Source organism: Ammospiza caudacuta, chromosome 29 (assembly GCF_027887145.1).
Source record: "Ammospiza caudacuta isolate bAmmCau1 chromosome 29, bAmmCau1.pri, whole genome shotgun sequence".
NCBI classification, from domain to species: domain Eukaryota; kingdom Metazoa; phylum Chordata; class Aves; order Passeriformes; family Passerellidae; genus Ammospiza; species Ammospiza caudacuta.
This window is the reverse complement of record NC_080621.1, coordinates 2811967-2882005: the sequence shown is the minus strand read 5'-3', so window position 1 is coordinate 2882005 and position 70039 is coordinate 2811967. Positions and strand designations below refer to the sequence as shown.

Sequence of the window (70039 nt, the reverse complement as noted above, 5' to 3'; positions counted from 1 at the left end):
TTATGAACTAGCACCGTTCCCTGCCATCTGCAACCTGCCCTCTGCAGTGAGCCACAGCTCCTCCAAAACAACCACTAGCTCTGGGATGAACAGCTCTGTGACAAATGACCAGGTAATATTGATTTGGAATTTAGGTATTAGCTTATGGACGTTGTTAGTGATTATAAGTATTTAGAAATAACATCAGTTAGAACTCTTTTAGCTGCTTGTAATAGAACAGAATCCATCAGCTTAAGCTTGCACTGTGTTGCTCATAGAAACATTAGTGTAATGAATATATCATCTATGGATCACTTATGGAAACAATTGTGTGATGAATGGATTGTGTTACAGAGCGTAGCAAAACATAAGGGGAAAAAAGGCTTGTGTGTAACTAAAAACAGTGTAAGGCTGTCCACTGACCAACCTGTCCAAGTGATAAAATAACCCTGACACAAACCAGAGCACCAGAGGACAATTAGAGAATACCATGTGAAATTTAGGGAGAACATACTAATGCCTTATCAGAGGATGTGAAACAGCAGGAAAGAGAATCAAGAAGAAGTAAAATATGTTGACCTGACAAACAGGATGTCATGCAGTAAACCTGAGTGTGCAGAAGTCAAACAAAGGAGTTGCCAAAACATCGGAAAATTCCCAAGAATGCTTGAATAATTCATGAAACACATGAATACGCTTGCATCTCAGCAACGTAACACCATAAAAATAACACTGTGGCTACACACCAGGTGTTGTTTGGGTGTTAGCCCCAAGCACCACAGTGCTGCAAATATTGTCTTTTCTTATCCTATTAGTATTAAACTTTTAACAATTCTAAGAAGTGAGTTCTGTTTTTCACAGCTGTGAAGGAAAGAGCTCCCTAACAGGACTGCAGGCAGCACCAGCTTTGCTCAAGGATGCAGACCCAAAGTGCTCTCTCTCTACTTTAGTTCTCACTAATTTAAAGGGGTAATTTCAGTTTTTCCTTGAGCTCCTAGATTTGTGACTAATGATTTCCTTGGCCTCAGAGCTTCTCCTGCTTGTATTTTTAATGTATCTCACTACAGCTATCAGCAGAGTGGCATTACATTGATTTAATGCTTGGAGACAAAAAGCTCAGATTTCTACACTGACCTTTTTCTGGGCTTTTCCTCTCTTGCTTCAAGAGTCACTCAGCGTTGCCTCCAGAGCACTGACATCCTGCAGCAAACTTATCCACGGACATCAGCACAAAACTGGGACACCTGGCTTGGTGACACAACTGCCACAAGGTCAGGTTTACTCCCTGCTCTCTTGCCCCAGCACAGGACTCAGTGTCAGAGCCTCTGGAGAAGCGTGGAGGGCAGGGCTCAGGCAGGTTGTGCCCGTGCAGGATTTGAACTCAAGGCAGCAGGAAGCACCAAGCCTGCAGACAGGAACTCAACCCTTCTCATCTCCCTTCCTGCCAGAGGCAGGCTCAGAGCAGCCATCTCACCCCTCTCTAAACCAGTGGGGCCTCTGTCCTTACCAAGCTCCTTGGGCTCCTGGGAATTGTTGCTGCAGCTCTCCGTGCTAGGCAAAGCTCCCTCTGCTGCAGCTCTGTCCACAGGCTCCCCTCCTAAAGACTCAGGGGCAACATTAATATTCCCCTTGAAAAAGAAACAGAAATGAAGAAACCCTTCTCACCACCTACAAAAAACACCTGGTCCACCAACTCCATGGCTCAGACACTTAATCCCTTCTTCCTAACAACAACTCGGGGCCCCAAAGCCATTCAACAGTCAGAAAAATTGACTTCTCAAACACAGTCCAAAAGCTGTCAGAGCTGACAGTGTTGAACATGGGGCTGACACTGAACACGTGGAATGGCTGCTAAGGAGGAGTCCTGCCAGCTCCTGGCACAGGGATGTGCTCCTTCCTCCACAGCCCTGAGCACAGCAGTCTCGTCCAGGCTGCAGCTTGGGAGGGACAGCATGGGAACACACATCTCTTCCCACAGAGATGCCCAAGAGCAACAGGAATGAGCTCTGCAACATGGACAGCAAGACTGGCCAGTTTGCCCAGCTGAGGATTTCCCAGATGGAAACTGGACTGCAGGCAGTAGCTTACTGAGAGGACAAGAAAGCTGCAGCTGCAGCCCAGCCCCAGCCAGGGCTCTGGGAGCGCCTACACACACGGCAGGGCTCACACAGCAGCAGCAGCTGCAGCCCAGCCCTTGCTTTGCCTTGGCCTTCCCACCCAAAAGAGGCACAGCCCACATCTGCTGCAGCTGCAACAGAGGCACCTCTGGCATGCCCCTCCCCGCATGGGACACTTGGCCTTCAGTGCCACTTCTCCAAACACTCTTCTCTTCTTTCCCATCAAACAAAGCCTCTTAGAACCTACAAAGCTTCCAATTCCTCACCACAAATGCTCCTGCATCAGGGGTTCTTCCCATGAAAAGGAGCACCCAAACCTGGCCAACACAAGCTCACACCTTTTCATCCTTAGTCCAGGATGACATTTTCATTCCCTCTTCTTTAGGAAGTCATGCTTTACCAGGCAAAACCTGCCTCGTCCATTCACAGCTGAACTCCAGAAGCCTTTCCTTCTCAGCCATGCAACAGCATTCACAAGTTCTCAGTCCAGCCCCTTTCTTCCCAGTCCAATGCAGTTGCCCAAGCAGAGGGAGAAAACATCTCCAGTGTCTCAAGCACCATGTCCAGATCCGGCGGTGGCAATTCCTCTTTCCCAGGAGTATTCCACAGCCAGCTGTGGCTGTCCATGCTGCAGAACCTGCACTGGCAGCTGGAGTGCTGGGGGCTGAAGTGTCTGCCCTGGCTGCAAGAATCCAAACACATTGGTCAGGCTCCACAATGTGTCTTTGGGACGCAGAGCTCTAGTGCTGCCTTGGATCAAACATCACAGGAAGCTCACAGCAACCTCCGTTCCAGAAATGTGTTCAGACTTCCAAGGGGATTGAAGGAGTGAGTTCTTCCTCTTAAAAATATTTATCCAAATTGACATGTACATAGATTAAAGCATGGACTGGAAATCTGATATAGACACACACAGAGACACAGACACACACAAAGACCCTATAATCACAGTTTTTTGCATCTTCCCAGCAGCTTTGGGATTTGGCTACATTTGGTTTCTCATCACAAAAGACCACAGAAAATGGATTCACCCAGGAAGAGCCCAGATCTGTAGACATGCATGCTAAACTTGTACTTTGAGTTTATTCTAGAAACAGCCTTGAGGGTGAGGCCATATTCTTCAGCTGCAGCTGTTGTGGGGCACACGGAGCTCATTTCAATGGCATGGCTTGATTTGCAGGACAGGCAGTCTTAAACATCTGCAGTGTCCTGTCAGAGTCCCAGTTTGGCTTCATTCAAAGAAAGAGGAGAGTGCACCTAACACTGGCCACTTGTTAGGCAATATCTTTCACAGTGCCCTTGTACCCTTACAGAGAGTCAGTCTACAAAATGCCCAGAACACCCTCCAAATCTGCAGCGAGGACAGGAAAATGAGGCAGAGAATCTTTCTGTTTTCAAGGTCCCCCTTCCTAGATGACTTGACACTTTCTACCTGCTTCTCACTTTAGATCTACCCATGATAGAGCACTGCAGGAAAACTCTTGAAAAGGGTCATTAACCAGGAGCTGCTTGGAAAGCAAGGGTAGAAGCTCTTTCCCTCCCTAATGGGCTGCGGGCTGGCAACTGCTGCTCTGAAGATGTGCAGCTGCTCCTCTCTCTCGAGGCCATGGAAGGGTTGTGATGGTCTATGGGTACCAGAGGAACGATGAGCTCAGGTTGGCATTTAAGCTCCATGGGAACAAGCAGAATGAAGAGCTCACAGTGGAGATGAAATTTGCCTGTTCTTGGCTCCTCTGGTGAAACGCCAAGAAGTCCAGATGAAGCAAACACCTTCTCCCAAGAAGCTAGGAAAACCTCAGAATCCTGAGCACCTGCACTTAGCCTGGAATGGCGTGGAGGCAGCTCTAAATACTCAGGTGAGGCAGCACTGAGGTCCTAGTATGAGAGCTGTGTAGCAGTGAGGGAAGGAAAAGGGAAGCAAAGGGAAGGCTGGGTCACTATTGGTCTTTGGGTGTGCTTCCCTTGGCGGCAACTGTACTTCTGTCAGGGAAAACAAAAGCTCCCTGAATTGTTAAAACTGAAAATCACGGACAAAGACTCTCTAACTAGTCAAAGTTAGAAAGTGGTATGTTCATTACGCTGACGGCTGGCACAGGGGAGGGTCATTCCTGAAATGTGTGACCGCTGGCCGGGCTTGGCTCGGCACGGCACAGCACAGCAGGTTCCAGCAGGACAGGGAAGGGCAAGGCCAGCAGGGAAGGGCAGGGCAGGGCACTGGGAGCAGTGACAGGCTCTGTCCCCATGCTGCATCCCATGCCTGGGTAACCATCGGGGACAGAGAGGAAGGACATTGCTCTGGCTTGGCTAGGAAAGGATGAAAAGCGGGACTTGGAAAACATTAATGTGGACTCCTTTTTAGCGGACTAGCTGGTTTTATCTCAGCATGTCCTCCTGGCAGAGTTGGCGCATTTCTCGTGATTTGGAGTCAGCTAGAGCAGCAGGAAGGGGCAGCAATTTTGTCAGCATGGATATCAAAGTCAAAGTGCTGCCCTGTGGATGGATGTTGCTTTCCTCAAAGCATTTCTGGCCTAGAGTTGTAGTGAACTCACACTGGTGTCTTCCCAAACAGCGTTGCTATTTTCTTTCCTCAGGAATCACCTTTTCCTTTTCTTCCCCCCATCTGGGGAGATCTCCAATGCAAATGCCTCCTGCAGCCAACTCCTGTCACTGTAGACTGACAAAGGAGATCTTGCAATGGAGAGAGACTCCCTAGAGCTGCTGTGGAGAGCTGAAGGGGGAAACTTTGTCCGTTAGTCTTGAAGTCGTGTTGGGGAGCTGCTTGTGCTCTGGGGGACGGACACCAATGATGTTTATCCAAGCCTTGCAGTTCATTCCAGAGTTTCTTGACACACCACAGAGACTTTGGGGTTGTCATATTGGCAAACCAATTTCAGTCTGGGCACTTCTTGAAATGCTTCAATTATCCTTTTTTTCACTTTTCTGCAGAAATATTGTCATCATCTATTTCTTCCAGAGAATCTCTTTCTACTTTTTGGAGAATTCCTTTTTCTGCCCTCCCAGATCAGCCCAATTCCCAGGGCTCCTTCCCAAAGTGAGGTGTAGCCCGTGGCCTCCACTCTCCAGCCGGAACAGAAAGAAAGCACAGAGTTTGCTGTTGTGGGAGAGGAGCTTCTCGTTCCTGCCTGCTTTCCCTTTGGGACAGGTTGGTGTGTGCTCATTTGATAAAGGCAGGTTTAAACTCTGAAGCAGTTGTTTCGAACTGCTCCCTTCTCGACCTCTTCTGTGGGTATCGTTGGACAAAAGGCCTCTTGGTGGGAGCTCCCTGTGGCAGCTTAAGGAAGGAGGTTGATATTTCAGGGTTGTGCCTGCTGAAAGCAGCTGGTTTTTAGAGGTGTCCAGAATTAGGAGTGGCTCCTTTTCTCACCTGCCTGCAGAAAAGGAAGTTGCAAAGTGGGAATTTCATTTGTGGAGATGGCCACCAGGGGTGTTTACCAAGAGATGGGCTGGCAGAGAGGCAGGTCTCCTGCTAAACTGGCTGTGTGTTTGTTTTGATGGTGGGGAGGGTCAGAGATGCAGACATAGACACCAGCTGAAGGAACAGTGTAATTTACTGTAATGCAAAAGTGCAAAAAAGATTCAGAAAAGGATAAGCTAAGCAATGAACCTCAGCATTATTACAAAAGGGTGTCTCTGGTTATTAAGGAAGATACATCGCCAGGTACCCCAATGCTTTTCCCTTCATCCAGTGCTGCACATCAGCTGGGGGAAGCTGTCCCAGCCAAGCCCTGCAGAGCCACGGCCAGGAACCGGGAAATCCTGTGGTGCCTCCACCTTTGCTGGCCATGAGGCTCCCAAGTGCACTGTGAGAGTAGCCCAGCTCTGATAGTGCTGGACGAGCAATGTGCCAGAGCTTCTGCTGGGGGCACAGCTGGTTTCATTCTCCTCTTGCTCCTCGAGCCTGCCCAGGGCTCGAGAAGCAACCAAGGCCAGGTGTGGCCATGTCCGTTTTCCTCATGCAGAAAGATGCAGACGTATTTCACCAGTGAATGGCTGCAACAATATTTTTGACAGTAATACTTGGTTAAGGAGCAGATACATAGAACATTGGGTTGGAAAGATCATCTAGAGGGCAGCTTTGGCTCAGGTCCTGTTGTTGAGGCTTCAGTCAGGGTCTGTTGTTCAGGCCTTAGTCCTTTGGTATTTTGTGGTGCAAATCAAAGCTGTGCAGAGCTGGAAACAAACAAGTCTGTCTTTAGCACATTTGAGACAGGGAACAGGATTAGCCCTTCAAGGCCAGGCTAGGGCCAAGAGCAGAAGACCAGCACCCTGCTTTTGCCCAGAGGCAGCCCTGCAGAGCAAGCAGCCACTCCTGCCCAGGGCCTGAGGTGCCCGAAGCTGCCTCCCCGCTGTGCAGCTCTGCAGAGCCCGTGGGGCGCAGGGTCCTGGGCAGCCAGGGCAGCCCGGCTGCCTTGGAGCACAAGGAGTGGCCCAGAGAGAAGCTGCTGCCCTTTGCTCTGGAACTGTTCCTCAGAGTCTTGTCAATAATCCACAGTGTCTGATGTGTTTTCTTTTCCTCTCCCAACTTTACTAGAGCTTTTTGAGAAAATTGACTGAAGTAGCTTCTGCTGCTGCTGGTGGTGCTTTTGCCTGCAGGTGAGGGCAGGAGATTTGAACCAAGGACGGAGCCCATTGTTAACACCCCAGCTTTGCCAAGTCAAGAAAACCATTCACAATTGGGCAGCCAGTGCTGGGCAATTTTCCTAGATTTTGGAAAGCTCCCACCTTAAGAAATCCAAGAGATTTTCCTCCATGAGGATACCAGCAGTACCATGATGCCAATGTTTTCCACCCCGTTGTCTGTGTCTTTGGTTCTTTTGAGATTTCCTCAGTTCCCAGCAGGAATGAAATTACCTGTGATCATGTGATTTGAGAGCTCTGTGTTGTTTGTTGCCCCATGAGTGTTCATGACAAGCTGGACACCCCAGTCGTGCCTCTGTTGAGTTAAATTCATCCCAATTCTGTGCAAACAGCAGCCCCGAGATGCTGAGAAGAGCAAGCACAGTGGGTGGGTGTGCATGCACATGCCCAGGGGCTGATTGCTGTGCGGGCAGAAGGTTTTGCACTGTTGTAATTCTTCACTCTCCCAAGCTGGAGGAAGAAACCAAATCTATATGAAATGAAAATATATAAATCTATATGAAATGAAAAAATATCAAAATGAATGAAATAATACCTATTAATTTCTCATAGATGTAATTTAACATCTATATACTATTGCCGGCTGGGGGTCTCTGTACGAATCACGAACGGGACGGGACTGCTGAGGAGCGCGCCTTGAGCTGTTTGTTTTCCAGCATCAGTCTCATGACTTGGGTATGACTATGGGAAGATACCAGCAGCTCACATCTGTGGCAGCAGGCAAAGAACTTAATGGTACAGCTTCCTTGAAAAGTTTTTTGACCAATCACACAAAGCAGAAGCATATTGACAGTAGTTCTATCCAACCACTATACGCACACGTACCTTTTGTTAAAACAGTGCTTGCTTCTTTTGAATAAAATACCTGCTTGTAAGCCTTAAAACACAATGCACTGAGCTCCATTATTAAGCTGAGAAGTTCCTAATATCTTGCTAGAGATACTTTTTTGAAGGTTAGGGAGTTGTCCTAACCAAGCATTAATACACAGACCATTGTTCTTTTTGTCCTTACTTTTCTACTTCTTCTATAACTTTTCTGCTGACAAATCTTAGACAAATCTTATGGCTGCTGCTTAGCTCTAATTGCAGGTCTGCTGTTTCTGAGGTCTGCCTTTTGCAGCTTTCCCAAAACTCTCTGATTTGAAGGATTCCCACAATTCCCCCTCACGGTACAACTAAAAAGAAACCTTTGTATCCGTGTAGTTTATTAACTACCTTGCATTTCATAGCTTTACTATAGTATACCTGCTTATTACTTGCTTCAAGCATCCTTTTTGCTCGCATTAAGCCTTGCTATATTCCAACACAGCAATTTTAATGCTGTGAAAGTCCAGTCAGTTCAAAGGGCAAAAGTCATGTCTGATAACAATTACAAGTCATTGTTCCAAAAAAGTCTCGTCTGTTCCAAGGTCTTATTCAAAACCTTCCTCCATGTCTATACCTTCCTTCACCATCTGTGTGAGATTTCAAGAACTCCCTGTGAAACCATTTCCTACCTCTCTCTCTTGTGTGAGAGAAACTTCTTTGATAGTTTTGCCCATCATTTGTCACACACACCAATGTATGCAAGGTATTACTACTAGTACCACTACCAAAACACCCAATCCATAGAGACCTATGCTACAAGGTCCCCTTAGCCAAGATGCAAAGCTCCATCCTTGGAACAAATCATCTAACCATGACCCACCATCTTCTTTAATTGGAGCTGTCAAATCTTTCAGCTTTTGTATGCTTTTGAGGATGGATTCAGAGTGATCAGACAGGTTCATGCAACGCAGTCCTTCAAATTCCTCACAACCATGTCCTTGTGCCAGTAAAAGAAAATCAAGTGCTGCTCTGTTCCGTAAGGTTGCATGTCTGACAACACTAACATCAGTCATCATGTCACTAATTGCAATGCAAGTAGCACTGTCTTCTTTCTTCAGCCAACACCCCAATCGCTATAATGGTTTCAGTGCCTCACCCGAGGCAAGTGGATGCAGAAATAAATTTGATGTAACTCATTTTGCAGGGCCCTAGGGTCTGAAATTGCTATAACACTTTTCTTTGTAATGATGGACAAATCTTTTTTCTCTGTGTTTTCTCTTGATGGCTTTTTTAACGATAGGTGCTTTCACAGTGAGTTGTCTGATGCTACATGGGCCACCTTTAATTTTTGAGGAATTCAGGCTCTACCTCCACAAATGAGCCAATATTCTGTTACTAATTGTTGTGGGGACTCATCTAGGTCATCTGCTTGTCAGCAGTTTCACCCTTAGGGGACACTGGGGTAGTACAATTGCACCACAAACTTGAGTATCTGTCCACAGGATGATGGGGAGTAACATTTAACTGTGGATCTCCCTGGTACTGAAAGGCAGCACAGAATTCCATTAGAAATGAACCAAGAATTCCAATTCTTGAGGTTCAGAAGGTGCTCTAAGAAGATCAGGGGCTCAATGATGCCAGCTGCTTATGGGATTGGTCTCGTTGGCAGCCTCACACCAATATTTGTCACGATTGGGTATTGGCCATTCCTTGGCTGGCACTGGCACACCGACCAAACAGGTCACAAAGGGTTTGTCTGGGCTCAAATTGGTCAAACATATGGTGTCTGAGCCTGGTGACTTGGCTAAAGCAAGGTAAACGTTCATTTTTGGTTGATCTACAGGCATATATGCACTGCAAAAGCAAGCAAGCAAAACCAACAAATGCCAGTATATCATTTGATCAAGCTCCATGTTCCTGTGCAGCTGCTTTTTGGCAAAAGCTTCCCCATCTCTTTCAGTTCTCAAGCAAATCTTTTAGCACTTGTTCAGGGACTGGCCAACTATAGGGCACTAAACTGTCCCTCTGAACTCCAATTTTTACAAATGTGGATATCTTAGAATTCTTTTGAACAAAATGGGCACCATGCTTTTGCTGAAAGAGCTCTATGATACAAACAATTTTCACAGTCCAAGAATCAACAATCAGACTCAAGATTTGTAGCTTTCACAGGTTGAACAGGGAAGGTCTGGCATGAACCATAGTTTCTCGGTGCGGCTCACGTCTGCGTGCTCAGTTCCCTGCTGGTGGAATTGTCGGTGCGCTCTTGTGTATGAGACGGTTTCATGTCCTTCGCAGGGACCCACTTAGGTCTGGCACCTGTGCAAATAAATACAAGCATACCCTTTGCCCCAAGTGATTAGTGCAAATGGTCCTTCAATTTGTCCTAACTCAAGGTTTCTGATCAAAATTTTCTTACAATTTTGCCTGTGTGCTGTTTGAAAAGTGCCTAAAAATTGGAGGATTATGTCCTGCAAATGAGCTATTCAAAGCATAAAGACATCTAAAGCTATGCTCAACACCTTATCAGAGGTGTTGCTTGGATCCCCCTTTTGTTGACCTAGAAAGGGTTTTAGAGTGTGGTGCGTCCTTTCAACAATTGCCTGACCTGTGTGGGAATAGGGAATTCCAAAAGTGTGGCAAACACTCCAGTCCATCAGAAATGTTGCCAGTTTTTGAGCTCTGCATGTGGGGCCATTTGTCAGTTTTTGCCTCGTGGGGGATCAGTTTGGCGAGCTCTGGACTCCAGTGACACTGACAAGGACAAAAGCAAAAGACGAGAGGCGGTCTTTCTTCTCGGGACCAAAGTCCCACTGCTTTAATGGAGAACAACTCCAGGAGAGAAAGGGGAGAAAGGGAGCATCTAGGAGAGGAAAGAGGATGTCCAGGAGAGGAAAGAGAGCGTCCACCTGGTGGCAGGAGATTTTTAACCCTGGAGGAGGGGGGGTGGTAGAAAGGAACTACCATAGGTCAACATACGTAAATCACCACACTGTAGTTTTCTGCATAAATTGCTGCACTTGTTGCAAACAAAATCCTAAAATCTCCCCAAATACAACCATTCAGTCCCAAATGCTCACAATGAGGGAGAAAAACCACTCAACCCCCCTGTATACCCAGGCACCCGGTGTCACAGGGAGTACCAACCCCTGCAACTACAAAGTCCATACACACAAGCTCACCGGGAAAGGAGTATCTCTTTATGAGGGGACAGAGTGCTCGCTTTTCTCAACACAACACACACCATAAATCACAACAGCATCCACCCACATCATCTTCCTCAAACATTCACACACTGAAAACACAACCACAATTACAACACACAGGAAAAATTGCAGCAATAAAACAGGATTTGCTCAATTCACCCCCAGAATTGCTAGCAGGTCCTTATTGACACAGCAAATCCTTTCTGCTGGCGGCCAGACCCAAACCCAAACTGTACAGGCGTACGTTGTGTGCAGGACATCTCTGTGTGACTTAGGAACAGCCCTTCCCCTGCGTTCGCCGTACGGGTTACTTTATACAGAGTTAAACATTCCCTTTCTCCACAGTCCCAGCAGTCTTGTCTGTCCTCCATGAGGGACAGCCAAGAGCGGAGGTGCCTCCAGGAAAGGAATGTCCTGGCAGTGCCCAGAGACGTCCACAGCGCGGCTGTTCTCGCTGGAGCAGAGAAGCGTTCCTGGCGCGGTCACCAAATGAGGTGTGGAATAGAACTCACCACAGCTGAAGTTAGAAGGTGGTGTGTTTATTACAGCACCAGGCACAGGAGGAGTTGTCTCCTAAAGACATGTGTGAAGAATCACTGGCTCTCTACTTATCTAAAATATCTTACACATTCATATAATTCCCAAAAAACCCAACACATATTCATTAGGTAACACTGCCTACCCTCCTTTGTATTAAAATGTATTATAATTGAGTCCAAAGTTCCTTCACATTTCTGCAGTCTTTCACTTCAAATGGGTTGGTGGGTTTTAAAGTGGGGAATGGTGTCCTTCTGATGAAGGCCAAGACGTCTTCCTCAATTTGACCTCTTTCCTTATGACCTGTTGGCAGGCTTTTGCACTTCTTGGCTATAGCTGAAGTTTCGGGGCCCAGGTGCAGGCTCTGGTCCTCTTCTTTGTCACAAAGAAATCCGCATCCCATCCTGCTTCTTTAAACATAGTAAAGACAGGCAAGGGATATATTACCCTAGCCTTAACTACCTTACCTGCAAAACATTAACTATCCCTTATTATTTCTACTCTTCTTGCTATACTCCTTCCCCCTAACTAAATCTTGCTGAAATTTTAACTCTTCCAGTTCTTTTAAATCCTTGATTCATTGGCCTCATCTCGCCAGCCATGTGTGAGCCAATGACGTAACTGGGAAATTCCACTCCTGAGCAGGAGATATAGGGCCCGGTTCTGAGCTGGAAGGGTGAGAAGGATGAGATGCACACCATTTTCATCCAGGGGATGTCCTGAAAGTGCACTGCCTACCTTCCCCTGCAGCCGAGCACCATGCTCCACCTCCTTCTCCTGCTCCGCAGATTTTTAGGAATCTAGGGGTTGCTGTGTATTATTTGCTATTGCAACTAATAGAATGAATTTGCTTTGCAAGCCCTGTTTTGTCCTGGGCTCTTTTGTGCATGGGGCTCCTCCTGAACCTGTGACAAAGGCCAGCAGGGACCTACAGGACACTCCTATACTCATGTCAGGAAATTCTGAGAAGTGCTTTAAGTATCAATAAGTCAAAAGGTATCAATCAGTAAATCAAATAATTTGGCGGAATATTTAGCCTGTGAGTTTTAGCAAAGTATTGAAAATGTCTTAGATCCATGGGTACAAACAAGTAAGTGAGATTGCTGGATGTGCACGTATCAGGGAAGTGATTCCCCACACACCCAGTGCTGAGATCAAGTATTGCCTCTCTTCTAACCCTGAGCTGGCAGCAGGGATCAGGCCCTGCTTGGTAACATTCATTTTGAAGACTTCTGTTGAGCAGGTAAGAATGGTCCAAATTAAATCTTTTCCAGCTGTTTCCCTTTGGTTCACCTGTTTGAGGGTTAAAATTCTGTGCTGCAGGTCTCCTGGGTGTGTGCAGAGCAGAGCAGCCCCAGAAACCCCTTGGCTTGCCCACCAGTTGTCATGCCTTGCTGCCAGGTGTGCCCAGCTGTGGCAGGAGAAGGAGCCCGCAGCACAGTGGGCACCGTGCCCTGCCCAGCCGGGGCTCTCTGGCACAGAGCAGCAGCAGCGCCAGCACCGTTCAACCCGCTCCTGCCTTGGCTTCCCCTGGCACACAGAAGCCTCTGGAAATCAGCACCGCCAGCAGCGTTCCCAGCTTGGAGCAGCTGCTGCTGGCGGGCAGATGCTGCCGGTTCGACTGCTGCCAAAGGGCAAGAAAGGCAGAGATGTACATGCACCAGAGCTCTGGGCATGTCCAAGAAAGGTGCAAATATTTGGAGAGATTTGTTAGGAAGGATTTCAGTTGTGATGCCAACAGTGCCTTCTCTCCTGGTTCTGTGTGTTCTAGACAAGTAATGCAATGGTTGGCTCTGACAATTAAGAAGCAGATGTTATGTGGATGTTCAAATGTGTAGTGATGATATTGTTATATATCCTCCCATAGTCCTCTTTCTCCTCCCCTTTGTAATAGCCTTGGTAGTCAGGGCATTTGGGGAGGGCTGGCTTGTGACCAGCAGGCAGGGGGAAACAACATCTGTCCTGCAGTCAAGGTGCAAGAAAGTAATCTCCACCAATGGACAGCAGAGAAAAAGTTGACTGACAAAACTTTTGGAGGGGCTAAGGGTATAAAAGGCAGAGCATCCTCTTTGTAGATGAGCACATGTCTGCTAGTCATGGAGGCTCTCAATGTTGCAATCATTCCTTATTCATTCCTTTGTTAATGTTTAATATACCTTTAAAATGTTAAAAGTGAGAGTCATTTCTCGCACTTGCAATGCTGTGGGCCATTGTCTTGGTCTGATTTCCTTTGCTTGGGTGCCATCTGAGTGCTCAGTTGGGGTACAGACTGTACGTGCTTGGGGCACTCCTGGAGTTCCTCTTGGATCCCTTGAAAGACAGGGTTTGGCCCATGAGGGGAATTTGTGCTGCTTTGTGACAGAGGAGAACTTCCCAGGCTCTTTTGTGTTTGCTGTAGGGAAGGTTGGGTATTGCTTTGCATAAACTCACAGACCAACACAGAGCTGTTCCTTTGTGATGTCAGGGCATGGTTGCCACGTCGTCATAGTGACATCAGAAGGTTGCCTTGGTGCACAGAAGGCCTGAGTGTCAGAGCAGCCCTAGGCCTGCTCAGATCAGGAGAACCTTCCTGGTCAAAGCATGTGTCAGTAGGCAGCTGCCTACTGACAAGAGGCTTGTTTATTTAGCTTTTAGAAAAGTTGCAGAAATGCCAATAATGAACCATCTCGCCACTGCAGCTTTTGCTGCATATGGCATTGCTTATTCCATTTATTATTTTACGAATTTCACACGTAAGTAGAGGTTTCCCTTCCGTTTAGGTTATGGTGTAACCTAACCTGGGTTTTCTATGTCTTCCTTCTCTTACTTAGTGACTGAGTGTCTGATTTTGAAACAGAAAGAGCATTAGGGTGCCACTGCTTTGGTAAAGCTCCTGTCAAGGCATTCATCTAAAAAGGGAGTGTCTGTAGCCACAGGGGCAGCATTTGCAAGGGAACCTGCAGGGCTTCCATTCCCTCCACAGGAGAGTCTGTGGCAGCAGAGTCTGTCATTTCCTCAGTTTGCTGGGACAAGCAAGACACCTTGGAAAATGTAGACTGGCAGACCTTCTTGGAATGCCTTTTAAAATCTCTGCAGTTGTTCCCAGAATTCAGAGAAAGCTTCTTTCTTTTAAAATTTTGTCATGAAAGGATTTGACTAACTTGACCTTTTACTGAGTGCTAAAATAGTTGTTCCCTTGGAAAGCAAGTGCAAACTCTAAAGCAGTGAGTGTCTGCTCCTGAACCTCAGAGGTGCTGCTGTGCTCTTCCACAATAGAACTGACATAGCTCAGGGGGATTTTGGGGAACCTTTTCTGGGACACTGTTTCCTGAAAGTTAATCAGAATTAGTGCATGACACTGATTGAAAAAAGAAGGAGTACCTGAAAGAGAGGATTTCAGAAGCTGTCTTATGTGTTTGGTAGAACAGGAGCATTGAGTGTTAAAGATCAATTTGCATTTTCTAGATCAAAGTTATATTCATTTACTGGCGAAACTGGCTGCAGTGTAGGCACAAGCAAGAAGATTGTCCTGATCTCTTGCTAGCTGTGTGAATGAAATGTGTCTCCTGGAGGGATGTTGTGAAACGGGAAATCATCTCTGTTTGGGTTGACTTGCTCTGTGGGATTCAGCAGCCCAGGCAGTTTTATGAGAGCATCTGGTTCATTTTCCCTTCCAAATACAGGACACCTGAAGCGTGTATTCAGCAGTGCTGAAGATCCGGAGGTGAGTGAGAAAGGAGCATTTCATATTCCTGGTGTTTAAGAATTGTAGAGGAAGATGTGAGCTTGGCCAGTAGCAGTAGAGTGTAGACGGCCAGCTAGGAAGGCTGAAAGAAAATACATATTAATGCCTACAACAAAAATAACAAAGGCATGAGTGGATATTTTAAAATTTCCATCTCAGAGCTTGGAAGAACTACAAATCCAGTTTTGCAGAGAGAACCTTGCTTGCTGACGGCAGATAGGGTGGAATATTTACTTAAGAGCAAATTCCTGTACAGTTGAATTAGACCATTTTGAATTAGTCAGAGTGCCTTACAATTCTATTCTTATCAAACGTTATGATATCTACTTAGAAGATGTTGTTGTAGAAAAGGAAGGACATCTTGCAATGGTGCCTGCTGTATCTGAAGTGAAATGGGCACCATTGTGTCTGGGGAGCTGCGTGGCCCAAAAGGACGCAGGGCTGGTGGTCTTGAGTAGCTGAAGATGAGGCAGCGTGTGGCCAGGTGGCCAAGAAGGCCAAGGGCATGGTGGCCTGTGTCAGCAGCAGTGGGGCAGCAGGAGCAGGGCAGTGAGCGTGGCCCTGTGCTGGGCAGCGCCGCGGCCACAGCTGGAGTGCTGTGTGCACTGTGGGCCCCTGGGAAGCAGAGAGTCATGGAGGGGCTGCAGCGTGTGCACAGAAGGACAGGGGAGCTGGGCAAGGCGGTGGAGCACAAGGCCAGTGAGGAGGTGCTGAGGGAGCTTCAGCCTGGACAATGGGAGGCTCTTGAGGCACCTCCAGGCAGACTTCCATCAATCCCTGCATGACAGTGCTCAGCACAAGGGCTGTTTCAGTGCCAAACATGCCATCACTGTATCCAAGGGCTTTAGACACTGGAGTGGGCGACACTTCCATCTTGTGGTTTGTTGGCTCCTAGGTTTGCAAGCACGAGATAGGCTGTTCATTTTCCTGTTTATCCAGCAAGCCAAGATGCTTCTGCACAGCGTTTTCTGCTTTTTCCTGCCCTGGATGGGATTCTGATCCAGTTTTAGGTTTCCACATCTGCAGCAGCAGTAGCAAAGGCATTGCTGTTGCTTTCCTTGTTTACCATTTCAGTGCTTTCAAGAACTAAAAGCTCTGTTTTTCTGAGATAACCTTGCTTGCTGATAGCAGCCAGGCAGGAGAATCAACTTCATATCCATCTAGAGTGCTGTTGAATTGTCTCTTTTTAATTTGGTGGCTGTGACTTAGAACCCCTCTGTCGTCATGAAATGTTACAACTTTTTCCTTAGAAGATGTGGTGGTAGCTGTTAAAAGAAATGAGGTTCTACATGATAGGTACCGGGCTGTCCCTCATGCTTCTCTCTTGCCACAGATGACAGAAGCAAGAGCCGTCTCTCCCCTGGCTCCCGCTGCTCCTGGAGAAGAAGCCAAAGAGGAGCAAAATGAGGTGGATGACAACAACCCTCCAACGTTGTTCTCACCGCCCTATTCCAGACCTGTAAGTGCCAGTTGTGTGTGGTGCTGTCTTTAGTGCAAGGCAGAGCTGCAAGTTTTGGAGCAGCCAGCACTTTGCTGTTGCAGGCTGAGGATGCTGGGCGCTGGAGTCCTGCCAGGAGCTAGGGATTTCCTCCAGGCAGCCACCGCACAACTTGGCCTTTGACCTGTCATGTTGAGGCCGCAAAGGGCTGGTGCCTCTGGGAGAGCATCTGGCAGCTTGGCTCAGGGAAGCTCTATGTCTTGGCTTCTGCAGTGCTATGGCCAAGAGCAAAGGAGGAGGTGCTGGAGGTGCCAGGGCTTGGTTTGTTTGTTTTCCCTTTTTGGCAAGGTGTGTTTGGCTTGTGAAAGTGGTCTGCACTTTCCTTGAGCAGTTCTTCACTGGTAGAGTCTAATTTGGGCACACTGTCTTTTGGCTTTTGATAAGCTGCAAAGGGAGGATTGTGTTGTCCATGCAGCTGTGGGGGGCCATTCTTGTCCCATGTGGAAAAGGAACAAAGTGCGGAGTTGCGACGCCTCCTTGTCAGGCCAAAAGCAGAAGCGGCCAGTTTCTGTTGGGGCATATTTTGGTGTAGTCCGCAGCTTTAGCAAGTGCCTTGGAGCCATGAGTGCGGGTTAAGCTGCAAGTCCTTGCCTGCTGTCTTGTGTTTCTCGGAAGAGGTAGACCATCTTGCAATGGTGCCTGCTGTATCTGAAGTGAAATGGGCACCATTGTGTCTGGGGAGCTGCGTGGCCCAAAAGGACGCAGGGCTGGTGGCCTTGAGTAGCTGAAGATGAGGCAGCGTGTGGCCAGGTGGCCAAGAAGGCCAAGGGCATGGTGGCCTGTGTCAGCAGCAGTGGGGCAGCAGGAGCAGGGCAGTGAGCGTGGCCCTGTGCTGGGCAGCGCCGCGGCCACAGCTGGAGTGCTGTGTGCACTGTGGGCCCCTGGGAAGCAGAGAGTCATGGAGGGGCTGCAGCGTGTGCACAGAAGGACAGGGGAGCTGGGCAAGGGGGTGGAGCACAAGGCCCGTGAGGAGGTGCTGAGGGAGCTTCAGCCTGGACAATGGGAGGCTCTTGAGGCACCTCCAGGCAGACTTCCATCAATCCCTGCATGACAGTGCTCAGCACAAGGGCTGTTTCAGTGCCAAACATGCCATCACTGTATCCAAGGGCTTTAGACACTGGAGTGCGTGACACTTCCATCTTGTGGTTTGTTGGCTCCTAGGTTTGCAAGCACGAGATAGGCTGTTCATTTTTCTGTTTATCCAGCAAGCCAAGATGCTTCTGCACAGCGTTTTCTGCTTTTTCCTGCCCTGGATGGGATTCTGATCCAGTTTTAGGTTTCCACATCTGCAGCAGCAGTAGCAAAGGCATTGCTGTTGCTTTCCTTGTTTACCATTTCAGTGCTTTCAAGAACTAAAAGCTCTGTTTTTCTGAGATAACCTTGCTTGCTGATAGCAGCCAGGCAGGAGAATCAACTTCATATCCATCTAGAGTGCTGTTGAATTGTCTCTTTTTAATTTGGTGGCTGTGACTTAGAACCCCTCTGTCGTCATGAAATGTTACAACTTTTTCCTTAGAAGATGTGGTGGTAGCTGTTAAAAGAAATGAGGTTCTACATGATAGGTACCGGGCTGTCCCTCATGCTTCTCTCTTGCCACAGATGACAGAAGCAAGAGCCGTCTCTCCCCTGGCTCCCGCTGCTCCTGGAGAAGAAGCCAAAGAGGAGCAAAATGAGGTGGATGACAACAACCCTCCAACGTTGTTCTCACCGCCCTATTCCAGACCTGTAAGTGCCAGTTGTGTGTGGTGCTGTCTTTAGTGCAAGGCAGAGCTGCAAGTTTTGGAGCAGCCAGCACTTTGCTGTTGCAGGCTGAGGATGCTGGGCGCTGGAGTCCTGCCAGGAGCTAGGGATTTCCTCCAGGCAGCCACCGCACAACTTGGCCTTTGACCTGTCATGTTGAGGCCGCAAAGGGCTGGTGCCTCTGGGAGAGCATGTGGCTGCTTGGCTCAGGGAAGCTCTATGTCTTGGCTTCTGCAGTGCTATGGCCAAGAGCAAAGGAGGAGGTGCTGGAGGTGCCAGGGCTTGGTTTGTTTGTTTTCCCTTTTTGGCAAGGTGTGTTTGGCTTGTGAAAGTGGTCTGCACTTTCCTTGAGCAGTTCTTCACTGGTAGAGTCTAATTTGGGCACACTGTCTTTTGGCTTTTGATAAGCTGCAAAGGGAGGATTGTGTTGTCCATGAAGCTGTGGGGGGCCATTCTTGTCCCATGTGGAAAAGGAACAAAGTGCGGAGTTGCGACGCCGCCTTGTCAGGCCAAAAGCAGAAGCGGCCAGTTTCTGTTGGGGCATATTTTGGTGTAGTCCGCAGCTTTAGCAAGTGCCTTGGAGCCATGAGTGCGGGTTAAGCTGCAAGTCCTTGCCTGCTGTCTTGTGTTTCTCGGAAGAGGTAGACCATCTTGCAATGGTGCCTGCTGTATCTGAAGTGAAATGGGCACCATTGTGTCTGGGGAGCTGCGTGGCCCAAAAGGACGCAGGGCTGGTGGCCTTGAGTAGCTGAAGATGAGGCAGCGTGTGGCCAGGTGGCCAAGAAGGCCAAGGGCATGGTGGCCTGTGTCAGCAGCAGTGGGGCAGCAGGAGCAGGGCAGTGAGCGTGGCCCTGTGCTGGGCAATGCCGCGGCCACAGCTGGAGTGCTGTGTGCACTGTGGGCCCGTGGGAAGCAGAGAGTCATTGAGGGGCTGCAGCGTGTGCACAGAAGGACAGGGGAGCTGGGCAAGGGGGTGGAGCACAAGGCCAGTGAGGAGGTGCTGAGGGAGCTTCAGCCTGGACAATGGGAGGCTCTTGAGGCACCTCCAGGCAGACTTCCATCAATCCCTGCATGACAGTGCTCAGCACAAGGGCTGTTTCAGTGCCAAACATGACATCACTGTATCCAAGGGCTTTAGACACTGGAGTGGGTGACACTTCCATCTTGTGGTTTGTTGGCTCCTAGGTTTGCAAGCACGAGATAGGCTGTTCATTTTCCTGTTTATCCAGCAAGCCAAGATGCTTCTGCACAGCGTTTTCTGCTTTTTCCTGCCCTGGATGGGATTCTGATCCAGTTTTAGGTTTCCACATCTGCAGCAGCAGTAGCAAAGGCATTGCTGTTGCTTTCCTTGTTTACCATTTCAGTGCTTTCAAGAACTAAAAGCTCTGTTTTTCTGAGATAACCTTGCTTGCTGATAGCAGCCAGGCAGGAGAATCAACTTCATATCCATCTAGAGTGCTGTTGAATTGTCTCTTTTTAATTTGGTGGCTGTGACTTAGAACCCCTCTGTCGTCATGAAATGTTACAACTTTTTCCTTAGAAGATGTGGTGGTAGCTGTTAAAAGAAATGAGGTTCTACATGATAGGTACCGGGCTGTCCCTCATGCTTCTCTCTTGCCACAGATGACAGAAGCAAGAGCCGTCTCTCCCCTGGCTCCCGCTGCTCCTGGAGAAGAAGCCAAAGAGGAGCAAAATGAGGTGGATGACAACAACCCTCCAACGTTGTTCTCACCGCCCTATTCCCGACCTGTATGTGCCAGTTGTGTGTGGTGCTGTCTTTAGTGCAAGGCAGAGCTGCAAGTTTTGGAGCAGCCAGCACTTTGCTGTTGCAGGCTGAGGATGCTGGGCGCTGGAGTCCTGCCAGGAGCTAGGGATTTCCTCCAGGCAGCCACCGCACAACTTGGCCTTTGACCTGTCATGTTGAGGCCGCAAAGGGCTGGTGCCTCTGGGAGAGCATCTGGCTGCTTGGCTCAGGGAAGCTCTATGTCTTGGCTTCTGCAGTGCTATGGCCAAGAGCAAAGGAGGAGGTGCTGGAGGTGCCAGGGCTTGGTTTGTTTGTTTTCCCTTTTTGGCAAGGTGTGTTTGGCTTGTGAAAGTGGTCTGCACTTTCCTTGAGCAGTTCTTCACTGGTAGAGTCTAATTTGGGCACACTGTCTTTTGGCTTTTGATAAGCTGCAAAGGGAGGATTGTGTTGTCCATGCAGCTGTGGGGGGCCATTCTTGTCCCATGTGGAAAAGGAACAAAGTGCGGAGTTGCGACGCCGCCTTGTCAGGCCAAAAGCAGAAGCGGCCAGTTTCTGTTGGGGCATATTTTGGTGTAGTCCGCAGCTTTAGCAAGTGCCTTGGAGCCATGAGTGCGGGTTAAGCTGCAAGTCCTTGCCTGCTGTCTTGTGTTTCTCGGAAGAGGTAGACCATCTTGCAATGGTGCCTGCTGTATCTGAAGTGAAATGGGCACCATTGTGTCTGGGGAGCTGCATGGCCCAAAAGGACGCAGGGCTGGTGGCCTTGAGTAGCTGAAGATGAGGCAGCGTGTGGCCAGGTGGCCAAGAAGGCCAAGGGCATGGTGGCCTGTGTCAGCAGCAGTGGGGCAGCAGGAGCAGGGCAGTGAGCGTGGCCCTGTGCTGGGCAGCGCCGCGGCCACAGCTGGAGTGCTGTGTGCACTGTGGGCCCGTGGGAAGCAGAGAGTCATGGAGGGGCTGCAGCGTGTGCACAGAAGGACAGGGGAGCTGGGCAAGGCGGTGGAGCACAAGGCCAGTGAGGAGGTGCTGAGGGAGCTTCAGCCTGGACAATGGGAGGCTCTTGAGGCACCTCCAGGCAGACTTCCATCAATCCCTGCATGACAGTGCTCAGCACAAGGGCTGTTTCAGTGCCAAACATGCCATCACTGTATCCAAGGGCTTTAGACACTGGAGTGGGTGACACTTCCATCTTGTGGTTTGTTGGCTCCTAGGTTTGCAAGCACGAGATAGGCTGTTCATTTTCCTGTTTATCCAGCAAGCCAAGATGCTTCTGCACAGCGTTTTCTGCTTTTTCCTGCCCTGGATGGGATTCTGATCCAGTTTTAGGTTTCCACATCTGCAGCAGCAGTAGCAAAGGCATTGCTGTTGCTTTCCTTGTTTACCATTTCAGTGCTTTCAAGAACTAAAAGCTCTGTTTTTCTGAGATAACCTTGCTTGCTGATAGCAGCCAGGCAGGAGAATCAACTTCATATCCATCTAGAGTGCTGTTGAATTGTCTCTTTTTAATTTGGTGGCTGTGACTTAGAACCCCTCTGTCGCCATGAAATGTTGCGACTTTTTCCTTAGAAGATGTGGTGGTAGCTGTTAAAAGAAATGAGGTTCTACATGATGTCCCTCATGCTTCTCTCTTGCCACAGATGACAGAAGCAAGAGCCGTCTCTCCCCTGGCTCCCGCTGCTCCTGGAGAAGAAGCCAAAGAGGAGCAAAATGAGGTGGATGACAACAACCCTCCAACGTTGTTCTCACCGCCCTATTCCAGACCTGTAAGTGCCAGTTGTGTGTGGTGCTGTCTTTAGTGCAAGGCAGAGCTGCAAGTTTTGGAGCAGCCAGCACTTTGCTGTTGCAGGCTGAGGATGCTGGGCGCTGGAGTCCTGCCAGGAGCTAGGGATTTCCTCCAGGCAGCCACCGCACAACTTGGCCTTTGACCTGTCATGTTGAGGCCGCAAAGGGCTGGTGCCTCTGGGAGAGCATCTGGCTGCTTGGCTCAGGGAAGCTCTATGTCTTGGCTTCTGCAGTGCTATGGCCAAGAGCAAAGGAGGAGGTGCTGGAGGTGCCAGGGCTTGGTTTGTTTGTTTTCCCTTTTTGGCAAGGTGTGTTTGGCTTGTGAAAGTGGTCTGCACTTTCCTTGAGCAGTTCTTCACTGGTAGAGTCTAATTTGGGCACACTGTCTTTTGGCTTTTGATAAGCTGCAAAGGGAGGATTGTGTTGTCCATGCAGCTGTGGGGGGCCATTCTTGTCCCATGTGGAAAAGGAACAAAGTGCAAAGTTGCGACGCCTCCTTGTGAGGCCAAAAGCAGAAGCGGCCAGTTTCTGTTGGGGCATATTTTGGTGTAGTCCGCAGCTTCGGCAAGTGCCTTGGAGCCATGAGTGCGGGTTAAGCTGCAAGTCCTTGCCTGCTGTCTTGTGTTTCTCGGAAGAGGTAGACCATCTTGCAATGGTGCCTGCTGTATCTGAAGTGAAATGGGCACCATTGTGTCTGGGGAGCTGCGTGGCCCAAAAGGACGCAGGGCTGGTGACCTTGAGTAGCTGAAGATGAGGCAGCGTGTGGCCAGGTGGCCAAGAAGGCCAAGGGCATGGTGGCCTGTGTCAGCAGCAGTGGGGCAGCAGGGGCAGGGCAGTGAGCGTGGCCCTGTGCTGGGCAGCGCCGCGGCCACAGCTGGAGTGCTGTGTGCACTGTGGGCCCGTGGGAAGCAGAGAGTCATGGAGGGGCTGCAGCGTGTGCACAGAAGGACAGGGGAGCTGGGCAAGGGGGTGGAGCACAAGGCCAGTGAGGAGGTGCTGAGGGAGCTTCAGCCTGGACAATGGGAGGCTCTTGAGGCACCTCCAGGCAGACTTCCATCAATCCCTGCATGACCGTGCTCAGCGCAAGGGCCGTTTCAGTGCCAAACATGCCATCACTGCATCCAAGGGCTTTAGACTCTGGAGTGGGTGCCACTTCCATCTTGTGGTTTGTGAGTTTCCTAGGAGGAGAAGCCCTATACATTTTCTCTTTTTCCAGCAAGTAGGGATGCTTCCGCAAAAACTTTCCTGTCCTTATAGGCACTGGAAGGGATTCTGAGCCCTTTTTACTTTTCCATATCTGCTAAGCAGTTGCAAAGACCTTGCTGGCTCTTTCCTACTTTTCCATTTCAGAGCTTTCAAGAACCAAAAGCTGCCTTTTGTAGAGATAAATTTTCCTGCAAATAGCCAGGGAGGAATATCGAAGTCATAGCCATGTGCTGTTTTTTTGAATGTGCCCATTTTAATCTGGTTGGAGTGACTTAGAATGCCATTGCTAACAAAGTTGATGATTTCTCCTTAGAAGAGGTGGCGGTGGGTATGAGGAGAAACAAGGTTATAGGCATCAGGTAACGTCGTGTCCTTATGATTCTCTCTTGTCACAGGTGAGGAAAGCAAGAGCCGTCTTCCCCCTGGCTCTCTCTGCTATTGAAGAAGAAGCCAGAGAGAAGGATAATGAGAAAGACGACCACTGCCTTTGTCCAGCCATGGTCAGACCACGGCCTGCTCATCATTTCAAGAGAGTAAGTGCCCGTTGTGGGGGGCGCTGTCTTTAGTGCAAGGCAGAGATGCAAGTTTCTGAGCAGCCAGCACTTGCTGTGTCTGGCCGAGAATGCTGAGTACCGGAGTCCTGCAGGACGTAGCCATTTCCTGCAGGGAGTGACAGCGAGAAATTGGCCTTTGACCTGTCCTGTTGGGGCAGTGCAGAGTTGGGGGCTTCAGCTGTGCTTCTGTCTGCTTGGTTCAGGGAAGCTCCATCTCTGGGCTTCTGCGATGTCATGGCCAAGGGCACACATGGTAGTGCTGGAGGTCAAAAGGCTTTGTTTGCTTCTTTTCCCTTTTTGGAAAGGTGTCTTTGGCTTGTGGGAGTGTTCTGCAGTTTTCTTGAGTCATTCTTCACTTGTAGAGACACTGTTGGCCCAGCTGTGTTTTGGCTTTTGGGAAGGTTCAAACACCAGATGGGGAAACTTTCGGCTGATCTGTTTAGTGGTGAAGAATGAAGCTTTGGCAAGTGCATTGGAGCCAAGAGTGGGGGTGATGCTGCAAGTCTTTGACTGCTGTCTTGTGTTGCTCAGAACAGGAAGGCCAACCTGCAGTTGTTCCTGCTGTATCTGAGGTGAAATGGGCACCTTTGTGGCTGCGGAGCTGCATGGGCCTAAAGGACGCAGGCTTGCTGCCGGCCTTGAGTAGCTGCAGATGAGTCAGCGTGTGGCCAGGTGGCCAAGAAGGCCAAGGGCATGGTGGCCTGTGTCAGCAGCAGTGGGGCAGCAGGAGCAGGGCAGTGAGCGTGGCCCTGTGCTGGGCAGCGCCGCGGCCACAGCTGGAGTGCTGTGTGCACTGTGGGCCCCTGGGAAGCAGAGAGTCATGGAGGGGCTGCAGCGTGTGCACAGAAGGACAGGGGAGCTGGGCAAGGCGGTGGAGCACAAGGCCAGTGAGGAGGTGCTGAGGGAGCTTCAGCCTGGACAATGGGAGGCTCTTGAGGCACCTCCAGGCAGACTTCCATCAATCCCTGCATGACAGTGCTCAGCACAAGGGCTGTTTCAGTGCCAAACTTGCCATCACTGCATCCAAGGGCTTAAGATACTGGAGTGGTTGACACTTCCATCTTGTGGTTTGTTGGCTCCTAGGTTTGCAAGCACGAGATAGGCTGTTCATTTTCCTGTTTATCCAGCAAGCCAAGATGCTTCTGCACAGCGTTTTCTGCTTTTTCCTGCCCTGGATGGGATTCTGATCCAGTTTTAGGTTTCCACATCTGCAGCAGCAGTAGCAAAGGCATTGCTGTTGCTTTCCTTGTTTACCATTTCAGTGCTTTCAAGAACTAAAAGCTCTGTTTTTCTGAGATAACCTTGCTTGCTGATAGCAGCCAGGCAGGAGAATCAACTTCATATCCATCTAGAGTGCTGTTGAATTGTCTCTTTTTAATTTGGTGGCTGTGACTTAGAACCCCTCTGTCGCCATGAAATGTTACGACTTTTTCCTTAGAAGATGTGGTGGTAGCTGTTAAAAGAAATGAGGTTCTACATGATAGGTACCGGGCTGTCCCTCATGCTTCTCTCTTGCCACAGATGACAGAAGCAAGAGCCGTCTCTCCCCTGGCTCCCGCTGCTCCTGGAGAAGAAGCCAAAGAGGAGCAAAATGAGGTGGATGACAACAACCCTCCAACGTTGTTCTCACCGCCCTATTCCAGACCTGTAAGTGCCAGTTGTGTGTGGTACTGTCTTTAGTGCAAGGCAGAGCTGCAAGTTTTGGAGCAGCCAGCACTTTGCTGTTGCAGGCTGAGGATGCTGGGTGCTGGAGTCCTGCCAGGAGCTAGGGATTTCCTCCAGGCAGCCACCGCACAACTTGGCCTTTGACCTGTCATGTTGAGGCCGCAAAGGGCTGGTGCCTCTGGGAGAGCATCTGGCTGCTTGGCTCAGGGAAGCTCTATGTCTTGGCTTCTGCAGTGCTATGGCCAAGAGCAAAGGAGGAGGTGCTGGAGGTGCCAGGGCTTGGTTTGTTTGTTTTCCCTTTTTGGCAAGGTGTGTTTGGCTTGTGAAAGTGGTCTGCACTTTCCTTGAGCAGTTCTTCACTGGTAGAGTCTAATTTGGGCACACTGTCTTTTGGCTTTTGATAAGCTGCAAAGGGAGGATTGTGTTGTCCATGCAGCTGTGGGGGGCCATTCTTGTCCCATGTGGAAAAGGAACAAAGTGCGGAGTTGCGACGCCGCCTTGTCAGGCCAAAAGCAGAAGCGGCCAGTTTCTGTTGGGGCATATTTTGGTGTAGTCCGCAGCTTTAGCAAGTGCCTTGGAGCCATGAGTGCGGGTTAAGCTGCAAGTCCTTGCCTGCTGTCTTGTGTTTCTCGGAAGAGGTAGACCATCTTGCAATGGTGCCTGCTGTATCTGAAGTGAAATGGGCACCATTGTGTCTGGGGAGCTGCATGGCCCAAAAGGACGCAGGGCTGGTGACCTTGAGTAGCTGAAGTTGAGGCAGCGTGTGGCCAGGTGGCCAAGAAGGCCAAGGGCATGGTGGCCTGTGTCAGCAGCAGTGAGGCAGCAGGAGCAGGGCAGTGAGCGTGGCCCTGTGCTGGGCAGCGCCGCGGCCACAGCTGGAGTGCTGTGTGCACTGTGGGCCCCTGGGAAGCAGAGAGTCATGGAGGGGCTGCAGCGTGTGCACAGAAGGACAGGGGAGCTGGGCAAGGGGGTGGAGCACAAGGCCCGTGAGGAGGTGCTGAGGGAGCTTCAGCCTGGACAATGGGAGGCTCTTGAGGCACCTCCAGGCAGACTTCCATCAATCCCTGCATGACAGTGCTCAGCACAAGGGCTGTTTCAGTGCCAAACATGCCATCACTGCATCCAAGGGCTTTAGACACTGGAGTGGGTGACACTTCCATCTTGTGGTTTGTTGGCTCCTAGGTTTGCAAGCACGAGATAGGCTGTTCATTTTCCTGTTTATCCAGCAAGCCAAGATGCTTCTGCACAGCGTTTTCTGCTTTTTCCTGCCCTGGATGGGATTCTGATCCAGTTTTAGGTTTCCACATCTGCAGCAGCAGTAGCAAAGGCATTGCTGTTGCTTTCCTTGTTTACCATTTCAGTGCTTTCAAGAACTAAAAGCTCTGTTTTTCTGAGATAACCTTGCTTGCTGATAGCAGCCAGGCAGGAGAATCAACTTCATATCCATCTAGAGTGCTGTTGAATTGTCTCTTTTTAATTTGGTGGCTGTGACTTAGAACTCCTCTGTCGCCATGAAATGTTACGACTTTTTCCTTAGAAGATGTGGTGGTAGCTGTTAAAAGAAATGAGGTTCTACATGATAGGTACCGGGCTGTCCCTCATGCTTCTCTCTTGCCACAGATGACAGAAGCAAGAGCCGTCTCTCCCCTGGCTCCCGCTGCTCCTGGAGAAGAAGCCAAAGAGGAGCAAAATGAGGTGGATGACAACAACCCTCCAACGTTGTTCTCACCGCCCTATTCCCGACCTGTAAGTGCCAGTTGTGTGTGGTGCTGTCTTTAGTGCAAGGCAGAGCTGCAAGTTTTGGAGCAGCCAGCACTTTGCTGTTGCAGGCTGAGGATGCTGGGTGCTGGAGTCCTGCCAGGAGCTAGGGATTTCCTCCAGGCAGCCACCGCACAACTTGGCCTTTGACCTGTCATGTTGAGGCCGCAAAGGGCTGGTGCCTCTGGGAGAGCATCTGGCTGCTTGGCTCAGGGAAGCTCTATGTCTTGGCTTCTGCAGTGCTATGGCCAAGAGCAAAGGAGGAGGTGCTGGAGGTGCCAGGGCTTGGTTTGTTTGTTTTCCCTTTATGGCAAGGTGTGTTTGGCTTGTGAAAGTGGTCTGCACTTTCCTTGAGCAGTTCTTCACTGGTAGAGTCTAATTTGGGCACACTGTCTTTTGGCTTTTGATAAGCTGCAAAGGGAGGATTGTGTTGTCCATGCAGCTGTGGGGGGCCATTCTTGTCCCATGTGGAAAAGGAACAAAGTGCAAAGTTGCGACGCCTCCTTGTGAGGCCAAAAGCAGAAGCGGCCAGTTTCTGTTGGGGCATATTTTGGTGTAGTCCGCAGCTTCGGCAAGTGCCTTGGAGCCATGAGTGCGGGTTAAGCTGCAAGTCCTTGCCTGCTGTCTTGTGTTTCTCGGAAGAGGTAGACCATCTTGCAATGGTGCCTGCTGTATCTGAAGTGAAATGGGCACCATTGTGTCTGGGGAGCTGCGTGGCCCAAAAGGACGCAGGGCTGGTGACCTTGAGTAGCTGAAGATGAGGCAGCGTGTGGCCAGGTGGCCAAGAAGGCCAAGGGCATGGTGGCCTGTGTCAGCAGCAGTGGGGCAGCAGGGGCAGGGCAGTGAGCGTGGCCCTGTGCTGGGCAGCGCCGCGGCCACAGCTGGAGTGCTGTGTGCACTGTGGGCCCGTGGGAAGCAGAGAGTCATGGAGGGGCTGCAGCGTGTGCACAGAAGGACAGGGGAGCTGGGCAAGGGGGTGGAGCACAAGGCCAGTGAGGAGGTGCTGAGGGAGCTTCAGCCTGGACAATGGGAGGCTCTTGAGGCACCTCCAGGCAGACTTCCATCAATCCCTGCATGACCGTGCTCAGCGCAAGGGCCGTTTCAGTGCCAAACATGCCATCACTGCATCCAAGGGCTTTAGACTCTGGAGTGGGTGCCACTTCCATCTTGTGGTTTGTGAGTTTCCTAGGAGGAGAAGCCCTATACATTTTCTCTTTTTCCAGCAAGTAGGGATGCTTCCGCAAAAACTTTCCTGTCCTTATAGGCACTGGAAGGGATTCTGAGCCCTTTTTACTTTTCCATATCTGCTAAGCAGTTGCAAAGACCTTGCTGGCTCTTTCCTACTTTTCCATTTCAGAGCTTTCAAGAACCAAAAGCTGCCTTTTGTAGAGATAAATTTTCCTGCAAATAGCCAGGGAGGAATATCGAAGTCATAGCCATGTGCTGTTTTTTTGAATGTGCCCATTTTAATCTGGTTGGAGTGACTTAGAATGCCATTGCTAACAAAGTTGATGATTTCTCCTTAGAAGAGGTGGCGGTGGGTATGAGGAGAAACAAGGTTATAGGCATCAGGTAACGTCGTGTCCTTATGATTCTCTCTTGTCACAGGTGAGGAAAGCAAGAGCCGTCTTCCCCCTGGCTCTCTCTGCTATTGAAGAAGAAGCCAGAGAGAAGGATAATGAGAAAGACGACCACTGCCTTTGTCCAGCCATGGTCAGACCACGGCCTGCTCATCATTTCAAGAGAGTAAGTGCCCGTTGTGGGGGGCGCTGTCTTTAGTGCAAGGCAGAGATGCAAGTTTCTGAGCAGCCAGCACTTGCTGTGTCTGGCCGAGAATGCTGAGTACCGGAGTCCTGCAGGACGTAGCCATTTCCTGCAGGGAGTGACAGCGAGAAATTGGCCTTTGACCTGTCCTGTTGGGGCAGTGCAGAGTTGGGGGCTTCAGCTGTGCTTCTGTCTGCTTGGTTCAGGGAAGCTCCATCTCTGGGCTTCTGCGATGTCATGGCCAAGGGCACACATGGTAGTGCTGGAGGTCAAAAGGCTTTGTTTGCTTCTTTTCCCTTTTTGGAAAGGTGTCTTTGGCTTGTGGGAGTGTTCTGCAGTTTTCTTGAGTCATTCTTCACTTGTAGAGACACTGTTGGCCCAGCTGTGTTTTGGCTTTTGGGAAGGTTCAAACACCAGATGGGGAAACTTTCGGCTGATCTGTTTAGTGGTGAAGAATGAAGCTTTGGCAAGTGCATTGGAGCCAAGAGTGGGGGTGATGCTGCAAGTCTTTGACTGCTGTCTTGTGTTGCTCAGAACAGGAAGGCCAACCTGCAGTTGTTCCTGCTGTATCTGAGGTGAAATGGGCACCTTTGTGGCTGCGGAGCTGCATGGGCCTAAAGGACGCAGGCTTGCTGCCGGCCTTGAGTAGCTGCAGATGAGTCAGCGTGTGGCCAGGTGGCCAAGAAGGCCAAGGGCATGGTGGCCTGTGTCAGCAGCAGTGGGGCAGCAGGAGCAGGGCAGTGAGCGTGGCCCTGTGCTGGGCAGCGCCGCGGCCACAGCTGGAGTGCTGTGTGCACTGTGGGCCCCTGGGAAGCAGAGAGTCATGGAGGGGCTGCAGCGTGTGCACAGAAGGACAGGGGAGCTGGGCAAGGGGGTGGAGCACAAGGCCCGTGAGGAGGTGCTGAGGGAGCTTCAGCCTGGACAATGGGAGGCTCTTGAGGCACCTCCAGGCAGACTTCCATCAATCCCTGCATGACAGTGCTCAGCACAAGGGCTGTTTCAGTGCCAAACTTGCCATCACTGCATCCAAGGGCTTAAGATACTGGAGTGGTTGACACTTCCATCTTGTGGTTTGTGGGTTTCCTAGGAGGAAAAGCCCTGTTCATTTTCTCTTTTTCCAGCAAGCAAGGATGCTGCTGCACCATCTTTTCTGCCCTTATCAAGCTCTGGAAGGCATTTCGCACCCTTTTTTTACCTTGATGCAGATGGAGCATTTGTGTTTCCAAGCCTTCATGCATGGCCTTAAAGATCACTTTGGGTTTAACACTGTCTCTGTTTTTCAACAGCCCTGAGAATCACTGTGTGACGTGTTTGCAAATTTAGCCCGAGGTCAATGTCCTTGCATTCCATCTGCTCCTCAGAGATCACAGAAACTGGAAGGGGCTGGGCTGCATTTCTATTCCAGCCACTTTAGCACTGTCAGTGTGGTTGAGTCCAAGAGAACTTGCCCGAGCACAGATGCACAAAGAGTGCAGTTCCCACTGCAATGCTCTGGGTCTGACTCCTTTCCATAAGGACCTACAATCTCCACATTCCCCAAGAATGTGCTTTTTTGAGGAACAGGAGAACAATTTCAGGATTGCTGCTGATCGGCACACTGGCTACCAGGTTTGATGTGTGCAGCAACAGAGAGGGCAGTAACTGGAGATTATAGTAGTGAGATCTATCTGTCTATCTTCCTACCTATCTATCTATGTAACATTTACATAACTGAATCTTCCTGGCTCTGGCCCAAGGCAGTTGGGGATGCAAAGATCACCAAAAGCATCCCTTCTGGAGAGGATTAGAGACATGTTCCCTCGACCAATTCTGAGCAGGCAGAGATGTTTCCCCCTCCAGATATGATGGTTTTTCCATTCAGAATTGTTTTCCTCCTTAGGCTTTTTGTGTCCTGATGTCTCCTGTTAATTCTTTCAATTTCTGCCTGTCCTAGAGAGGTGCAACAATTCCATGTTTAGGTGGTGTTTGGTGACTCTGGTCATACATGCCATGCATTACATGACACATGGTTTCCTTCACTGGCTTCCTCAGGGCTGTGTAAGTGCATTCGTTCATGGGACCTTAGGAGAGTGTCTTTTTCTGCTGGTCAGAATTCTCAGTTGACAGAAGAGGGACTTTGGTCTTCCTCCATGTACTGAGGTGGCCATAGAGGCTCTGTGACCTCCATCAGAGATCTTTGCATGCATCCTCATCTCCTGAATGACCAGGTTTTCTAGCAAGAGAGTGGATGTCAGAAAGGCAGAAATGCTGGTGCAGGCCTGAAGAGAACATGAACTCCAGGAGTGTCTCTCACAAGGGCTGAGCTCACCCAGGATGCCACCTGCAGAGCCAGGATGGAGCTGTGGGACATGGTGGGGTGTCAGTCACTACAGAAAGACAAACAGGACATGGCAGAAGCAGAGGGAGGCCCTCACCAGACCCTTGAGAAATGCCACACCTTCCCTGTCAGCTGCCTGAGAGGCTGTTTAAGCTTCAATCCCAGATGGCCCCTGATTATAAGGCCAGGGTCACTTTGGAATCTGTGCCTCCTCTCGGGCAGAGAATGACCCAGCAGAGCAGCAGCACAGTGCTTTTGGAACGTGTGAGCCCAGCAGTCTTTGAGTCTTGACCCACAAAGGTCATGTGGGAAGTTGAAACCCATCTTCTCTTGCTTTCTGTGCAGGTGCTTCTAGAGAAAGAGCAGGAGCAGAGTGCTTCATCAGAGATGCCATGCCAGACTCAGGGAGAGCTGTTCCCAGCCCGAGAGCAGGAAGAGCAGATCAGGCAGCAGGTGGAAGAGCCACAGGAGAATGGCCAGGTGAGCCTGACTGGCCAGGAGACAGAGGGAAGGGCAGGAAGAGGGGCATAAACCAGAGCTCTTGGGACTGGGGAGGCCAGGAAGTCCCACAGGCACTGAAAGCACAGGGCCTTGGAATTTGCAGAGATCAGCCCTGGGACAGGAGGTTTGCAATGGAAGCAGATGTGGGGAGGGAAGCAGAAAGAAGTGGCTGAATAAATGTGATTTTGAGGCTGCAAGAGGAAAAAGCTGAGCTTGATGGCAGCTCCCAGTCACTTGCTCTGCATTTGTGTGCACAGAAGATCAAGGCAGAGCCACAAGCAGAGCTGCCCGAAGCTCAGAGTGCCATCATGGATGTGAAGAGAAAGAACAGGGAAGACATGGGAAGAATTCAAGAGGAGAATCTCCATCAGCACAGGAGCCATCAACAAAACCAGGTGAGTGAAAGAGTGGCAGCCACTCCACTCATGAAGTGTCCTTTCCCTTCTCCTTTACAGTCTATCAAAGGACATGTGCAGGCAGAGCTGCAGGACTCTGAGGCTAGCAACAGGGCAAGGGAGAAGAGGCTGGAGGAAGAAATGAAAATTGTCAGAGAGAAACTTAATCGCCTCCCTCAGGCTCTAGAATGAGTGAAAGTGGGATGCAGTCACTGCAGTCACCAAACTGGTGGTTTCTGCCCTTCTTGCCTTTCCACTCAGAGCAGCAGGGAGTGGGGCCATGCCTCTGAGTGCGATCCTGCTCTAGTGTGTATCACAGTCACTCTGAAGGACATTTCCTGGTGTGCTCAATCTCCACTGCTGCTCTGTTCTTCTGGCCTATTCCTGCTGTCCTTATTCCTTCAAGTGTTTGTACAGTGGAACGTGGTGACCCAGATGGAGGACTGAAACAAGCTGTCTGTATCCCTTGTCAATCTCTTCTTTGCCTTTCCTCACAGTCAACGACTCCTGGCTGACAGGGACAAGCTGTAGTGTCTGACTGCTTTGTTCTGTTTGACTTGAGGTGCGAGTGTTGACATCTCACCGGGCAGCCTGCAAAGAATTCCAGCCAATGTCTGGCAATGAAGGGCCCCAAGTTTGGAGTGAGGCACAGGAACAGTGCCCACCAGAAGTGCTCCAGGTCCAGCACATCATGGGCTCTGATCCTGCTGCCGCAGCAGCATCATCCCAAGGAAGCCTTTCTGTCGAAGCTCGGAGCTCAAGCTCGGGCAGTTACTTCATCTCCCTGAAAGAGGAGACTGAGAAGAAGCACCTGGAGATGCTGGGTACGTCTGGGGTGTTTCTTGTCTGAGGGACAGTGTGTTGTGGGCAGGTGTCAGCAGAGCTGTACCAAATGCTCCTCCTGAGTTTGGTGTCACAGGGCCATTTAGGACTCCCCAGAGGAAGTGCTGTGCTCCGAGGCAGCGAGAGAGAGCTCTGGGTGTTCCTGCTGCCTCTGAGGGCACCTTGGACTAGCTTGGGTTTGCCTGAGCTTCTCTCTGTGCTAAAGGTTGAAGCAGGGGATGTTCTGGGATCAACAGAAGGCTGTGACCTTGCAAATGATCTAGACAAGTCTCGTGTGCTAGTGCCAAACTGAACAGAATTTTTACTTTCCTAAATTCTCCTTAGACTCCTGACTTCGAACCAGTAATCAGAGCAAAAAACTTCACAGAAATGGACTGGTTTTGGAGTTTTGTCTTTTTGGTTGGGGACTTTTTTTTTGGGAGTGGGGCCATGTTTTTGTGTTGTTTATTTTTTGTGGAGGCCTTTTTTTTTTTTTTCTGTGGCGGGTTTTTTTTGTGTTTTGGGTTTTTTCGGTTTATGGTTTGTGGGGCTTTTTTAGTGGAGTTGGTTTTTCTCCATCCTGAAAGCACCCTTCTGCCCCATGTCTTACTGATGGCATTTTTATGACTGCTACTGTTACCACTACTACATCTGCAGTTTATTTTGACAAGAATGCTATCTTTTTGTCAATAAGAACTGTTTTGGAAGGACAACAGGTTACAGGACAAATAGAGAGCAAGAGATGTTTTCCATGTGCCCCCAAAGAAAAAAGCGATACTTTTGTAGCAACCTTTATTTAATCTTCTAGTTTTATGCTTATCAAGATGAGTCCAAGAGACGCATCCAAGTGGCATGATCAGATAAAACTGTACTACAGGCATTTCTCAGGAGAGAGCCTCCAGCCCAGCCATGGTATATTCCTCAGATCCATGGCACTTTTCCATACCCAATTCCCACTCTTTCCCATGACTGTTAGAATCCTACCCATTGGCCCAAGCCCTGCTCAGATCAGTCTCCAGGAAAACACATCAAGTCCTTTGTGATTCTGCAGCACAACCCAATGAATCTGCTTCTTGCCTGTAACAGCTGCCAGTGCTGTGCTCTCAGATAAGACCTGGTGGGGCTGAGACCAGAGCCCAGTGGATTCTGTGTCTGCTATCACCTGTTGGGACAAAAAGGGCACTTTTTGCCCACACACACCCTCGGTGTGGCTGATCTCAAAGCCCATCCTGTCGTGTCCTCAATGGGGGCAACAGCTTGTAAGAGGCTCAGGCTTGCTGTGGCTTCTTCCCACTGCTTGCCAGTGCTCATGCTTGGGCTTTGCCAGCCTTGATGTGCTAGCTGCCCTGCCCCTGAGGGCTGGAGGGACTGCAGAGGCTGCAGCCTTCCTTAGCTGGGAGAGGGGCATCTTTGAGCTCAGCCTGCTCATAAACAGGTCAGGCTCCTGATGCTGAAAGCCCCTTTGGGATCAGTTATAGCATGAGCTGCTCTGGTTTACAAATGGAAATAAATTCCTTTGGCCAACTGCTGAAAGGGTGGGGAAGATCTCCTTCTCTCCTGGGAATACATCTCCCCATGCTTTGTTTCCTGTCAAGAGAACTCTTCAAAGGACTGTACAAAATCAGTCTCTGTGCCAGCCATCTGCACTGCAGGGCTGCCTGTCCTGTTGCTGTTGTGGTTGTGGTTGTTGTTACCCAGCTGACCACAAAGGGCTCAGAGCCCCAGACAGTGGGGCTGCCTTTTGTATCTCCTGGAAGCTGGGATCTCTGCTTTAAAGTCACCATCCCGCATTTTGTTTCCCTCAGAGAGAATGGTGAACCAGGAAAATCCCTTTAGGATATACACCGAAATGGAACACATTGGCAGCGGGTGAGTCCAACCACAGTTACTCCTGCACAGCCATGGCCCAGGTGTTCTTCTGGTGGAATGTCTATCCAGTGTGAAGTCAGGCCAGCTGCAAACATGTTCACACACTGGGGATAAGATGACCCCATCTCTCAGTGCTGCTCAGAATTTGTGAGTGTGCTCAGAAGGCATTGTCAGAGACATCTCCGTGCTGCCAAGGTCTTGCCTGCATCAAGGAACAGGACGTGGAAGATCTCCTTGTGTCTCAAGTGTGGGACAGCTCTGTGTTAATTTCCTTAGCATTTTTGTATGTCTCCAAATCATACTGCCCCATTAATGAGAAAAGAAGAAACTTGCTTGCCTGAAAGAGCAACCTAGCCTCTATCAAAGCTGTGTGAGATAACAGTTCCCAAGAACATTTCTTTCCCCTGCTTTGCAGAAGGAAATACTCTGTGGTCAGGATAGGAACCACACAGTTTAGAAAGTGAAACCCAAGAGGAATGACTAAACTCCCTTTAGAAGTTGAACCCCAGTGCTTCAGAAACAGGCCCAGTGCCCATGCACTGGAGGAGAGGAAAATGCATCATCTGCCTTCCGGCAGAGCCCTCCTGCCTCCCGCAGGTTTTTGACACTTCCAGCAGACATCTCCTGTGTGGGCTGGCTTTCACTCTAGGAGCTGAACAGCTTCTCCTTTCTCTGCTTCTGTTTTGTTTCTAGGGGTTTTGGACAAGTGGTCAGAGCACTCAACAATGCCACAGGAGGAGAGGTAAATGTCAACAAGCCCCACAGACTCTGCTGCACATGAGGGCTTTCCCCTCTGGTGTGAGCTGTGGTTGGAGCTCTGGGCAGAGCTGTGCTGAAAAGGCACAAGAAGCACAGACTGGTGCCAGCCTGCACAATACATTTGGGACTTTGTCCTCCTCAGCTGCCAGAAGGAAGGCACGGAGGCAGCGGTTCCTTTCACAGAAGGACGTGCTCACTCACTCTCCATTGCTAAAACAAAGGTGGTGCCTTAGAGCACCTCACTGCTCTTTGGGGCTACAGCTTCAGAGTCCTGAATTCTTATTTCTGGCTGCCAGCAAATCCATCTGAAAGCTACTGGTAGTTCCTTAGCCACCTGCAGTGCTTCACTTGGGAACTGCACGTAGGGAGAGATCTGCAAGGTGTCCCTAAAAGCCCTAAGCCATGCCCATAGCCCAAGATGTATGCACAGAGTATTAAGGCATGGATTACTTCTTCTGAATCCCAAACAAAGCAGCAGAGAGTGTGGTCAGAGGTTTGTGGGTGATAGCTGAGACACCACTGTTACCAAGTGGACAAGGCAAAACGTCAGTGGCCCCACATGTCCTGTAACTGTCCCCCAAGGGAGCAGAGAAATGGGCTGTTGGAATGTCAGTTCCTAATTACTGCAGTGCCTAATCACAAGGCAGTTTGGCACAGCTCAGCTGTGTCATTGCAAAATCACTTGCTCCATGTGCGTTGTCGTCTCGTGCCACCAACTTCTCGAGTTACTGATTTTTAATGTCATTTTAGGTGGCCATAAAGAAAATACATCTTCAAGGACTGAGAACGAAGGAACTAACTGTTAATGAAATCATGATCATGAAGAAGTGTAGGAGTCCCAGTGTTGTGAATTATTTAGACAGGTGAGAGGTCATGGTCTTATCCCATCAAGGGGCATTTACATACAGCAAACATGAGAGGTTAAAAATCCACTTTGGTCAGTGGCAGAAAGTAGACCTGTTAATTTTTATTTATTCATATTTCTTTACTCATCTCCAATGGATGTGAGGAGAGTGCATCTTGTCTGCATGAGTTTTCCCTGCCACTTGTCGTTTGAAAATTATTCCAAAATTACTGAAACCTGGGTCAGCTGTATCTTACTAAGTCAACACCCTCAGAGTACATTGCCTCCACATTTTTTCGGGATTGATTTTTTAAAGTTTCTTAAATGCTGATGAACCATCCTAAAGTGGACTTCTCTTAGATCGTTGCCCCTCTTTGTCATTGCTGGGCATGCCAGGAAGACTTGGTGCTTATTTCCAGAAACACCATGCCTGACAGGTTTTTACCTGGGCTGTTACTAAACTGCATTTTTCACCTGCTGGCCATCTAAGACATCTCTAAGACATCTCCTTTTTCACTGCTGTGCCTTTCTCCTCCAGACTGCACAGACTGCAGATTGTCTATTCCTTTGATTCTGTCCTAGTCACAAAGGCACCTGGAAACAAGAAACTCGGAAGCAAAACATCAAGGTAGTCATGCATGTTTATCTCCCCGGCCTTGTTTCCTTCTTTCAGCTACCTTCTGGGTGAGGAACTCTGGCTGGTAATGGAGTACATGGATGGAGGCACCCTGAGTGATGTCATCCGCAAGACCTTCCTGTCTGAAGACCACATTGCAGCCATCAGTCGGGAGGTCAGCAATCCCATCTGTGCTTCTGAGGCCTTGGGCAGGATTGTCTGGGAACAGGGGCTCAGAACAGGAGTGATTTCATGTGCCAAGCTTTGTTTCTGTGTGGCTGGTATGCTATGGGCAAGTAAAAGCATCTCAAGTGAAAGGCCTGCCAGTGGCCCTGCACTCACTGTACTCAGTGCCAGTACTCTTATCTCCTACTGTTGTACTCTCGCTCCGCCTCTTGTATTTGCTGTTCCCCATCTTGCCTTGCTAAACTTTTTTCTGTCCTCACTGCATTCCTTGCCTGTTAAAGCAAAGGTGCTGGTGGCAGGATTTGAAACAAACAGCAAAGAAAAAAGTTAGACTCGATTCTCTCAGTCCTTAGCTAAGAAGGATAGAAGTGCAGCCAAAATGCTCTTTGCTTCTGAGCACATCCACTGCAGCAGGAGTCATCCTGGCTGGTTTGCAGGGGAAAGTCTAAAAGAGCAGGTGCTGTTGCTCTTTCCAAAGCTGACATGCCTTTCCTCAGAAAGGTCCTGCTCGGCAAGTGTTGGAGCAGCAAGCTCTTCCTCTCAATGGCACTGTGTTCTGCCATTACTCCCCATTCCCCTGGAGCGGGAATCTTTTAGATTCTTTGTTTCTTTCTCGTGTGATGAAATCACATCACTCATTTTTGCCCTCCTCTTTCTCTTTCCTCTCTCAGTGCCTGCAAGGACTGGATTTTCTTCATTCAAACAATGTGATCCATCGAGATGTTAAGAGTGACAACATCCTTCTCAGAACCGATGGCTCTGTCAAGCTGAGTCAGTAGATTCTTGGTCAGGTGCAGCGTTCCAGGGATGTGGGTGTGGGGCTGCTTGGAGTGACAGCCAGCTCCCCAAAAATGGTGCTGGTGGCAGCGCAGGGACACCCACTGTGAGCTGAGGGCGCAGTTGCCACGTGCACAGAGATAGGACAAGGAACAAGAAGTCAAGAGTAGTGTTATCCTGTGTGTGTCCAGGAAGAGGGAGGGAGCTACAAGTCTAAAGTTTCCAAAGAACAAAAGCCACTGCTGGAGGCAGTGTAAAAAATCGGGGGATTTTTTAAGTTGCCATTGTCAGGAGATTCAACAGCACATTTTCAAACCTCTACTGGGGAATTCTTTTGCTTGCTTTCCCAATTGCACAGAATTAAAATAAAACCAGTATTTTTCTTTCTCCTCAGCTGATTTTGGCCTCTCTACTCAGCTGAACTCTGAGCAGAGCAGACCGTGTTTGGTAGCCGGGACTCCTTGGTGGATGGCGCCTGAAGTGGCGACAGGTCAACCATATGGCCCCAAAGTGGACATATGGTCTTTTGGAATTGTGGGGATTGAAATGTTAGAAAAAGAACCTCCTTACTGGGACCAAAGTCATGCCTCGGTAAGCAGCAAATACTCACCGATCCCACTGTCTTTCTCACCTGTCCCATTCCCTGCATGCCATTGGACAAAATCCCATTGCCATCTGCTGGAACTACTTCCACCAAGGTCCCCTCTAAAAATGTCCCTGCAACACATCAGCATCTGCTGTAGATTTGGATACATCAGTGGTCGAACTCAAGCCTTACCACATGCAAACAAACTCCATTCTCAGGAAACACTTTCCTTTGGGTTATAAGTGGTTCCAGTTCTTTTGTCTGTGGAGATGGCCCCAGAAAAAGGAAACAAGCATCTTAGAACTTCTGTTATCTTTCCATAAATGAAGGAAGGAAACCCAAACCCAACAAAGTTTCTAAAACTGTAGTCTTTAGAGGGGAACCTAACCCAGTGTGCAGTTTCTTCTCACTGGGAAACATGCCTGCAACCTGGGCATGAGTGTGTAAAGGCCACTGAGTCTCTTCTGCTTCTTGTGCAGTGCTGCTGTACTGCATTTAGTGACCATGTTTTTTCACAGCCCAAGGCACGTTCTCTGTGTCACCAAGCCAGAGCCTGGTGATGTGGAGAGCCTGCCAAAACCTCCCGTTTGTTTCCTGGCACTTTCTGAGATGGGCCTACCACTAATGCATTGACTTGAGTAGCCAAATGAGCAGAGGGTGACCATAGGGATGGCACCTCTCCTTCTTCTGACCATGACAATTTTGTCTTTTGCTGCAAAATGGGAAGCTGCAATTTTCAGACTGCTGAGAGACAGAGCTGCAGGTGGCACCTGTGTGCCCAAGCAAGCATTTCCATCCCAATACACCGCAGCAGGCATCTTAATGTGGCTGTGTTGAAGATGAGTTTGTAAATCTTTATTTCCTTACCTGGGGATTACCTGATGGATTTTCTTTCTTTTCTTCCAATTCCCATTGTTTTCAAGAACAGCACAAAAAGCTTGATGAGTTTTGTTCTAAGGCACGTGTGCTTAAAGGACCAACAAGCAGTGCAGAGATGCCTTCCATGAACTAACCCTTGAAATTAGTTAGTATAGCACAGTCCCTCTTCCATAAAGCCTCTAAAACTGGTATGAATCCTCAGAGAAGTAAACATGCTTTTGCTGATGTAGTTCCCACTAACTAGGTCAGTCAATGAAATCAGCTGCCAAGGCAAGATCTGTGGGATGGTGGAAAAGCTGTGGCCGCATCAGGGTTTGGATTTTTGGTTGGGAAAGGAAAGTCATCTCTGGGTCTCTGTCAGGGCAGTAACTGCCACTGAGGAACAGAGGCTAAACAAAGGGATCTGGGAGAGCCTTAGAGATGTGAAAGCAGCAGGTGGAGCCTCATGGGTTTTTTTCTCCAGGCTCGACGCCTGATAGCCAAAGTAGGGACCCCAAAACTGCAGCATCCCAAGCTCCTCTCAGCTTTGCTGCGTGACTTCCTGAGCTGCTGCCTGCAGAGAGATGAGGAGCAGCGCTGGTCTGCCGAGGAGCTCCTGCAGGTAAAATGTGAAGGGGCTGCAGGTGAAACAGGCTCTGAGGGATGGGCTCCTCCTCCACTCAAGTCCAAGACATCAGATGAGCCCTCTTCTTCCTCACTTCCACTCTTGGGGCTCTTCAAATGAAAATGGTGAGGAATCCTAGACTGGGCTGGGCTGGCAGGGCCCTCTAAAGGTCCTCTGGTGCAAGTGTCCTGCAATGAGCAGGGACATCTTGAAAGAGAGCAGGTAGCTCAGAGCCCTTTCCCACCTGACTTGAAATGGTTGCAGGGACGGGGCACCTACAAGCTCTTGGGGCAACCTGTGCCAGGGTGGCACCATGCTCCGAGTAAACAAGTTCTTCCTTAGACCTACTCTGACTTGATCCCCATTTTGTTTAAAAATATTCACCCACATCCTATTGTAATTGGCCTAGTTAAAAAAGATGTCCCCCACGTTCTTCAAAGCCACTCTGAAGTCTTGGAAAGTGGCAATAAAGTCTCCCTGGGGCCTGTTCTTCACAAAGCTGAATAACTCCACCTCTCTCTACATTTCCTGAGAGGAGAGGTGCTCTGTTTTCTGTTTCTGTCACGCTCTTAGTTTTTTAATTTGGTGCTGTGTTCAGTTTTACCTAATGTCAAAAGAATTGAAGTAGAGCAATGCAGGGTACAGAGACATGAAATGGAGGTGCAGGAACCCAAGGAAGCCAGTCCCAGCTGAGCAGTCAGAGATTTGGCTGTGGGCAGGAGGGGCTGTGGGGGTTCACTCTGAGCCTCTGAGGGGCCCTGGTTTGTGCCCCCCAGCCCACCCTTAGAGGTTTCTGCCACAAACAGAGACAGCCAGGAGGGACTTGTCCCAGCCCCATCTGCTGCCTGGCACCCTCAAGCAGACGGGAACTGTGCCAGGGTTGCTGCCAGGTTGTGTGGCAGAGTGGGAACTGCAGGGCCCAGTGCCCCTGGGCTGGCCCTGCTGGGAAGGAAGGTGCCGACCAGCACACAAGGGGCAGGGCATGGAAAGGTAGACACTGCTCTGTCTCCCTGCGGAAATCAGCACAGTGCCTGTCTTACAAAGAGAGGGACCAATGAGAGGCTTTGGAGTTTCCTGAAAAGAAGAAACTCCAAGGACAGAAAGCACCATTTCTAGAGCACTGGCAGGGCTAAAATCTCAGCAAGATGAAGACACCTGTATAAATGGGTGAGTGAGATTCTGGGCCAGGTTTGCCTGTGATGGCAAAATCCTGCACATCAAGATGGAGGTGTAGACGGTCCCATTGTTCCTCTTCCTGCATCCTTCTAGGGGCAGGAGCAATCCTGTGAAGCACTGAGCTCGGAAAGTCATGGTTCATTGTATTTTGTTGATTTGGTTTTTTTCCCTTTGGGCAGCATCCATTTGTAAGATATGCTGAGCCTGCGTCCAGCCTGGTGCCACTGATTGTTGCAGTGAAGAGGAAGGAGACAAAAATGTGACAATCACATCAGGACCATTTATTTATTCCTTAACAGGTTTAGAGTAGGATTGTAGGTTAGGACTAGGATTAGGATTAGATTAAGGATTAGGATAAGAATAAGGATAAGGATAAGGATAAGGATAAGGATAAGGATAAGGATAAGCATAAGGATAAGGATAAGCATAAGGATAAGGATAAGCATAAGGATAAGGATAAGCATAGGCATAAGGATAAACATAAGGATAAACATATGGATAAGGATAAGGATAAGGATAAGCATAGGCATAAGGATAAGGATAAGCATAGGCATAAGGATAAACATAAGGATAAACATATGGATAAACATATAGATAAGGATAAGGATAAGGATAAGGATAAGGATAAGGATAAGGATAAGGATAAGGATAAGGATAAGGATAAGGATAAGGATTAGGGTTAAGGTAAGGGTTAGGGTTAGAGTAGGATTGTCTAATAGGACTGCAGAATAGGATTGAAAATCAATAAAGTTTCTGAAACCACAACTCACCTTGAAGATCCCCTTCCTTCTCACTCTGCGAATGAACTCCAGAATTCCATCTGAATTGTCTGTTGTTTCTTAAAGGAGGAAAGTGAAATGGTGTCTTTGGTATGGTGTCAAAGTGGGGAAGGATCTTCTTCAGTCATCCTCTCCAGACCAGACTGCCTTTGGAATATGGCCCACTGGTCAGTTTTTGGCCATCTTTGGTACTTCTATTTGAGGCAGAAAGGACAATGGCATTTGCAGGCAAAAGCAAAGGAAGAATGGGGCAGCCCAAACATCTTATGCAGATGCAGGCCTTCAGCTGTGACTGGAGAGCATTGGAGCTCCTGCCACTTGGACTTGGATCCCTAAATGCAATAATCTCTTTGGCTGGAGGAAAGCCTTGATCAAGTGAGAAAGCAGAAAGATCAGAGAGGGTGCTCGGGAAGGTCTCCTGTGGTGCAGAGCTGTCAGCACCTGTGAGGTGAGAGCGGGCCCGGCCTTGCCCGGGCTGGAGCCCCAGCTGAGCCGCGGCCGAGACAGGGTGGAAAGAGGCCCTTGGAGCTGCAAGAGGCAGCAGCCGGGCCCTGGGTGCCTCTTCCTGGGAGCAGGCGAATCCTCTGCCCTCAGAGCCCAGGTGGCAGCTGGCTGCTGCCAAGGGGAAGCGCAGCCGTGCTGGGCACAGCCCAGCCTGGAGGCATTGGCCATCTGCAGTGTGCCCAGGAGCAGAGAAAGGCCAAGGGCAGCCAAGGGCCGCTGGGCTGGCGGAGGATTCCTCCTCTTCTGCTGGCTGCCCTGCAACTCCTGGCAAAGGCCAGCAGTGTGTGCAGCACTCTGGGCACCAGGGCAGGGAGCCGGGCTGCTCGGCAGGCTGGAGCACAGGGCAGCCTCCTTCAGGCCCGGCACTTGTGCCAGGGGAAGCGAGACCAGCGTGAGGCAGGGACAGCTTGGCAGGGCCCATCTGCAGGAGCCAGCGCCTCACGCAGCTCTGGGAGGAAGCGCCTGCAACCCTGCAGTTCTGCACTGAGCCAGAGCAAAGGTGTGACATGCAGAGTGTTTGGCAGAAATATGCAGGCCCACCAGGCCAGCCTGCTTTGTGCTCTCTGGCGCACAGCAAGGGCTGTGCAATGCAGCTCTGAGCTCCTGGGAGAGAGGCACATCAGGGATTTGCCTGAGGCTTGTGCTTGAGGAGTGAACTGATTTGGCAGGGGGCATAAGGCTTTCAGTAGGCAATTTGTGTTTTCTTCATTAATTTCTGAAAGAAAGTCATAATGTGCTGCACACAGGTAGGGTTATTAGAAAAGAAAGGCCTTATAAAATCAGGCCTTCCTATTGCTATGTTTGCTCAGTTATCCCATCATAAAAAAACCCCAAACAATATTAAAAGTAGTAGCAATTTTAATTTATTATTTAAAATAAAAAAAATTAAAAATTGGTTATATTATATTTGATTAAAATAAGGGAGAATTTGGTTCCAATAATAGCACATAAGCAAAAGATAACCACGGAGTGTGGAGTGCAGGGCTCTGGGACCCTTGCCAAATCACGTACGAGCTTGCCAAGTGAAGATTCTTCCTTATATGCCATCTGTCAATGCCATCTCCTCCCATTTTCGATTCAGCACACTTCTACCTCCGTCCTCATTATCATCTTTACCACGCATGTGCCACCACTCGGTTTGGTGGTCGCACAAGTCTTTGGGGGTCATCTGAGGAAGATTTTGTAGTCTTCCTCTTTGTCCTTTAATTCAGCTTTGCGTTACACATGCCCACCAAGCCAATACAATGTAAGCCAAAACTAACAAAATTACTGCATTTAGGCATCAAGGCAATAAATCCCTTATAATTAGCATTTTCCTGGGACACAACCAGAGTGTCCCTTCTTTGTTAGTTTTTAGCAACCATTATCTCTTGCTTTCCTCCTGTTCCTGAACATCTGCGGGGAGGGGGGGGAAGGTAGAGCCCCGCCTCTCCCTTTTTCTTTGGCATTACAACTTTTTACTGTTTTAATATTTCTAAATATTAATTACTGTATCAATATTGATTCTTGTTTCAATTTTTATCAGCATGAATCATACCTATTTACCACACTATGGTAAATTCCCAACTGTCCTGTTGCATCTTCTACATGCAGCCAGCTAACTTCCCATGGGAATAGTCCTGAGTGCAGTTAGCACAACAAGCTATTGTGCTGACAAAACTGTTTGCATCTGTAATAAACAAGAAACCTGTCCATGAGCGTGCACGAAAAAAAATGTAATCACCTGAGTAAGAGTGAGTCTTAGAAAGTGTGAGTCTTAGCATGTACACACTAATACACCTTCTAAGCAATAAATTGTGTGGCAAGGAAACTACCAGCCAGTTGGAGTTGAACACGAGGTCTGTGAAAACAGTATAAAAATGAGTTATTTGACTAAAGAATTGGCTTTCCCTGCATGAAGAAACTGAGTCCTGGCTGCTTTATTGACACAGCAATGTGGCTTCACTCAGCAAGAGCACTTGCAGGGTGTATTGATGAAACACTTGTGTTTGATTCCCAGAATAGGATGGAGAGGCATTAAGTCCAACAAACAGGGCATAGTCTTTTCAATTCCTTTAGCTTTAACAGGAGTGCTGAACCACGTATTCCCCCACTGCAGTGCTTACTGTGTGCAAGTGGCTATCTTGGCCTTGAGAATAAGGAGAGTGGTCCTGCTAAGAAGGTAGCTGGAATGCATTCAGGGGGAAGAAAGTGTTTTTAGGAGGCTCTTGACCACCAAAGGAGAATTTGAGGAATGGGAATATTTCCCAAAGGACTGTGTCAGGAACTGGAGTTGTGTCCCAGGCCCTGCCATATTTGATCCATGTTTGAGCAGGTTGACAAGACAATGAAGAAAAGTGTCTTGTTTAAGAGCTGGGACCTTGAGCCTTGAAAGAGAAACAATGGATTGGTCAATGGGTGGGCAGTCAAGCTTTGAAAGGAGAGCAATGCACAATAGAGCCCTTGGTGGCAGGGAGTCATGGAGTCATCCTGAGCCATCATCTCACACGCCAGGCATGTGTGAGCTGATGCTGTAACTGGGGAAATTCCGCTCCTGAGCAGGAGATACAAGACCTAGTTCTGGGCTGGAGATTTGAGAAGGACGAGATGCATAGCGTTTTGATCAAGGGGATGTCCTGCAAGTGCACTGCCTACCTGCCCCTGCTGCTGAGCACCAAGCTCCAACTCCTTCTCCAGTTGATTTTTGGGAATCCAGAGGTCAGTATGTATTATATGCTATTGCAAGTAATGGAATGAATTTGCTTTGCAAGCCCAGTTTTGTCCTGGGTTATTTTGTGCATGGGTCACCTGAACCTGTGACAATGACCAGCAGGGATCTACAGGGCACTCCTACTCTGATGTCAATAAATTCTGAGAAGTGATTGAAATATGTCGATAAATTGGAGGTAATGTTTAGCCTGTGAGTTTCAGCAAAGTATTGAATATGTCTTAGTTCCATGGATACAAACTACTAGGTGAGATTGCTGGGTGTGCTTGACTTAGGGAAGTTACTCCCTGTGCACCCAGCAATGAAATCAAGTAATGCCTCCTTTCTAACCCTGAGCTGGCAGCAGGGATCAGGCCCTGCTTGGTCACTTTCATTTTGACAACTTCTGTTGGCAGGGAAGAAAGGTGCAAATGAAACCTTCTCCAGCTGTTTTCCTCTGGTTGATCTTTTTAGGCACCAAAGCTGTGTGCCACGGGGGGCCTGGGTGTGTGCAGAGCAATGCAGCCCCCACAAAGCCCTTGGTTTCCCCACAAGTTGCCAGGTTGACTGCTTCCAAAGGGCAAGAAAGGCAGAGATGTACATCCACAGGAGTCCTGGCCATGTCCAATAAAGGTGCAAATATGTGGGGAGATTTGTTAGCAATGATTTCAGCTGTTATGCCAACCCAGTGCCTTCTTTCTTGCTTCTGTGCATTATAGGTGAGTAATGTAATAGTTGGCTCTCACAATTAAGAGATAGATATTATGTGGATAAATATTCTGTTCAAATGTAAAGTGCTGCTATTGTAATATGTCCTCTCATAGTCCTCTTTCTTTTCCCCCTTGTAATAGCCTTGGTAGTCAGGGCAGTTGGGGAGGGCTGGTTTGTGACCAGCAGGCGGGGTGTAACAACACCTGACCTCCAATCAAGATGCAAGAAAGTAATCTCCACCACTGAACGGCAGAGAAAGAGTTGACTGAAAAAACATTGGGAGGGGTTAAGGGTATGAAAAGCAGAGCATCCCTTTTGTAGATGAGCATGTGGCTGCTAATCATGGAGACTTTCCAGTGCTCCAATCTTTCCTTATACAGCCTTTTCTTAAGGTTTAATAAACCTTTAAAAAGTTAAAAGGAGGGTAATTTCTCAGATGGGCAATGCTTTGGGCCATTTTCTTGGGCTCGTTTCCTTTGCTTGGGTGCCATCTGAGTGCTCAGTTGGGGTACAGGCTGTAGGTGCTTTGTGCACTCCTGGAGTTCCTGTTGGATCCCTTGAAAGACAGGGTTTGGCCCGCAAGGGGAATTTGTGCTGCTTTGTGACAGAGGAGAACTTCCCAGGCTATTTTGTGTTTGCTGTAGGGAAGGTTGGTTATTGCTTGGCATAAATTTACAGACCAACATGGAGCGTTTGCTTTGTGATGTCAGGGCATGTTTGCCACCTTGTCGTAGCAACATCAGAAGGTTACCCTGGTGCATGGAAGGCCTGAGTGTCAGAGCAGTCCTAGCACTTGCTCAGTTCAGGAGAATCCTCCTGATTGAGGAAATTGTCAGTGGGCTGTTGCACACCGACAGGAGCCTTGCTTTTTCCAGTGTGTGAGCACAGCCTGCAAACTTGCAGGACAGTGTTAAAATGATTGAGGGAATTGCTCCTTTGCTTTTCACTGCCTATGGAATTACCTATGGTGCCTATTTTGTAGCATATTTCACACGTAAGTAGATGTTTCCCCTCTGCTTAGGTTAGGGTGTATCCTAACCTGGCTTTTGTATGTCTTCCTTCTCTTTCTTAGTGACTGAGTTTCTGGTTTTGAAACAGAAAGAGCATTAGGATACCACTGTTTTGGTAAAGCTCCTGTCAAGGCGTTCATCTTAAAAATGGGTGTCTGCAGCCACAGGGGCAGCATTTGCAGGGGAATCTGCAGGGCTTCCGATGGCTCCATGGGAGAGTCTGTGGCAGCAGAGTCTGTCATTTCCTCAGTTTGCTGGGACAAGCAAGACATCTTTGAAAATGCAGACTGGCAGACCTTCAGGAAAGGCTGAATAGTTGGACTAGGACTACTGTTGTAATGTAGCTTAGGATTTTGCGCTCTGCTAGTGTAAGGAAGGCTACTGCGATTAAGTTTGGGAGGGCATAGGAGTGGGCTATGATGAGGTTAATAATGAGGGTGGTTTGGGTTAAGCTAGGAAGAGGATCGGAACCTCTGAGTTAAAGGACTGAAGTCTTTTGCATTTTCCAAGCTCTGCCACGCTAGCTGGTCCTTTTCTTGGACGTGGTGGGGTGTAATAGCCTTTTGTAATTTAGTTGTTTTCATTACTTAAGGCGAAGGCTTGCTTGTGGTATTGGCCTCACTTTTCCTATCCTTTCGTACTGGGAAGAGTTCATCATAGATAGAAACCGACCTGGATTGCGCCAGAACTCAGATCACGTAGGACTGTTAATCGTTGAACAAACAAACCCTTAGTAGCAGCTGCACCACTACGATGTCCTGATCCAACATCGAGGTCGTAAACCTCCTCGTCGATACAGACTCTCGGAGGACATTGTGCTGTTATCCCCGGGGTAGCTTGGTCCATCGATCAATTGTATTGGGTCTGGATGCTATTAGCATGTTGAGGGGTTGCTCTTAGTCTAGAGGTGTGATCTAATTTTTGGAGGTTTTGTTTTGCTCCAAGGTCGCCTCAACCGAAAAACGCAGACCAGAAGCTTATGTGTCAGTGAAGCCAGTAGGTGAGTATGTGTTTTAAGGTGGTTGCTGGTTTTGAAATTCCACAGGGTCTTCTTGTCTTACAGGTTTATCCCTGCTTTTGTACAGGGAGATCAATTTCACTGATTACTGGTAAGAGACAGTTAAGACCTCGTTTAGCCATTCATACTAGTCTCGATTTGTGGGACAATTGATTCCACTACCTTTGCACGGTAAGGATACCACGGCCGTTGAACGTGAGTCACCGGACACGCATCACCTTCAAAACTTGTTTTGCATTTGCTGAAGGCTATGCTTTTGGTAAACAGTCGGGCCTTGATGGGTTTGCCTAGTTCCTTTTACAGGTTTTAATCTTTCTTAATGGACGCTCCTCTGTCAGGTTAACAAGATACTTAATACTGTGCTTGTTTGATTTGACGTATATTGGTGGTTTGTTCATAATGTACAGATGTAAGCTTGTGTCATAGAGGGAGGACCCTGGTTACTCATTCTAGCATTATTTCTCCTATTTGAATATAGGTTAGCCTGTTAATGGGGAGGGAGTCATAAGGTTCTTATATTTTTGTAATGTAGAGCTTTAACGCACTCTTTGTTGATGGCTGCTTGAGGGCCCACAATGCAGTTGGAAAACCCAGTATTTATCTGCTCAGAGAGATTGTATTCTTTTTTAAAGGAGCTGTACCTCCTTTAAATGGCCCTTAATTCGCTTCATTAGGGTTTGTAGGTTTTCCTTGGAGAAGAATTAAGAGTGAACTTAGATTCGTTTCACAGGCAACTAGCTATCACCCAACTCAATTGGCTTTTCACCTCTACTGACAAGTCATCCCACTCTTTTGCCACAGAGACGGGTTCGCTCAATAATAGCTGCTCGTAAGTAGCTCACTTGGGTTTCGGGGTAGCAAACTTAAATTCATTTTGTATTATTTTTCTTGCTAGACCATGATGCAAAAGGTACAAGGGTTGATCTTTGCTGTTTATAGCTTAGTTTTCATTATTATTTCATCTTTCCCTTACGGTACGTGGTCTCTATCGCGCCAATGGTGTCTTTTCTATCACCTATACTGGGAATAGTGAATGCTTTAGTTGGGTGCGGGGGAGTAGCTTTGTTATTCCAGATCATGTCGATTGGGCTAGAGTTTGGCATCAAGACAATCTGGTGTTAGCAGACATTTTTCAGGTGTAAGTTCAATGCTTTTGCTGAAGCTACGTCTTGGTAGCCTAAGTGCACCTTCTGGTACACTGACCTTGTTACAACTTACATCATCTTTGGCTAAGTAGCTTATTAGTTCATTGGGGGGGCGCCTGCGAGGAGGGTGACGGGCAGTATGTAGGTGCCCCAGGGCCAGCTTAAAGAGGGCTCCATTGTCCCACTCTACTGCTAAATCCACCTTCCAGGGGTTATTTCATACCCCTTTGCCGCTATGTTCTAACATAGAAAATGTAACACATTGCTACCTTTCCATAGGCTATACCTTGACCTGTCTTGTTAGCGTGGTGGGGCTATTGAACTCACTGTTGAGCTTTCAGGGGAGGTGGGCTGGTGACAGCAGTATGTAGGCTGTTTTGGCAAGGAATGGTCAGACATATCGTGGATCATTGATTACAGAACAGGCTCCTCTAGGTGGCTTTGGGGCACCGCCAAGTCCTTAGAGTTTTACGCGTTGGTGCTTAAAGCATCAGGAGGATGCTTTAGTAGGTGTAAGCATCAAGATTTAGGGCCAGGCATAGTGGGGTATCTAATCCCAGTTTGGGCCCTGGCTTTCGTGGAGTTCAATTAATCGTTGTTCTAAGATCTTCTTTGATGGGGAGGCCTTTTTGGCATCTTGGGCTTGTGACAACTCAGTTGCTTTTTAACCTTTGCTACTTGGATAGCATGTGACCACTCTTTATGCCGTTATAAAGTTAATTTGGGTCTCCTGTATGACTGCGGTGGCTGGCCCAGGATTTACCAACCCTGGATATGCTATGGCTAAGTCAAGTTTACACTCATTGCATAATATTAACTACTGCTGATTACCCGTGGGGGTGAGGCAATTGCAAGGTATCTTGGGCTACGGTTGTGGTGAGCCTGATGCCCGCTCCTATCTCCCTGATTGAGGTGTTCAGGGCATCTACACTGGAGCGCGGATACTTGCATGTATATACCTAGCAAAAACTAACAGTAAGGTTAGGACTAAGTCTTTTGTCCTTGGGTGCGTGTGGCAGCCATCTTGACATCTTCAGTGTCATGCTTTCTATAAGCTACAAGGACGTGAAATTTGGTGGGTAGCTGGTTGATGGTTTGTCATCATGACTTGTGGTTTGTTTCGGTTTTTGGAGAGGGGCTAGCTTTGGGATTAATATTATGTTTGTTTGGGGGTGGTTAGGGGAGTGTTGATGGTGGCTGGTTATTATTTTTGACAGTAGGGAATATAGAGGAAAGTTAATTGAAAGTGTATTGATGGTAAGTAGTTTGGACAATGTAGGGATATGTGGCTTAGTTATTTGAAAAAAAAAAAGTCTAGATAAAAAAACAGATGCATAAAACGGAATTTAAATGTTAATTCCTAGTGAATGATAAAATAATTACTATGTCTGGCAACCATTACACTATCTGCTGTCTAGAGGTAGGTAGCGCGCCCTCCATGAATGGGGTCAAAGTGCATCAGTGCCAAGTTTGCGACAACCTTATCCGTTAGATCATGACATTCTGGGTGTTAGGGGATTCATATGCTTGGCGGTCATGTCATGGACATGTCAAGAGGAAGATAACACCTGCTCTGCACTTGAGGGGCTTATTGAAGAGACGCTAAAAGAAAACAAGTGCAAGAGGTCGGGATGCCGAGGTAATGAAGTTAGGGAGGAGTATTCAACCAACCACTTGTATCTGTGAAGGGCAAGGAGGAAGGAATGAAGCAAGTTATGATCCTGAAGTTACAACCAATAGCGCAAAAGAGCAAGTATAGGAGAGGTATGTGCTTGACGGCAATAAACTAAAGCACATATGATGTTGATAGCTCAGTTCTCGTGAGAAATGCGATCAAAAGATAACCATGTCTGGCTTGGGAGTGCTTGAAGGCTTTTGGCTGAGAATATTACCTAGGAGGTGGGCGAATCCTGTAGACTAGGGGAATTCAAAGGTGTACTGGGACATTCCTCGTTCTCTAGGTTGGGTGTTGCGTACATTAGGTAAGATCCTGGGTCTTTGGGTGACACTTGCGGCTTGGACTTGGGTAGAAATACTTGGGTTGTATGGTACCTGAAGCAATAATGTGCCTGGTAGGTAGGCTGGACGAATACCATCCGTTTGGGTTTTTGGTGGAAGAGCTTGACGTGTAATGTGGATTATCCTACATTTCATGAACTGTCTGATGGGGCAGAGAGTGCGATGCATTATTATACATACCCTGAAAGCAAGAAGAAAACGTGCTGGGTAGGGGGGGAAGGGGGGGGGGGGGGTAAGGGGATGGGGGAGGGAATGAAGGACGTATTTAGGTGTTCTTATAGTTAAATTTTGTAACGACTGCTTTTCAGGCCGTAAATCTCAGAGAGAGGCCAAGTGGGAATTTATGATAGAATCTGTTCTGTTTTTCGGGCTGAGTTTTGTTCTAGGGGGGTTGGCGGTTGCATTAACCTGTCTCCTTACTATGGGGTGTTGGGGCTGGTCGTAGCAGCGGTTGCAAGGTGCAGATGACTAGTGAGTTTGGGGGTCCCTTTTGTTTCTTTGGTACTTGTTATGGTTTATTTAGGGGGAATGTTGGTAGTGTTTGTGTATTCAGTGTCGCTGGCAGCGGATCCTTATCCGGAGGCTTGGGGTTGCTGGGGTGTTGTTGGTTATGGTTTTGGGATGGGGTTGGTTGTCATGGTGGAGCTTGTTATAGGGGGTGTGTTGGGGTTGTTGATGGACAAGGGGATGGTGAATAGTGGGGATTTGTTGTCGGTCCGGTTGGATTTCAGTGGGGTAGCTGTGTTGTATTCAGAGGGGGTGGGATTGCTTTTGATTGGGGGGTGAAGGTTGTTGTTGACTTTGTTTAGGATGTTGGAGCTTGTGCAGGGGTTGTCTCGGGGGGCGATTCGAGCTCTTTAGCAGTAGGGTCAGGAAGTAGTTTAGTTAAAAATGCCAGGTTTGGGAATTGGAGCAGAGGGTTTGAGTCCTTTCTTCCTGAGGTGTGTGGTGGGGTAACTCTAAAGAAGGGGTTTAGTCTTCAATCTTTGGCTTACAAGACCAATGTTTTTATAAACTATTAGAGTTAATTAAAGTAGCTTGTTTTCTAGGGCGGCCGCAAGGGGGAACAGAACTAGAATGATTGTGAAGTATGTGGATGAGGCTAGTTGGCCGTTGATGATGAAGGGGTGTTCTACTGGCTGGCTGCCTACTCAGGTTAGGATGAGGACATTGGCGACTAGGGTTCAGAATAGGGTTTGTGATAGGGGACGGAAGGGTATTGATCATAGTTTTGATGTATGTAGTAGTGGGGTGAGGAACAGGATGAGGATTGAGGCAGCTAGAGCTACTACGCCTCCTAGTTTGTTTGGGATGGATCGGAGGATGGCGTAAGCAAATAGGAAAGATCACTCGGGTTTGATGTGAGGAGGGGTGACTAGTGGGTTGGCTGGGGTGAAGTTTTCTGGGTCACCTAGGAGGCTGAGGGAGAATAGGGCTAGTGAGACAAGTAGGGAGAGCATTAGGACGAATCCTAGGATGTCTTTGATGGTGTAGTATGGGTGGAAGGGGATCTTGTCACAGTCTGAGGGAATGCCTAGCAGGTTGTTTGAGCCTGTTTTGTGGAGGAAGGTGAGATGGACAAGAGTAAGGCCTACGATGACGAAGGCAAGGAGGAAGTGGAGAGAAAGAATCGGATCAGTGCAGGGTTGTCAACAGAGAACCCGCCTCAGGCTCACTTGACTAGTGTTTGCCCGATGTAAGGGATGGCAGAGAATAGGTTTGTGATTACTGCAGCTCCTAAGAATGATATTTGGCCTCACGGTAGGACATATCCTACAAAAGCAGTTGCTATGAGGGTTAGGAGGAGGATGACTCCAATGTTTCAGGTTTCTTTGTTTAGGTATGTGTCGACGGAAGGAGACCAGGACATCAATTAGATCATCACAGGCCCGATTTTATTGATTAGTACAGCAGGGTAAATACAGTTCATAATGAGCTTCATACATATTGCAAAAGTTGAGCTCAGGATTGGTTAGTTACATATCAGCAACTACGCCTACTTCTGCATTCTTATGGTTATACTTTTGATACTTTCTACATATTCTCAGGAAGAATTTCTCTTCCCTATCCTCATGTTGCAGCAAGGGCAGTCTTTCCTTGCCTGTCATTGGTCACCGACTGCTGACTTCTCCTTTCAGCTTACTGACTGCTGACTTCCCTCTCTCAGCTTAACCAGCGGCATTATGTCAGCATGGCCTTTCTCAGCTAACCAACTATTAATAATATCCTCCACAGGTATAAGCCGTAGTAGAGTCCTCGGCCGATGCGTAGGTAGATGCAGATGAAGAAGAAGGAGGCTCCGTTTGTGTGGAGGTTGCGGATGAGTCAGCCGAATTGTACGTCTTGGCATATGTGAGCGACAGAGGAGAAGGCTAGATTGGTTATTAATAATATCCTCCACATTTCCCCCGTTTTCTTCTTGAGCAAGAAGACTAGTGTGCCAGGTTTTTGCTATTGTACGGCTGACCATGTTTTGAATACAGTTAAAGATACAAGGCAAAATAAGCAAAAACAGTAAAATTACACTCCGAAGTCCTATGGCATAGATCACAATGTTCCTCAGCCATGACCCAAGTCCTAAGCTTTTAAGCCATTCACCAATTCCTAATCCTTCTTCTTCCTTGAGACTGTGAAGTCCCTGTTGCAGTTCTTTTATCTTAGTGGGAATGGACACCGAATGATCAGACAAATTCATGCAACACATTCCCTCAAACTCTTCACATCCATGCCCTTGTGCTAAGAGCAAAAAATCTACAGCAGCTTTATTCTGCAAAACAGCATGGTTAACACTCTGCACATCTGCGGTTAGCATGTCTAGAATTTGTGATGTCTTGTTTAGCTCATCCTTTGCCCAGCACCCTAATTGCTTTGCTAAATTCATAGCTTTATTGGCAGATCCTCCTGGCAAGATAGTTGAAACTACCACTTGTTTGAATGTACCCCAAAACTGTGGATCTCCTATCTGGCTGCAGTCTAAGTCATGTATGCTACGTCTCTTCCTGTTTGAATTTAGACTCAGCTGCATTAGCAAGGATACGTTAGGGTGAAACAATGACAATTTCCCCAAATGACAGGATCCACCCTGTGGTTTGGCTGGTATACCATTCCACGCCCTGTCTCCACAAATCAAAAATATTCCTATGGGTAATTTCATTGGTGCGGTGATATTTGTGCCGTTACATTGACTGTAATGCTGCGGAGAGAATTTACTCACATTCAGGGATCAATCTAGGGTGGCCCATGTTTCTTTAGGTTGGTTTAAATTCTGAGCATCCGAAAATTTGAAGCTAAACCATCCGCCAGCTGTCGTGTTAGACATACTGGCGTTTGTACTTCCAAAAAGATCCAATTCCTCAGGAGGAGAATGCAAAGAAGTGTTAAGTGATTGGATTAGTAAGCATTGGCGATAACCATCACTCTGACTTGCAGTATACCCTTGTTGTACTGGCAGTGTGATGTTTGACATGTTAGACATACATAAGGTTTGATTGTTTATCAAACTGCAAAATTCTCCAGGAGACCACAGCGGAAGTCCCACCAGGCATGTTCGAAATGGGTTAGTGACTCCTCCAAGACTAAGACAAAGCGATGATTGGTTAGTTTGATTAGCAAGTGTCACCCATAAATTTTCTCTTGGTTGACTAAAGTGTGTTATTCCTACTGCTTCACTTGCTACAGCATTGAGCAGTATAACAAGAACAAACCTCATTTTTCTTTCTGCTTGCTTTGTTTTTCCTTTCTTCGTTGTCTTTTCCCTGGTTTGCTAGATTGTCTATTGTAAGGCTGAGTCAGTTTTTGAATATACTAACTCTAAATCAGCATCCTTGCTTACAGGTATAGCATGAGGTAAGTTTGAAGGCTCACTGATATCCTTACTCAGATGAAATCGTTCCCTTTTTTGCCTTCCTTTTCTTATCTATCTTCAATCTTGCTGCTCCTAATTTTACTGGTCCTGCCACTTGCAAACTCAATTTTTGCAACTTTTCAATGCAGCAATCTAGTGCTCTATCAGGATTCCTCTTGAAGGGTCCTACAATTGAATGCTGTGTTAAAGGTACTAATTTCCTACACCTTATAGAAACTATGCGTGATTTACTTTGAACCTTAATTCTATTCACAATACATTGTACCTCCCATCGATAATAAGCAAGAATTTTCTGTTCAGGAGACTCATAAAGATTTAAAGCTATATATGCATTTTGCCCTGTTTGTCTCCTTAATTCATCTTGCCAGCTTTTACCCCACGTGTACTCGTGCTCACAAGTGTGACACCACAAATCCCACAATAATGATTGTTCTATCCAAAAAGTTCTATCACAACCCCCACAACGTAGGGCTATCCAAGCAGCACAATGTGGATTGTGACAGTCAAGGCAATGTTCTTTCGCTGGATTTGTTAAACGAAAGGTTGATACTGAGTCAATAAAACCAATCAACTCCTGGGCTGTCCGGTAGTGATGTGTCAGTGCTCTGTCCACCGCTTTCGAGTACCCCTTCAATTGTAACAGTAGTGGTTGTAGGACTAGAAGCAGTTTCTTCCCCAGTCGCTCCTTGTCCTCCTCCGTAAGGCGATCCACCAGAGGCTGCATCAAAAACAGGTTTAGTCCACTTAGCAGGCACCCACAAAGGCCCTGTAGGTGAGGAAACACAAAGATACCCCCGACCCCAATATAATACTTTTGCAGGTTTTTCCCATAATCCTGTACTCGGGTTCTTATACTTGACCCAGACCTCTGTTTCCTTAGTAGTTTCCTGACTTGACCTCGGGTGATGTTTAATTGCAGGGGGGGGTATCGTCTTCCCCAAAAATACATAAATGGTTAATCACATACAGAACCTTAGCCAAACATGCTTGTGGATCTCTCAAATCTTGATGTTTTTCAATATACTGCTTAAGGGTGCCGTTTGCTCTTTCCACTATTGCCTGTCCAGTAAGGGAGTATGGAATACCTGTCACATGCTTAACAGACCACTGATTCAAAAATTTCTAGCACTTACTAGGACTCTAGCACTTACATAAGCTGGACCATTATCCATTTTGATACTCTTTGGTACTCCCATAACAGCGACGCAACTTAACAGGTGTCTGGTAACGTGTATAGCTTTCTCTCCTGCCTGAGCCGTAGCCCATATGTAATGACTATATGTATCTATAGTGACGTGCACATGCTTGACTTTACCAAATCTAGCTATGTGTGTAACATCCATTTGCCATTTCTCATTTATTTCTAAACCTCGAGGATTAACCCCGATGCCTAGACCTATTCCACCATTATGATAACTACATGTTGGACATGCTCTAACAATGGCCTTGGCTTCTGACAAACTCAGCTCAAAGTGTTTTGCTAATCCTCTTGCATTTTGATGATACCTACTATGTGCTTCTCTGGCCAATGTATGCTTATCAATAGGACAAGAATTATCAATGGGTAGGGTAACCAATTTATCTGCACGTTCATTCCCTTCTCCTAAACCTTCAGACCATTTATGACTCCTAATATGAATCACAGAATACGCTGCTTTTCTCTCCCGTAAAGCTTTCCTTAACTGTATCAGTAACTCATACAATCATTTATTATTCACTTCCTTAATTGCCGCTTCCTCTATCCGTCTGACTACTCCTGTGACATACATAGAGTCTGTGACCACATTTAAAGGTTCCTGTAAGTTGGACACTGCCCATACTACTGCTAACAATTCCAGAGTTTGTAAGCTATCTGCAAGGTCTGCTGTGAGGAGTTGATGCTTCCATTGTCCTTTTTCTTGCCAGGTGACAGCAGCACGCCTTGATTTCTTTCCTGCATCTGTAAAAGCTGTAATAGCTCCTTCTATGGGGTATTTTTCTCTCAAAGGTCGAGTGATCCAGTTCTATTCTGTCATCCATTGCAAAACTCTAGGCACTAATTTGCTAGTCTCTACTTTAGCAAATGATGTCAATAATGCTTCCTGTAAATCCTTCGAATTAATCAAGTACCAGTCCAAGGTTTCTTCTTCCATAGGCAATCTAATGCTAGCAGGTTCTCTACCATCCACTTCAAGAATTCTGAGACACCCCTTTTTAATTAATGCAGCCAATTGTTCAATTTTTGAAGATATTGTTTTCTTATGCTGTAGTGGTGGTGACAACCATTCCAACACCCGTATCTCCCCCGTTTTCTTTTGTAGTTGAGAGAGAGCACCAGGCAAATGGCAAGGGCTATTCCAAATAGTAAGGTCAATGGGATGATCAAGTTGTCGACGAGACACATACCCTTGCTGTACACAATTACTAATTTGCTGCAAAGCAAGATGATGCTCCTTTGTCAGGTGTACAGGAGTAGTAGGGTCAACGCCCTTTAACAAAGGCCAAAGGGTTTCTAATAAATGATTTGGTATTCCCACAATGGGCTTCAGCCACTGTAAGTCTCCCAGCAACTTCTGTGCATCGTGTAGAGTCTTAATGTCCAATTGTAATTCAAATTTTTGAGGTATTACTATCTGATCCGTCAAAGTCCATCCCAAATATTTCCAGGGCCTTGTAGTTTGAATTTTCTCTGTAGCAATAACAAGTGAATATGCAGCAAGTGTATTTTTAATGCTGTTAATCTGTAAAGAGGAGAATGGCTGTTGCTGTGCAAACAAAATATCGTCCATGTAATGATATATTATAGTTGCTGGCCATTTGCGACGTAGTGGCTATAATGCAGCATCAACATAAAGCTGATATAAAGTGGGGAAGTTGCGCATGCCTTGCGGAAGAGATGTCCATTCAAATCTTTTATCCGGTTCTCCACAATTTATTGCTGGTAAAGTAAAAGCAAACCTCTTCATATCATCAGGATGCAGCCCAATAGTGAAAAAACAATTCTTTAGGTCAATAATTAAAAGTGGCCAGTGTTCTGGAATCATAGCTGGATTTGGAAGACCAGGCTGTAAGGCCCCCATTGGTTCCATCTGGTCATTTACAGCCCTCAAATCATGTATCAAACGATATTTCCCTGATTTCTTTTTGATTACAAAAATAGGTGTATTCCAAGGGCTCGTGGATAGTCGTAGGTGTCCCTTTGTATATTGTTCCTTTACCAATTCATGGGCATGCATAAGACTCTCCCCTTTTAATGGCCATTGCTTAACCATCACCGGTGTATCCGTTTTCCAGGTGAGTGGAATGGGGAAAGTCCAAGCAATGGCAATTACCCCAAAGGGTGCTGATTAGTTAACACCACTCCCAATTGTGTTAAAATGTCCCTTCCAATTAAACAGGAAACTGTAGGAGGCAGTTGAACAATTGAAAACACAGCAGATACTTGTCGATTCTCAATGCACACAGACAAAAGCGGCGATCTGCTTGCCAATGTAAATCCTCCTACTCCTGTGAGCATGTTTGATGATGGAAATAGAGGCCAATGTTGTGGCCACGCTTCTGGAGAAATGATGCTGGTATCTGCTCCTGTATCCAAAAATCCATAAAGGGTTATGCTTTGATGCCCATAAGTAATTAAAACCTTTTGCTTTGATCTATTTTGTAAATCCACAGTCAAAAGTGTAACGCCAGTAGAGCCAAAACCTTTTTCATTCCGTGTTTGCCCAGTAAATGATTGTATTCCCGATGTCATTTGTGATAGTGGTACCAATTGTGTGATGCGTTGTCCTTTTGTAATTTTAATCGGAGGATAAAGGGTGTAAACCAGGTGAGATGGACGAGAGTAAGGCCTACGATGACGAAGGCAAGGAGGAAGTGGAGAGAAAGAATCGGGTCAGTGCAGGGTTGTCAACAGAGAACCCGCCTCAGGCTCACTTGACTAGTGTTTGCCCGATGTAAGGGATGGCAGAGAATAGGTTTGTGATTACTGCAGCTCCTAAGAATGATATTTGGCCTCACGGTAGGACATATCCTACAAAAGCAGTTGCTATGAGGGTTAGGAGGAGGATGACTCCAATGTTTCAGGTTTCTTTGTTTAGGTATGTGTCGACGGAAGGAGACCAGGACATCAATTAGATCATCACAGGCCCGATTTTATTGATTAGTACAGCAGGGTAAATACAGTTCATAATGAGCTTCATACATATTGCAAAAGTTGAGCTCAGGATTGGTTAGTTACATATCAGCAACTACGCCTACTTCTGCATTCTTATGGTTATACTTTTGATACTTTCTACATATTCTCAGGAAGAATCTCTCTTCCCTATCCTCATGTTGCGGCAAGGGCAGTCTGTCCGTGCCTGTCATTGGACACCGACTGCTGACTTCTCCTTTCAGCTTACTGACTGCTGACTTCCCTCTCTCAGCTTAACCAGCGGCATTATGTCAGCATGGCCTTTCTCAGCTAACCAACTATTAATAATATCCTCCACAGGTATAAGCCGTAGTAGAGTCCTCGGCCGATGCGTAGGTAGATGCAGATGAAGAAGAAGGAGGCTCCGTTTGTGTGGAGGTTGCGGATGAGTCAGCCGAATTGTACGTCTCGGCATATGTGAGCGACAGAGGAGAAGGCTAGATTGGTATCTGCTGTGTAGTACATAGCTAGCAGAAGACCTGTGACGATTTGAGTAATTAAGCAAACGCCTACTAGATACCCAAAGTTTCATCATGTTGAGATGTTTGATGGCACTGGGAGGTCGATTAGGGCGTTGTTGATGATTTTGAGGATTTGGTGGTTTTTACAAAGGTTGAGGGCCATTGGTTATTTCTGTATGTGGATATGAGGATGATGAGAATGGATAAGGCGAATGATCCTAAGTAAGCTTTGATTAGGCCTGAGTGGAGGGTGGTGGCAGTTTTGGTTGCTATTAGTTGCAGGCTGGCTAGCCCCTCTGGACCTAGTATTTTGTATCAGGAGAGGTCAGTTAGGTGGGATGCGATGTTTTCTCCTCCTTTGAGGAAGTTGGTTATACTTAGGCAGTGGGTTAGGGGGTTAAAGTATCCTAGGGATGTTGAGAAGTTTTAGAAGGGAGCTTGTTTTGTGAGGATGAGTGTTTGGTCTATTTTTGAAATTTCTAGAACTAAAGCAATGCCTAGGGCTGTTACAATTAGGGAGGTTATTTTAATAGAGGGTGGCATGGTTATTGGAGGGGTTTTTGTGGGGATGATGAATGAGGTGATGAGGAATCCTGCCAGGATGCTTCCCAGCACAAGGCGAGTGACAGGGGAAGTTACTGCGGGGTTGTTTTCACTTACTGGGGTCAAGGGCGGAATTCAAACAAAGCCGGTCTGTACTAGTACGGTTATGCGGATTGTGTGTACCGTGGTGAATGATGTGGCTAGAAGGGTTAGGAGTAGGGCTCAAGTGTTTGAGGAGGATGTGTTTAGGCTTTCAATTATTTGGTCTTTTGAGTAGAATCCTGCTAGGAACGATGTTCCTGTTAGGGCGAGGTTGCCGATGGTAAGGCATGCAGTGGTTGTGGAGAGTATTTTTTGGAGTCCTCCTATTTTTCACATGTCCTGTTCTCCATTTAAGCTGTGAATGATGGAGCCTGAGCATAGGAAGAGCATGGCTTTGAAGAATGTGTGAGTTGAGATGTGGAGGAAGGCTAGTTCGGGTAGGTTTAGTTCAATTGTGACTATTATTAGTCCTAGTTGGCTTGAAGTGGAGAAGGCAATGATTTTTTTAATGTTGTTTTGGGTGAGGGCGCACATGGCTCCAAATAGTGAGGATAAAGCTCCTAGGCAGAGGCACAGGGTTTGGGTGGTTTGGTTATTATTGAATAGAGGGTGGGTTCGGATAAGTAGGAAAATTCCAGCAACTACTATTGTGCTGGAGTGGAGTAGGGCGGATACGAGCGTTGGCCCTTCTATTGCAGCTGGGAGTCATGGCTGGAGGCCGAATTGAGCGGATTTTCTGGTTGCAGCTAGGATGAGACCTAGTAGAGGTAGTGTAGGAGATTGGGATGGGGTAGGAAGTTGTTGGATTTCTCAGGTGTTTGTGGTGGAGCCTAGTTGTGCTATGCAAAGGATAAGTCTGATGTCTCTGATTCAGTTGTAAATTACGACTTGGAGGGCGGCGGTGTCGGCCTCTGCTCGGCCGTGTCATCAGCTGATTAGTAGGAAGGTTATGATTCCAACTCCTTCTCAGGAAATCAACAGGACAAATAGGTTGTTGGCAATGATTAGGATGAGTATGGTGATTAGGAAGAATAGTAGGTAGTTGTTCCCAGAATTCAGGGAAGATTCTTTCCTTCTACAGTTTCTCCTGAAATAATCTGACTGTCTACCTTGACCCTTGACTGAGTGCTAAAATAGTGATCTTCCCATTGCAATGAAATGCAAACTCCAAAGCAGTGAGTGTCTGCTCAAGAACCATGGAGATGCTGCTGTGCTGTTTCACAACAGAAATGCCAGAGCTCAGAGGGATTTTGGGGAAGATTTTCTGGGCAACAGTTTCCAGCAAGTTTAGAAGAATTGGTGCATGCAACTGATTTTTTTTAAAAAGTACCTGAAGGAGAGGATTTTAGAAGCATTTTTATGGTTTTGGTAGAACAGTAGCATTGAGTGTTAAAGAAGAACCTGCATTTTCTTGGTTATGTTTTTAGTCATTTACTGGCAAAACAGGCCAAATTGTAGGCACAACCAAGAACATTGTCCTGATCTCTTGCTGGCTGTGTGAATGAAACGTGTCTCCTGGAGGGAAGTTGGCAAACAGGAAATCAGCTTGTTTGGGTTTACTTGTTCTGTGGGATTCAACAGCCCAGGCAGTTTTCTCACAGCATCTGACTCATTTCCCGTGCCCACTACAGGTCACCTCAGGCGTGTATTCAGCAGTGCTGATTCTGAGCTGAGTGAGAAAGGGACATTTCATGTTCCTGGTGTTTAAGAATTCTAGAGCTAGCTGTCACCTTGGCCAGTAGCAGTAGAGGACCGGCTAGGGAGACCGAAAGAAAATCCATTTTGATGCCTTCAACAAAGGTAACAAAGGCGTAAGTGGATAGTTCCTAGTTTCCCTCTCAGAGTCCTGAAGAACTACAAACTCAGTTTTGCAGAGAAAATGTCACTTGCTGACAGCAGCCAGAGGAGAACACTGAACTAAGAGCAACATGCCAGAGAGTAGAATTAGCCCAGTTCAATTTAGTCAGAGAGACTGAGAATTCTATTCCTGTCAATTTAGTGACATCTCCTTAGAAGATGCAGTTGTGGAACAAGAAGGCCATCTTGAAAAGGTGGATGCTGTATTTGAAGTCAAACAGGCAACTTTTTGCCTGGAGAGCTGCGTGGGCCAAAAGGAGCCAGGGGTGGTGGCCTTGAGTACCTGAAGATGAGACAGCGTGTGGCCAGGTGGCCAAGAAAGCCAAGGGCATGGTGGCCTGAGTCAGCAGCAGTGGGGCAGCAGGAGCAGGGCAGTGAGTGTGGCCCTGTGCTGGGCAGCGCCACGGCCACAGCTGAGGTCATTCTTGGAGTTCCTCTTGGATCCCATGAACAACAGGCTTCGGCCCACAAGGAGAATTTGTGCTGCTTTGTGATGCAGGAGAACTTCCCAGGCTCTTTTGCATTTGCTGTAGGGAAGATTGGTTATTGCTTGGTATAAATTCACAGACCAATACAGAGCGTTTGCTTTGTCTTGTTGGGGCATGGTTGCCACCTCGTCATAGTGACATCAGAAGGTTGCCTTGGTGCATGGAAGGCCTGAGTGTCAGAGCAGCCCTAGGCCTTGCCCAGTGCAGGAGGAACCTCGTGTATGAGTCATTTTTTGGTGGGCACTTGCACACTTTCAAACGCCTTGTTTTTTCTGGTGTTGCAGCACAGCCTGCAAACTTGCAGAGCAGTGCTATAATGATTCACCATCTTGCTCCTGCGCTTTTTGCTGTATATGGTGTTTCCTTTTCAATCTACTATTTGACTCTTTTTTCACATAAGTAGAGACAAGATAAGAAGAGCAAGAGCCGTTTTTCCCCTGACTCTCTCTGTTATTGCAGAAGAAGCCAAAGAGGAGCAAAATGAGGTGGATGACAACAACCCTCCAACGTTGTTCTCACCGCCCTATTCCAGACCTGTAAGTGCCAGTTGTGTGTGGTGCTGTCTTTAGTGCAAGGCAGAGCTGCAAGTTTTGGAGCAGCCAGTACTTTGCTGTTGCAGGCTGAGGATGCTGGGTGCTGGAGTCCTGCCAGGAGCTAGGGATTTCCTCTAGGCAGTGACCGCAGAACTTGGCCTTTGACCTGTCCTGTTGGGGCAGTGCAGAGCTGGGGGCTCCGGCTGTGCTTCTGGCTGCTTGGTTCAGGGAAGCTCCATCTCTGGACTTGTGTGGGGTCATGTCCAAGGGCACATGTGGTAGTGCTGGAGGTCAAAAGGCTTTCTTGGTTTCTTTTCCCTTTTTGGAAAGGTGTCTTTGGCTTGTGCAAGTGTTCTGCAGTTTTCTTGAGTTGTTCTTCACTTGTAGAGTCACTGCTGACTCAATTGACTTTTGGCTTTTGAGAAGCTGCAAACAGCAGACGGGGAAAGTTTCTGCTGATCCATTTTGCACTGAAGTCTGCAACTTTGGCAAGTGCCTTGGAGCCCAGAGTGGGGGTGAAGCTGCAAGTCTTTGACTGCTGTCTTATGTTGCTCAGAAAAGGAAGGCCATCTTGAAATGGTGCCTGCTGTATCTGAAGTGAAATAGGCAATTTTGTGGCTGGGGAGCTGCATAGGCCAAAACAAGCCAGGGTTGCTGCCGGTCTTGAGCAGCTGAAGATGAGGCAGCGTGTGGCCAGGTGGCCAAGAAGGCCAAGGGCATGGTGGCCTGTGTCAGCAGCAGTGGGGCAGCAGGAGCAGGGCAGTGAGCGTGGCCCTGTGCTGGGCAGCGCCGCGGCCACAGCTGGAATGCTGTGTGCAGTTGTGGGCCCCTGGGAAGCAGAGAGTCATGGAGGGGCTGCAGCGTGTGCACAGAAGGACAGGGGAGCTGGGCAAGGGGGTGGAGCACAAGGCCAGTGAGGAGGCGCAGAAGAAGCTTCTGCTTGGACATGAGGAGCCTCATGAGGGACCTTCAGCATTTCCCCAGTGCATCCAAATATTTGAGCTGCTTTTGGAAGCAACTTCTCCCCCTTTTTTCCTTAGTAGTTTTTTTTTTTTTTTGTTTGCTGGGAGGAAGAGGCTTTTTCATTTTCTTTTTCTCCCAACTAAAGTTGTTTTCATCATTTTTTTCTGCCCTTTTATAGCACTGGGACTGAGTCTGCTAGAATTTTAATTTCCAATGTATCACTTCTGGAGAATGCAGTAGTTTTGCATGAGAACACATCATTCTGTGCAGGGACCTTGGTGCAGAAGGAGCTGTTGTGGTTCCGGCATGGCCTCACACATCACTTTGAGCTTAGTAGTGACCGTGCCTTTTTGCAGCCCAGGGAATCAGTGTGTGTTGTTTGGGAATTGAGCAGCAGGTCAATGCCCTTGCATTCCAGCTGCTCCTCAGAGATTACAGGAGCTGGAGGGAGATGGGCTTTATTTCTCATTCCAGCCACTTTAGCACCACCAGTGTGGTTGAGTCCAAGAGAAGAACTTGCCCGAGCACAGATGCACAAAGAGTGCAATTCCCAGTGCAATGCTCTGGGTCTGATCCCTTTCCGTAAGGACCTACACGCTCCAGATTCCCCAGGCGTGTGCTTTTTTGAAGCAACAGGAGAGCAGTCTCAGGATTGTAATTGAGCAGGGCACTGGCTACCAAGTTCTGATGTCTGTAGCAACACAGAGGGGACAGTAAAGAGAGATTTCAGTAACGAAATCTGTCAATCTCTCTCTCTCTCTCTCTCTCTCTATCTATCTATGTAACATTTGCATAATTGAATCTTCCTGGCTCTGGTCCGAGGCAGTTGGAGGTGCAAAGCTCACCTAAAACATCCCTTTCTGGCTAGGATTAGACACATATTCCCTCGACTGATTCTGAGCAGGCAGAGATGTTTCCCCCTCCAGATATGATGGTTTTCCCTTTAGAGTTGTTTCCCTCCTCTGGCCTCTTCTGCCCTGAAGTCTCCAATTAATTCTTTCAATTTCTGCCTGTCCTAGAGAGGTGCAACAATTCCATGTTTAGGTGGTGTTTGGTGACTCTGGTCATACATGCATTACGTGACACGTGGTTTCCTTCACTGGCATCCCCAGGGCTGTGTAAGTGCATTCGTTCATGGGGCCTTAGGAGAGTCTCTTTCCCTCAGCAGCAGCAGCAGCAGCAGCAGCAGGGAGCGGTGGAGGGTCAGGACGAGGAGGAGGTGCCTGCCCTGGCCCTTTGCTCCCAGGCCCCAGGCCGGGAGGGCTCTGGCTGCAGCAGGGCGCTCTTCGGGCAGCCCCTGGCAGCCTCTGCACGGAGCACAGCGCGCTGCCCCGTCCTGCTTGTGCCACTTTTTTTCAACAATACCCTAGCTCCTCTTCACAAGGAAAAAACTCCAGCAATGTAAAAAGAGCTAATTCAAGTACAGTTCTATCTGCCTTTGTATTGTAGTTCAGGGCATGTATTTTTTTGTCTAGAATTTCATGATTTTTATGAAAACATGCATTCATATCTGCACATTTTTGTGGTTTTAATTATTCATATACCAAAACACTCCTTTTTAAACTCTTGATTTATTGCAGTTGATAATTCTGACGTTGTATATTTTAAAATGTCATACAACAACACCCTTTGGGTAGTTTTTCTCACACTTAAAAAAAAAACATGTAAGTAATTTTAGTCTCTGTCTCTCCAAGTTGGTTCATACTGGCCTGTTTTAAATCAGGGCTATAATACTTTTAGAGGCTTGAGAGAGGTCCAATGAAATGCACACCAGTGATTCCTCTTCTGCAATGTCCTGGCCCTGCCAGAAAGCCTCTTTTCACTTTTTTTTTCTCTCATTAGCTCAACTGCAAACACACGTTTAGTTGCAAACTTACACAAGATGAGCAAAATGAAAATGATGTGAGGGGCCTTTGGGAGCTCCTTGCTGATCTTTCTGCTTCTTCAGCTGTGCAAGGCTCTGATCCAGGCAAAGCGATTGCACTTAGTGCTACACAACCATTTGTCTGGAACTCTGCTGATTTCTAGGGACAGCTGGAGGCCTCAATCTCCCTAGGATGTTTTGGCTGAGCCAAGCTTTGCTGGGTTTTGGCTGCAAATACCATTGCCCTTGCTGTCTTATATCCACAAGTACCATGGCTGGGCAAAAACTGCCACGTGGGCCATCTTCCAAAGGCACTTTGGTCTGGAGTTTGTGACTGAATGAGAGCCTCATCCACTGCCAAACCACATGAAAAAAATCATGAAACAGAACTTCCCATCCTTAACAAACAACTGACAATTCAGAAGTGGATCTAGAGCATCGGAATGAAAAGGAAGGCAATCTTCCAATGGAGTTGTGCTTTCGGGAGTTTTTCTTCTGACTCCCACTCACAGCTGGCACTGGAAAAAGACACGTCTCTGCAAGCGTCAGTATCTTCTGTCTGCCATCAGTTGTTTTGCTGCAACAATCAGAACAGGCAACAGGCTGGAGAGAGGCTCAGCTGATGCTAGCAACAGGAGCTGCCCCAAGGAGAAAAAAGAAATGAACTTTTACCTCCCAAACCCAGAGGCTCAAGCAGGATTCCTCTGGTTCCCAGAAATACAAAGAAATAGGGCTGAGAAGACCCTCTGCAGCTATGTGTTCATGCACAAGACTTTGCTGATGCCATTTGCGTTTTGCCTTTTTTTCTTTTCTATCTTTTCTGTATTCCTTGCACATCAATTTAGAGCTCTGTAGGCTACTCTATATGTGACTACTTTTCCCAGTCCATTTCCATGGCCTTTGCCTAAGTAGAAAGACAAACTTCCAGAGCTCCAAGCGCCGGCGGGTAGAAGGCCCCAGTGTTATCTTGGTTCTTCCTGGGACAGACCCCTCTGGGGAGATGGTGGACTCACCATCCCTGCAAGCCTTTAAAAGAAGACTGGATGTGGCACTCGGGGCCATGCTTTAGTTCACGTGTTAGGCCATGGGTTGGACTCGATGGTCTTGAAAGTATCTGTCTTCCAAGCCAGGGATTCTGTGATTTTGTGACTGAGGCAGCTTTTCCTGCAGCCCTGGACAGGGCTGCGGGGGCACTTGGCCAAGGACCGGGATCAGGGCTCATGGAAAAGAAGCGAAGGGCTCAAGGCGAAGGCCGAGAGGGCAGAGCTGCCACAGCGCGGCTCAGAGAGAGCCTCATGTCCTCCTCCTCAACCTGCGCCCTCTGCGCTGCCCTTTGCGGCGCCGGCGGCTCCTCTCGTTGCGGGGCTCCAGGGCGTGCTGGGGACCGGGCCCCTCGTCTCCGGGAAGCGCCGGAGCCTCGGAGGCGAGCGGCAGCTATTGTGACCGGCAGGGGAGAGCTGCGGCTGCGGCCCTGGGCACGGCGAGCTGCCGCTATGGCCGGCTCCTGCCGCGGCTCCTGACTCTGCTCCGGCCTCTGCTCCTGCCCTGTGCGCACAGACACGGCCGAGGGCTGCCCGGCAGCTCCCTGCCGCTCCGCAGCGGGCCCGGCCGGGCTGCTGCTCTCTGCGGCCTCTGCCCGCCGCTGCCAGCCCCGCCGCGCTCCCGCCGGCCTCTGCCGCAGCCGGACCCACACGGGGAGGCAGCACATTGTGGCCAGCTCGGAAAAGCCCTGCCCGCAAACCGCCCGCCGCAGCCTCGGCCTCAGGGCACAGGCTGCCGGCGTCCTCGCAGCTGCGAGCCGGCCCGGGCCGCCTGCCGGCCTCGGCCACAGCTCCCGCCTGTGTCTCCATGGCCGCGGCTGCTCGGCACAGCGGGCTGAGCACAGCCAGCGCCAGCAGCAGCTCCTCACGGGCCCAGGCTCCAGGCGCTCCGAGCCCGCCCTCCCCCGAATCCCAGCCCTGAGGGGCTTGGCGTCCCAATGCATCCCCTGGGGACAGCAGGGTCGGCCGCTGAGCTCAGCCCAAGATGACACCACCAAGTGAACAATGGAAAATACACCAAATCCTCATCAGAGACAAGAGAAAACTCCCATGGTGCCTGACAGCCTGAAGCAACTGCCAATTACAGATCATTCCATCCATGTGGGAAAAGAGACTTTTGCGTTAAAGCAAAACAGTTATTAAAAAGGAGGACAGGAACAAACAACAAAGTTATTTGGACTCATGCTTCTTGTCTCTGTTAGAAAGGCCAAGAAATGCAATCCTTGCTCTTCTGACACAGCTCTCTCTGTTCATGGTGTGGGACAGCGAGTGCTGATGATATGCAGGACCTAATGCAAGGGACAGGGAGGAGGATGCAGCAGGCACAGTGCCAAGCTGACAGAGGGACGATCTCTGGCAGTGGCACTGAAGGAGAAGAGTTTGCAGGCAGCACAGAAAATGGCTCTTTTTTTCCCCTCTTCTTTCAGTGTTGCTAAGAATGTAGCCTGGAGCAAGCTGGGAACACCAGAGCATGGAGCCCTTTCCAGGCAGGGCTGCATCTGCTGAAGGGGCACAGGGAGCTCAGCAAGAATCACACACAAACCAGCAGGGGACTGAGGAGCCCCTCTGGTGGCAGTGAGCAGCCTCGGGCTCTGCTTACTGCTGCTGCCATTTTCTATTGAACCATCTCCAAGGACTTCTGTTGTGCTCTGTATTTCTAAGTGGTTTCCCCCTTGTTTTTTTTTTTTTTTTTGTTTGTCTCCTGCACCTTGATTTCTCCAAATTTTCCTATCCTGTCAGCAGCAGCCCCTGTCCAGAACTGGCTCTAAAATATCAGCAAAGCAGCTAAGAACAACAACGGATGGTATCCTGTGGCTCAGGAATTCGTATGCCAGAGCCCTGCCTGTGCATTATGCTTTGTCAGGACCTCCTTTTCTGTGCAAAAACTAGTGAGCAGTGCAGTTTTTTTGCCTAAGAGCTCCTGAGAAGCAAATGTTGTGCTAGGTTTCTCAGAGTGTATCCGTTAAATTCGTTACTGGCAAACAGAAAGTAAGGCCAGGGTAGCAGAGCACCTGGGAGCTGGTCACTCCCTGCAAAGGGCTGGTGTATGATGTGAGAACACCACGTTCCAGGATGGGCAAGCAGGGTAAATGTGCTCAAGGTGCTGCAGGTGAGGTTTGGGCTCACTTACAGGGCAGTCAAGGGTGGTGAGCACTGCAAGATCCAGCTGCAGTCCCCATCCGCATCCCTTTCAGTGCTGGCTTTAGTGTGTCTGCAGCCTGGATCCAGAGTGCCCTGGGCGGCTCCTGAGGCTGCCTTTTCACTCAGGGTGAGGATGCCCAGGAGCCCCTGAGGCCGGCAGTGGAGACCAGGGCTGGGGCTTTTGGCCTAGCAGGTGTGGCTCTGGGGGCTGGGACATGCCAGGGCATGGGTCACTGTCACTGCCCTCCGCAGCCCCGGCTAGCTCTGGGATGTTCCAGGGACAATGCCAAGAGTGGAGAACTGGCTAGACTAGGGTTTGCCTGAGCCAGAACCTCTAGGTCAGCTGCCTAGCAGTAGAGACCCCTGGAGGACCAAGTAGAGAAGACAGCAGAAGCTCTTCTGTGGTGTAAAGTGCAATGAATTTTATAGGAGCGGCTGAAAGAAGGTACTTAACAGAAAATCCCCAAAGGGAAGCAAAAGTTAAAAGAACCCCCAACACTCCTGTGCACAGGTTTTTAAAATCTTTCAAAAACGGGGGTGGACACCATACAGTAACCAATAAGTGACTGTTGGGGTGTGGTTTCGAGGGCCACAACAAATCAGAACAAGGGGAGGAGAGAGGGTTGGGATAGAGATTGGATCTTGGGGTAAGAGACAGGGAACTTTCTGGAACAAAGGGTAGGGTTTGGGCTGATGGATGGGCCAAAGGGGCCGGGTTGTCTTGACAGACAGGGAAAAATCTGGTGAGGAGGGAGGGGATTCCTTGAGAGACACGTAGGGAAGAGAGCATAACACAGGGGAGAAATTAACTGTAATAACTCGGGGAACACTTGAACATACCCCAAACTAACAGAACATTTGGCTCAATAAACTAACACACTGCAACACAGAAATTCAGGCTTTCAGCAGCTGAGAGGTGGCAGTGTTAGAACCCGCAGCAGCTGGTGAAAGCCATCTCTCTCCTTCAGGTTCTTGCTGTGTGCGAAGGTGCTGTGAGTTGTGGTGGCTGCACTCCCCCTTTGCTGGGAGGATGATCTGTACCAGGGGACGGCACAAAGCTGCCATGGTGAGCAGAACATGCTCAGAGCATTACAGTTCAGAGAATGGCACTGCCCCTGAAGGGCAAAAAGCTT

The 70039-nt window shown here is 48.3% G+C and overlaps 1 protein-coding gene and 2 pseudogenes across 1 annotated transcript; 1 reads left to right on the top strand and 2 right to left on the bottom strand.

The window, feature by feature from the left end:
* Positions 1–32638: 32638 nt before the first annotated feature.
* On the top strand, positions 32639–41328 carry LOC131569178 (serine/threonine-protein kinase PAK 3-like). Its single transcript, XM_058821394.1, has 9 exons — positions 32639–32771; positions 34575–34638; positions 35332–35380; positions 36148–36260; positions 36915–37032; positions 37715–37814; positions 38215–38411; positions 39749–39886; positions 41245–41328. The coding sequence occupies exons 1-9, from the start codon at positions 32639–32641 to the stop codon at positions 41326–41328; spliced, it is 996 nt and encodes a 331-aa protein (XP_058677377.1).
* A 10955-nt stretch (positions 41329–52283) lies between these two features.
* LOC131569177 (cytochrome b-like) lies at positions 52284–53340 on the bottom strand (annotated as a pseudogene).
* Positions 53341–56524: 3184 nt separating this feature from the next.
* On the bottom strand, positions 56525–59597 carry LOC131569176 (cytochrome b-like; annotated as a pseudogene).
* Positions 59598–70039: the final 10442 nt, after the last annotated feature.

Bases quoted from the DNA above. Each gene is read 5' to 3' on its own strand.
- LOC131569178 (XM_058821394.1), top strand. From the start codon at position 32,639: ATGGGCTCTGATCCTGCTGCCGCAGCAGCATCATCCCAAGGAAGCCTT. The intron at 35,381-36,147 runs GTAAATGTCAAC...ATGTCATTTTAG, and splicing joins ACAATGCCACAGGAGGAGAG to GTGGCCATAAAGAAAATACA. The intron at 37,815-38,214 runs GTCAGTAGATTC...CTTTCTCCTCAG, and splicing joins CGATGGCTCTGTCAAGCTGA to CTGATTTTGGCCTCTCTACT.